Source organism: Strix aluco, chromosome 9 (assembly GCF_031877795.1).
Source record: "Strix aluco isolate bStrAlu1 chromosome 9, bStrAlu1.hap1, whole genome shotgun sequence".
NCBI classification, from domain to species: Eukaryota; Metazoa; Chordata; class Aves; order Strigiformes; family Strigidae; genus Strix; species Strix aluco.
Window position 1 is genome coordinate 29,431,960 of NC_133939.1, and position 72,089 is coordinate 29,504,048.

General features: G+C 42.3%; 2 protein-coding genes across 3 annotated transcripts; one reads left to right on the forward strand and one right to left on the reverse strand.

Annotated features, from left to right (window-relative positions):
• Positions 1-35,871: 35,871 nt before the first annotated feature.
• Positions 35,872-36,897, forward strand: LOC141926888 (P2Y purinoceptor 6-like). The gene has a single exon (XM_074833275.1). It carries the CDS (start codon positions 35,872-35,874, stop codon positions 36,895-36,897), a length of 1,026 nt encoding a protein of 341 aa, XP_074689376.1.
• Positions 36,898-42,652: 5,755 nt separating this feature from the next.
• Positions 42,653-56,952, reverse strand: MFSD1 (major facilitator superfamily domain containing 1). 2 transcript variants are annotated; one of them, XM_074834358.1, is made up of 17 exons: positions 56,767-56,952; positions 56,635-56,687; positions 56,374-56,486; positions 55,964-56,006; positions 55,354-55,421; positions 54,434-54,542; positions 53,242-53,344; positions 52,368-52,466; positions 51,484-51,595; positions 50,418-50,474; positions 49,644-49,800; positions 48,478-48,575; positions 48,025-48,137; positions 47,500-47,547; positions 46,724-46,784; positions 43,207-43,321; positions 42,653-42,943 (listed from the first exon to the last, which is right to left on the reverse strand). In XM_074834358.1, the coding sequence occupies exons 1-17, from the start codon at positions 56,930-56,932 to the stop codon at positions 42,884-42,886; spliced, it is 1,575 nt and encodes a 524-aa protein (XP_074690459.1). In that variant the 5' UTR covers positions 56,933-56,952; the 3' UTR covers positions 42,653-42,883. The 2 variants fall into 2 exon arrangements, with proteins under 2 accessions (XP_074690459.1, XP_074690460.1); XM_074834359.1 differs by lacking the exons at positions 42,653-42,943; positions 43,207-43,321 and adding an exon at positions 43,517-44,285.
• Positions 56,953-72,089: the final 15,137 nt, after the last annotated feature.

Sequence of the window (72,089 nt, forward strand, 5' to 3'; positions counted from 1 at the left end):
GGGTGGTGGCACATCCCTCCAGCATCCCTGGCTGTTACTCCAGCAGAACAGGCAGGCTGGACATCTCCCAAACGTCACCAAAAATTCAGAATACCTTGAATTTCCATTCATACTTCACCTGTAGATTCATTATTCCCAAGCAAGGCTTCTTCAAGCTGATCTGCTGATGCTCACAAGGCCGGTGCCACTCAGCAGGCCGGGGGCTTGGCAGCTACGGGGATGCACCAGCAGCACACAGACATGAAACAAAACCAAGATGACAACCACAACCCAACAGTATTCTTCCCAAAAACACTGGTCTTCAGATTTGGCTTCATTTCTAGCCTGCAGACACCTGCACGACCTTGGAAATGCTCTGTGTGAAGAAGGGACACCAAGAGGTGAAGCCCATGGAAGGACACAGAACATCCCCACCTGCCAGAGCACAGAAAGTACCAACCCCAAATCCCGCAGTCTCAAGATGTTTTTATGGGAAAGGACGTGCATATTCAAGCCCTTCATGTGTTTTCTCAATTAGGGCTCTAAAAACAAGCTTTCACGTTTCCTGACTGCTGTGCATTTCAATTATATTTATAATATATTGGATTTCACTCTTAAAAGAACATTTCCTCTGATGCTATAAAAACATTCCCCTCATTACTTTCTGAAATTTAAAGATGGCAACACTTGAAGACAAAAAGGTTTTTTCAAAGCACTGGGCAGTTACTAATGATAATCATAAAAGATTAAATTTTCAACATAATTAGCCAGTGACAGGTCAATAAAATCCCTAGGCCAGATGGCTTCCTAACTGAGTTTTCAAAGAAATTTTGTAATTATAGGAACCACCCTTAGATATACTCAACTTTTCTTTTTAATGAAATTGCATAATACCAGATTATGCAAGAAAGACCATAACGAGTTTTAGCAAACTGAACAAAGACCTTTGCATCACCAGCTTCTGTACATCTCTTCATACCCATCACCCCTGCAAGAAACTGTCCTGTTATCTAAGGCTAAAATCAATACATTAATCCATATAGATCAGTCTGGATTAATGCGAGAGACTGCTTTCACATCACAACACTGATAGTTTTTCCTAGAGGCAATCTGTTACTACATACTACGTGATGGGCTAAAAAAAAATCATCATTTCAGCTGGGTGAAAACAGGGTGTTTTGATTTGCATATAAACCTATGAAAACATAGCACCTTTATATAGAGGTTCAATCTTTTAGTCACAAATGTCTCATTTTGAATTCCCTTTCCAAGCAAAGTCTCCTGCCCCAGGGCTGCAGCTCCATGTAGGGCACAAAGGTTTCCGAGTGCTTGTGAACGTGTTTACTGGCAACAAGTTTGTTAATACAATCAGAGCAAAGCCAGACGTGAGCAATGCACTGCACCTTGTTTTGTGGAATAATAGATGAGTAAACTTTGAATTTATTATTTTTTATGTAAATTAAATATCACCTGGGGAAAATCTGCAATCTCTGCTCTAATTTAGAAAAATACTGATAAGCCATTTTTGGAGCTGTGGTAACATCTTTTCCAATTCAAGTCTTGCTCAATGTTCAACAACATGTAATAATCTCACATTAGGACATCCCCCTGAGCCTCTTTTGATTTCTTGAACTAAAATTCAGATCCCAAGTTGTAACCTGCTGCTAAGCAGCTTTCACCAAGCAGAGCAGTGGGCTGCAAAACGCGTACAATCCTGCACGATCCAATGCTGTGCTGCTAAAACTCATCGCGTTTTATGAAGATCTATCACCTCCACAGACGTCAGCTGGACACTGGCCCTGCACGCAGTACCACCAGTGACCACGACAAGGGTCCCCCAGCGAGAAAGTCCCCCGGTAAGGCTCACTGCTGTCCTCACACCCCCCTGGGCTATGACACAGCACAGTCACCTCCTGCATTGTTGCCCAGAGCCAGGCAGAGAATCACACTCAAACACTTGCTCCTTGACGTGATTGGGAGAACAAAGTAGGGTAAGATGGGGAGAACAAATTAGGGTAAGTTGCAGCACTAAATGTAGAAATTAATACACACACACACAAATTAATGTGAGTTCAGATCCAGTCTCTCTAATTGTCTTTCCTGTCCACCTTAACTGCAATGACTCCTTTTCTCCCTTTGTCAAATGAATTTTAAGAAGTCACACACCGAGGAGGACGTGTGTTGGGTTGTGCCTCATAACGTACCATGAAACATCCTGGGACAAAAGCTGTCATGCAGTCCTGCTGCTGCACTGCACCAAGATACTTCTCCATCCATGGTAGCATATAATAATAAACCCCCAGATAAACTCTTAATTCATGCTATTGGTATTGTAAATGGTAATAAACCTCTGTCAGCACTTAACAGCAGTAGTCCAAAATGCAAGTGTGGCTCTGCAGCAGACATTGCAGCATGGTGTGGACTATGCAGCCAGCTCAGCTGCTGAACCACGGAGAAATACATCACAACTCGCTAGAGGTGCAGCCGATGCTATTAACATGGATGTGGATCCGCAGCCGGGCTTTCTTCAGGCTCATCCTAATCAGGATTTTGGCCATTTTATTGAACAAATTCTCTACTCAGTAGCAGTTTGAATAAAACATATCCCTAAAGCGTAACTAAAGTTAAAGCCACAGACTTACATGTTTATTCTAAAAGGCTAACTCTTGACTTCACACTCCCCTGTGACTTCCCCAAAAATTAATTTCTGAGCAGATGGGAACCTCCAGGGCTGTCCAGCTTGGCCCCCTGCCCCTGGCCTGGCAGGGACCTGCTCCCAGCCACGCTCCTCAGCATCTCCTTCAACCTCCACCACCCCTGGGCACTGAGCAGCAACCCACACGGAGTGCCAAGTAGTTAAAACCCTGTTTAAAATTAACAATTGGCATATTATTCACTATATTCTTGACTTTCTACCAGCTCCAATATTTACAGTGAAGAATCTGCCCTTTCTCTGTACAACCACTTCTTCTTTATAGAGTTGTGGATTTTATTTGTTTTTATTATTATTTTCATTCTGAGAGCTGTTTTATCATTTCACCACCAGACTAGCCTGCTGTGCCTGTATTGTTGAACAATCCCTCACAAAATTATATATGAAATCATCTGTTGTAAGGGTTTGGATGAGAGCCACGGACAATGCAACAAAGTCTCTCCAAAATCAAGCACAGAAGACCAACATCATCTAACAGCTATGGCAATACTTAATTATCTTCAAAATTTACTACATGATTCAAGTACCACAGACAACAGACTGAAGATTATACACCAAATAAGGGGCAGGGTGTAGTTATACCAGATATTGAGAGAATTTTAAAGGAAGACTGTATTTAAAAATAGACACTTCATTCTGCGGAAATAGATAGTTGGGGTTTGGGTTGCACTAAAATGCTTGTGGATGCTTCCGAACAGAAATCGCCACAGATGATAATGTACAGAAGCAGTGTTAAATAACAAGTTAATTCATGTATCAAAGAAAATCGTGATAGCTTCTTTATTACCTTTATATCTTAAGTCCTTAAGGAAACGACCTCTCCTTCACTGCAAAGCAAGTGCTGTACTTATTGCTACTGACATTTCATCAATGCCAAGGTGAACTAGATCTCACTTTTGCAAATCCCCACAACTCTCATTAGCGAACGATAAAGACTCACATACAAACCTAGAAGTGTCTAGGAAGAAATAAGATACGAGATGACTGTGGTTTGAACAATAAATCTCTGGCTGACTGATGACAGTTTGACTGCTGTATGTTAAATAGGGCTTTATAAACAGAAATGCAAAAGACCTGTAATGACAGCATGTATCACTAATAGACTGAGGTATAATCAAATTGGTTTAAATTCACATGATTTGTAAGCCAGTGGTGAAGATCAAAAGAGACTTATGTTCATACTACTCCATCCTGTCACATCATTTATTAACTTTTTCCTGCGAACAGATACAACCTGCCCCCAGTCTTCTTATTCTGTTCTCAGTGCCACTTACCATCTCCCAGAAAATGATCTGCTTTCTAGACACGAAGATGCAAGGAATGAGAGCAAAACATGTAAATGTTCTCCTGCTGTCAGCTGAGGATGCCATAACTGCAAATGCCAGTTGGGGCTCCCAGGCCAGCTTGAGTCAAACACAGCGCTGAAGCATTGGGTAGGAAACCCATTTCGACCCCCAAAAGTGAACTCAACGCCCTGTTAAAAATACATATGCATGTAACAAAATTCTCAATTTTAAATGCTTGTAGCACAGCCCTGGTGTCACTGCCATGCAGGAATGAAATCCAAAGGACTGGAGGAAGGCACACGATGTGCCCTGTGCACGTTGAGGTGTGCCGGGACAGCTACAGCAGCTCCTCACCCCAAGCACCATCTCCCCTCCAGGCCAGGGGGGTCCTGGGGTGGCAGTTTGGGAAGTGGCTGCTGTTGGTTCCCACTGCCTACCCTGACCTGTGCCCAAAGCCCAAATCATTCAGGGGCTGAGCACCAGCTTGTCCCTTCTGCTGCAGCAGAAGAAATTCAGGTGACTCTGTGAAAACATGCACTAAATTATTAAGATCTACAGACTCTTTGAGAAGGTGTGTGCTGGAGCTCTTTAAAGCGGGTGATACAGCTTTTTATTAGGTGTCTTGTGCTTCATCCTCAGGAGAAGGGAGTAGGAGCAGATGCAGCCACAACCCCCTCTCTGCACCAGCACTGCAGACAAGCAGCGCTTCTGTTATAACATTAAAAAAAAAAAAAAGAAAATAAGCACCCAAAGTCAAGTTATGATCTCAAAACCCACCATCATACCCAATCTACTGATCTGCCATTGTCTCTGAACAATGTGCATAAATTTTTTTCCCAGGGAAATAAAAAGCTGCATATTCCTTTGATTTTCACCTCCAGAAGGAGCCCTGCACAAATCCCTCATTACCCTCCCATCCAGCCCGAAGTGCAATGCTCATCCTCGAAAGCACTTACAGTGTGGCGGCTGCTGCAGAAAAAAGATTGAACAGAGAAAAAAGAGGGAACAGAATCTGTGCCAAAAGACCACAAGTTTCTAGGGTGACTTCTGTTTTACATTTGCCTCTGTGTAGACATATATATACACACACATACACATACGTACAAGGTCTTTGCCTTGATTTCTGTGTGTAGGTGTATGTATATACATGTGTACACATATATAGGACACGGGGCATATCTCACTGACTTTCTCACTCATTGCTGTTAGAAAACAGTTTAGGAAACCCTCTGTGTTCAGAGCTGGGAGGAGACAACGGCAGAAGGCTGGGTGCTCTGGTGCCATCTCCACTCCTCAGCACACAGAAATAGGAGTGCAGTCCACGGTGGTCCAAACCTATGGAGGTGAAGATGTGCCATCAGCCAGGAGGATACGGCGAAGGCAAAGAGTTCAAAGGCAGCAAGTTCTTACATTGCAGAGAGAAAATGTCTAAAGTGATGTCTTCAAACAAGATCTTCCCAGAAAAAGACAATAAGCACTGGAAGATCTTCATATTGGCTTAATTTGGGGGAAAAGCTGATGGCACCAAGGGAAGCATTTGTCCTCCCAAGTAATGCTTCAGTGACAGGATTTAAACACTTTTCTTGAAAAGGGGGAAGTTGGGCGTTACAGTGATTAAATGCTGTGCCCCTGCTCCACAGGAGACTTCTAGTGGTTGTAAAACTATCAAATGCTAAACTAACAATCCTGAAAATGAATAAAATCAGGGAATACCCAAGCAGAGAAGCAGCAAAGAAATGACAATTTTCTTTTTGGAAAATTATGAATCGTCTTCAGATTGGTGAGTGTAATGTGCATTATACATTGAGTGTTCAAAGTGTAATATCCAGAAAAGACTTTCAATCCCCCCCTTAATAAGAAATATTTCCTTCAGAAGAGTCCCTCTGAGACTAGGAACTCTTCACACACAAATCATGACATGATCAGAGTCCCCCAGAGTTACAGTGCAACACCAGCTAAAGGAAAAGGAATAGCTCTGACACAGCGCAGTAGCTAAATGCACTTTTAACATATTTAGCCATCTACAGTTATCAGAGTCACTCCAAAAACTTGGATTTTTTGGCCAATTTCTTGGCAACATCTGAATAAAACGCAGTTTTGGGGAGGGACTGTGTGTGTTTTGGGCAGGGGAGAGTTGTATAAGAGTCTTGCTGAGTTTTGGGGGGCAGCTCAGGCTGTCTGTCCTCAGGTACATGCACATGGGCTACCTCTGGACCATCTCAAAGTACTTTGTAAATGAGGTGGTTAAAACAATGCTTTGCATTCTTCCCCATGAGCTGATCTTAGCTATTTCAGACTTGTAACATAAATTAAGACTTCAAAAGCTGCAGGTATGCTGAAGGAAGGTACCTGGGCTAACCTATATGATCCTGAATCAACATTTTTATTAGGCTTGGTGATGGTGCATTTTTCCTTTCAGGCAAAACCTCCCTATCCCTGTGGAGCAGCAGACTTGCTCTGTGACATGCTGGAGGGGGCATGCAGGAGCCTCTTGTTACTTTGGCTCCTGATTGAAAGGGATGGACAGCATCATTTCCCACCTCGGCGCATCTCTGGATACAACTAAATCATACCTGCCCAAGGGAAGTTGAACAAATCATCACTCATCTTTGTTTTTCAATTGCTTTGTATGCTTTCTAAAAGTCCTTTACACACAGCCTTTATTTCAGATCAGGTCTGCATCCCCCCCAGTCATGAGGAAAATCCTTAAATCTTCCTGCCTGTCACACACTCCGTACTAGTCGCAGGGCTTGTACAACATTTGGACAGTTAGCATGAAACTGTTACTTTGCAAGCTTCTGAACTAACACCCATTTTTCTTAGAAGGGAGTCAATGATAAATTTTGTCCAAGTGAAAATGAATGTTTAAACCTCTTTAGAGGTATAAATAACGCTGAAGTCACTGGTAAAGGACAGAAATCAAATACTTTAAGACCACCTGAATTTACATAAACAGCCTTGCTGTTTTCCAATACCTCTCCTCATGTTAAGCAGGATTACTCCTCAAGTGATTCACTGAAACCAGGGATTCTAAGTACCTCGAGGAGCAAAATACCATGAGCATGCATCAGTACACTAAACTCAACAGGATCAAAGTGCTTACTCAACATAAGCAAGCACGACAGACTCTAGCCTTCAATTTAGCATATGCTACTCTCATGGGGCAGTTCCACAGCTTGAAAATGTCAGTGAGAAGTTTTATTCCCTTCTATATCTCTTTCTGAACTTTCTGTCCCCCATCTTTTTTGTAACACTTTTTCAGCCTTCAAAACTACCCAATTCTACAATTTTGGTCCATTAAGTGTTAGAGTATAAATAATAATTTAGTAGTTTATATGTAGTTTGATATTGTTTTCCATGAGCTGATGGACCACGAAGCACGGCTTGCTCCTCTGCCAGAGCACCCTCCACAAAATTCTCACATATGACTGGAGGGATGATGGCTTACCTTTCTATAGAATAAAGAGTAGAAGGTCTTTGGACCAGCTAAATGTCTAAATGACTTCTTCCAGTTACAAAACAGACAGAAATTTTTCCCTTATTAATTACTTTTTTCTTAAGTCTCTTCATAATTCTTCCCACTGTTTTAAGTCAAGCATTCATGTCAAGTTCTTTTGATCTTTCTCCTCAATTATAGCAAGCAATTACTCCCTCCACCGGGCTTCTCAGCCACCTAATCATTCTTATCTCTTCTTTCTCCTCGAATCTAATCCTTTCAGCTTTTTTGGAAGCTCACTATTAAGATGGTGCTACACGTTTCCCAGGAATTCAGCAACAATATGTCACACCAAGGACTCCACAAACATTAACCTTCCCTCTCATTTGCCCTTCAATTAATTTTAGAGATGAGGTGCACCTATCATGACTTGGATCTCTCGCCTCTCAGGGGTCTTAAAGCCTCTGTCATCAAAAATGTGTTTGCTCTGATATCTGTATTTATAATTTTCCCTCCCAGCTGAAGAGTATTCAATCTTTCCTCCCCAAGCGATTAGTGCTGGGCTGCAAAGCCTTCATTCAGAGCACCTCCCGTAGAGCTGAGGCATTTTTAGCTGACTGCTTGACACACGGCAAAACCATCCCTCCCCTTCCCCGTGGCAGCTCAATAGCAGCTGACAAGGTGATGAAGCAGGAATCTAAAAAGTGTGCATTTTTAATGCGCGTTAAAGCTTTCAGAGGCCTGGGGAGACTCAAAAGGAAACTTATGTCCTTACTAGTGAAGAAGAAAAAGCCAGAGACCGTGTTTGCACAGGGACAGACCTCCTGAAACTGATTCCAAAATACACAGAATCACAGAATCATTCAGGTTGGAAAAGACCCTTGGGAACATCGAGTCCAACCCTCAGCCCTACTCTACAAAGTTCTCCCCTACACCGTATCCCCCAACAGCTCATCCAAATGACCCTTAAACACATCCAGGGATAGTGACTCCACCCCCTCCCTGGGCAGCCTATTCCACTCTCTGACCACTCTTTCTAGGAAACATTTTTTCCTAACGTCCAGAACACGTGCAGTTCTTCATAAGAGCATCACATCAACCAGCACTATAGTCCGTGTGGTATTTACGGCTTCGTTGCACTAAGACACCTCTTCAAACCTGTCTTTTTTACTATCAATGACACGCAAACTACGGTCTACTTCTCATCTCAGCGAGCGTTGGGTTCAGAGACGGGGTTGAGCGCACAGAGCAGCACTGCTTGGTGCAAAAAGCATGGCTGGCACGCTTCAACCACGTACCGTATCGCTCCTTGCACACCCACGAGCCTCTCTCACCTGTGTGAGCGCAGTCTTGCTGAAGCCGATGCTTTGGATAAGTCACCGGCTCTTCCAGTGACTTCCCAGGAGCCCAGCACCCCGGGCACAACCTGCAGAAACTGTGATTGTGCTTCTTGCCAACCCAGGCAGCTGCATTTTTCCTCACCAACAAGATAAAGAAAGAATCAGTAACACATCTCTGCAAAGCAGGGACCACGTTAAAACAGCTGTTTAAGGGCAGTGACTTCTGACTTTCAATAGAGGCCACAGCTGGCTGCACTCCTCTAAAGCAAAGGGCATGGTCTGCCTTATGGTGACAAAAAGCAACCTTTTTATGAAGCATTAAAGCCATGGTGAAAATTAAAACCATTACTTCCAAGCTTCTACATTTCCACAAGTTTCTTCTTTAAAGACAGGACATGTAATGAGATTATTTTTTTAAAAATATAATTAATGACCTAATCTTTGTAACAAGAAATTTTGCAGTAGGTCAAGAATTAGTGAGGGAAATGGAATAATATTTATTCAAAACCACCACTGTTCACCCATCATTTCTTGTTTTCAACTACTGAGTAAGTATCTAAAAAAAAATAGCATTCTGCCTCATTGCACTCATCAAGTTCATAACTTTCAGTTTCCACAAATTTCAGGCTTATTTCTACTGGAAAAAATAGTTGCAAGCATGTTAGCTTCTTCAGATCGTTATTATGCAGCAGAACAGTAACTGCTGGAACTGTATTTAACACACTTGAATTGAGAGAACTAGAAAAAATATTACTTACAGAAAAAAACCTGCAGTATCTAAAAAGAGGATTTTTTCATTTAAATATTTAGTGAATGTGGATACAGAAAAATTGTATTCCACTCTTCTGTTCAACCATTTACTACTTTTTTTTTTTTCTCCTCTGTTTTATCACTGAATGTGAAGAATAGGAGAAAGGCAATGACACGGGATAGACCCCAAGAAGAGATCACTGCAAGGATTATAACAGAGAGCCCTTTGTCAGCAGTCACTGTTTTCCATTTGCATTTGCCAATTAGCTCTGACAGGCCAGAAGAACCCCAAGGTGTGATTTTGGTGTCTAATCCTACGAGGCACAACCCTACCCAGCATCACTCTATGAAACTCTTCACACCAAGGACATTCCCGTTCCTGTAGGCACGCAATTCAGAAGCCAGCAGCTTCGACATTTTAAAAACAAACATTGTTCATCCCAAATACCCAAGTTCTGGCATTGTGATCAGCAAAAAAAATCACTTATGTTCTTCATCAGACAATAATTCTTCATTCAAAATAATAATTCATTGAATTAAGTATGGATGGATCCAGCAACGTAAGAATTTATAGTCATCAGTTAACTTCCTAATTGTAAGAATTTCTGATAAGTAAAACATGCAAAGGCAATAAAATGCATGTTATCCAAAAATATTAATAATCCATTTATTTTCTATGTCCTATATCTCATTAAAAGTATTCTGTTTGCTGTATTTATTTGTTAATCACTGAAGTTTGGTCACCCCACTCCAGCCCGAGCCCCGGTCTCGTGCCCGTGGGCATCCAGCCCTGGGAAGAGGCTCAGCCCCAGGACGGGTGTTCTGTAGCAGGGGTGTAATTCCACATGCACCAGCAGTGGGGAAAACGGGATTACAACAATTCTGCAATTCCTGAGCTGGTTCCCAGGGCTGCGAGGGCAAACAGGAGCCGTGGCAGGAGGCAGCGCTGGAGACCCAGCCACTGTTCCTTCCTGGTCGCTCACCGAAGGAGGAATTGCTGCAGTGACCTTCATCATTCCAGCTTTGCACTGAAAATGGGCTTTATTGAATATTATTTCTATAGATTTCTTTTGTTTGCTTGTTTTTTTAAACCCACAAACCGGGCAGTCAGCTGACCCAAGCGTTTCACACTCAAATAAAGATTTGATCTCACACCGCACAGATGTACTCATGTTGAGTCACTGCCAGATTTTAATGATAATCTCTCTTAAGGACTATTTAGCAAGGTAGAGGCGAGGTCTCGTGCTGCAGCAAAAGCAAACCAGATGCTGTGTTCGCTTTATTTTTCAATTACACAGTTCCGACCTTCACCTCTTACTTGATGTCGCCCTTCTGAAACAGGCTGCAGCAGGCCTGGAGTTAGGCGGAAAACCATTTATAAACACCTGAGTGACCTCCATCATTTGCATCTTAAAAAAAATAAAATCCTCCTGGTGCTGCCCCACGTCCTAACCATCAGAGGAAAGACAGGCCCCACAGAAGTAGCTAAGCAGCGAGGCATGTGTGCACGTAGGCACACACAGATGTATATTCTGCAATGCTCTATGGATAAACCCTAGATTTTCGGAGAAACCACGGAAGGAAAAATTACCTTTAACTAAAGCAAAGCCATTTCTGCTGTAACACCTCCTCTTGCAATCAGTCAACAGTCCCACAACTGCATCCTGAATTAGGTCCTTTCCTCGAGCTATTCACCTACCGCAGGAACAAGGTTTCTGAGGAGGAGATGAAGTTCAGATAAGGTTGTGTTTACAGTTTTTCTTGGCATAGGAATATCTTCTGTTTCTTAGAACCTCACGCCACCAAATTAATTTAATACTTACAAACCCTTGCAGGGAAATAACACAGCAAACACAGGAATTTACAGAAGATGTAAAAGGCAGCTATAATCACAGATATCTCAGCAGTAACACCACATAATTTTTATGTCATCTTTCAATCACAGTTCCCTTAATGCATCCTTGAAAAATAAGGACCACATCAGTCATGGCAGATTTAATAGCCAGGTAGATTTATACTGGAACAAAGCCAGAGGCAACTTCACATGTAAAATAGCAGTGTTTGGATTATTTTAAGTACTATTACCCAGCTCAGTTTTGTTTTTAAACTGTATTAACAACCCCAGGAGATTCTGCGGTATCACAGAACCTTATAAGAAAATGTACATATATATGTAAATCAGTATTACTAAAAGCACTTACTCAAATGCATTTATTAAAATTAAGCTAGCGTTTTCCATCTTGCTTAGTTAACAGCAGCGAGTTAATTGATATCTCTTGCCTGCAGGCAGGGGACAGGCAGGAGCTGGGGGCCGTGGTGCTGGGCTGATAGAGTGGGTGGTATTGGGGCAAAGGCAATATCCACAGATGTGGGGAGAGGTGGATGTTATTTAGTCTCTTTAATGGTACCAAGGAGTTGAAGGGGAGAGAATGGCAGAAGAAATTCTGCCATTACATAAGTCCCCATTAAAACTGACAATTTGATTTACTTCTGCCAAGAGTGCAGACCAAGCAGAAGAACAGTTTTTCTATCATAAACGTTTCTCACCGCACAAAAAATTATGCTTACTTCCCAGCATGTCAAAATGTCGCTTTATTAGGTTGTGGCTAATTAGTCCATGCCAGTGGTTTGCAATGAAACACATCTGTGCCCTTTGCAGCTAGCAAAGCTGAGCACTAGGCTGGCTCACGTGTGGGCACCTTATGGGCTGCTTCAGAGGCGAGGGGGGGGCTGAAGAGAGCAGAAAACCACACATACCTCAGAGAGAAAGGGCAAGGAAATAAAGAACCACCTTGCAGGTGCTTCCTAGTCGGGAGGGGAGGACTCATGGGCTCCACTGCGCTCCCCAGCTCCAAGGTTTCAGTGGATTCTTGCAGAATTCACCTTGCAGGTTTCACACCCCCTCCCCGTGTATTCATAACCAACAGGTTTGGTTTGTACTGCAATTCTAGAAAGTTCAAACTTGTTAGTGTAACTTTTTACCAAGTTTTCAAATTAACATGCACAAATGAAAGAAAGTGATCCCCCAAAAAAGCAGCATTCAGCTGCCCCCTCACTAACACTGATGGGGAAAATGGGGCAGCGGGTGCAAGAGGTTTGGTACGATCCTCCCTGTGTCTCAGGGACAAACTGCAAAATGATCTCTCCAGCCAACTGCAGGAAGGACCCAGCAGCTCAGTAAACAATCTCAGATATTCTGTTTGATGAGCTGCATGGATGCAGTGCAGAGGGGATTGTCAGGGGAGGAGATTTGCATACAAGCACATTCAGCTCATTTTTGCTCAGGAAAACTCAAAAGCCCCTCACCTGAGCCTGACCCTCGTGGTGTGAGCTCATGGTATGTTGCAATCTACTTACATGCTTTGGGGGACATGATGGTGCCTGTTAATTCAAGGGCGCATTGTATTGGAGTATTCTTTTAACAGAGTTAAGAAGTAGAATTCAAGTCCCATAAGAAAAAAAATCAGTTGCGGAGAAATACACATAGCAGCAGCCAAGGCAAAAATTTTGCTTACAAGCAAAGTTCTCTTACTGTAACTTCCTGGACTGAGATTTTAATACTTTGACATTTGAGATGAGAAGCTTAAATGAACAAAAAAAGACAATTAGTCACAACATCTGTTCCCTTTTCCATTAGAGCCTTCCTAAAAGCACAGATATGACAAGCCTACGTCAACTTCCAGTCCTCGCGGGGGGTGGGGGGGAACCACACGCACCATGTTGCTGCTGCCAACAGACATGGCAGAGCCTCTCGATACCGACAAATTAATGACTCTTCCACTGATGCTTTCTCATTAAAAGCAAGTTATGCACTAGGGCTTCCCACACCCACAGTCAGTCCATCAGCTCTACTGCATGTTATTACCAGTTTGGAGGACATGCAGCAGACTACTTCCACCTTCAAACCATCAGAGCTGCAGCGGGGGGGAGGCAAGAATAATCACTATTTTCCACTGCTTTTGTGGTCATAGTAACACATACATTGAATTCTGCTCTCTGAGGAGGGCAGGAAACAAGCAAGTCCATTATCCGATTGACGGCTGAGCAACAGATTTATCCCCAGCCAGCTGAAGATGCAATTATAGGACACTTGCCTCATATGGGGGGTTTAATGTACCTTCTATACCACATCTTTCCTACATAACCCGGGACCAATTAGTTAGCTGTGGTGTCCCAACTTGCCCTTCACCCTGGGAAGCAGGAAAGTGTTTAATCATCTTTAATTTGTCTTACATTACGATGGTTCCCAGTTTGGGATTGTGTGCAGACCTGGCTGATCTGCTAGAGCAACCAAAAGAAAAAGTTAAATTAATTTGGAGCAGACTTTTGAAATATTCTCTGCAGCTCTGGGACGCGTTACTGGAGATGCAGATTGAGTAGGGTTCAGTGCAACCTCGGCAATAACATAAAAAGCCCACAGTTCTCTTGCAGATCGAAATATCATTTGGCATAAAAACATATGAAAAATTTGGTTCACAATATTCATGAGTGGATAAATGAATTTTAAAAAATAGTGGGAGAAAAGAACAAAGAAAAGAAAACACCAGGAGTTGTGGGCAGCCCTATATTCAAGTGCAAGATCCAGGCCAAAACTGAGTATCTGCTCTCAGCTGGAAAGCAATCCAGTACCTGACAGGAACCTAAACAAAACCTCTCACTAATCTCAGATACTGACTTTTATTGCAAAAGTCTCTCCCAAAACCACTGGTGGATAAACTTAAGTGGCAACTCACTTGCTGAGTCAAAACATGTCAGGGGTTTTGAAAAACTTTTGTTGAGTCAAGAAAAGTCTTTCTTCATGCCTGTCCTTGATGGGAACCTATTGGAGGGGGCAGGCATTCGTGTTTCTTGAGCTCTGGGGACGTTGTCACAAATAATAGAAGTGATTCAGCAGACCTGCAGAGGAGCACTCCTCTGCACCTGGCTTTGCAGACCTTCAGCTCCATGGGCAAACCCATAAGTCTAACGTGCACGTTAATACTGGTTTAGGAAATGGTTTTCAGCCACTCTGCAAATGTATTTTCAAATCTGAGGTACCCAAAAGCCTCAAGTACCTTCCTATTGAAATAAAGTATGAGGAGGACACTTCACCGTTTAACTAGTGATGTTTCCAGATGGAAAGTTAAAGTTAGCGTGCGTTCACCGTATGTCGCTGAAGCCACTAATATGAGCACAGTTGTATTGAATTTCACCACCCCCATGGAAGGAAACCAACTTTTCTATTCTCTCCCATGGTTTGTAAAATTTATTTCAGAATTTTAGCTGTGCTGGGTATTTTCAGATTCGGTACATGGCTTCTGTGATAGCGTGACAGCTGTCATTTAGGGGTTTTTTTAGTTGGTTTTTCTTTTTTTTTTTTGTGGAAGCCACAGATTTCTCTGTCCTCTCTGCACACTCTGCTCTGGTGAACACAACAGTTACAGGACCAGTGTGCAAAGACATCCCGGATCTTTTTACGCACTGCCTCCTTCGTTTCACTTACAACAGGTTTATCTTGCTGAACAAAGTGAACTACAAGTACCTCGGAGTCATGAGAGATGGCAGAGGCAGCAACTTATCTTCAGACTGACGAGCCTCCTAGACACCCTTTGAGTTTTGCAGGATAATAAATGAGATGTGGTCAGGAGCTCATTCCCACTCGGACAGAGATCAGTGTGCAACCCATTTGTATTGCTTCCACTTAAAGCAAATGATGGCTACACACTTTTCCAAAAAAAACCCCAACCAAATAAAACACATGTCACCTGCAATCTTAAAGTTGACAGCTATTCTATTTATTTTTCCCTCCTGATTTATATCCCTTTAAATCAACTGCCTGAAATTACAGCCTTCCCATGGGCGCGCACATCCCGTAAATTTCTGACTTTTAATACTACTTTCTCTCATGACTGAAAAACAGTAAGCCTTGTCAGAGCGGGTAATTAAGGAAGTTATGCCTAGTGTCATCGGATGGTGCAGAAAAGTGCTTTCCTGGTGCCTCTGCCCACATCTCTGCCAGGCAAGAGTCTCCAAGGAAGCCCAGGCTGGATTTGGGGTGCACCCCTATGGCCAAGCCAGAGATAAAGCTGAGCTGGACCATACCCCCCCCTTCCTACAGCCACCCCTGCATGAGACCCCCTCATTTGGGTACCACCCTGCGTACACTGCGCACAGACTCCCCATCCTCCCCCTCTTCACATTTAGGTCAGCTGTAGAATTTAATAGTACAGTACAAATGTAATTTTGAAAAATCAACAGTATCTGTCAGGCTATTTAATTCTGATTACAACAGAGCCAAGGGCTGCACACGCACTGGATTTTTATTACATCTAGAAAGACTTTGTATTCGGGTAAGGCGCCTTCTCCCTGAATTATTACTCCGCAACTTCCCTCCTCGTGAAAGTCCTGACCTCTAGAAGTCAAACCCTGGGCAGGAGAGCTTTAGTCTTTATTACTATGCTCCTTGTAGGAGAATGAATTACCTTGTGATACCTGAAGCAAGTAGGCTGTTTTAAGGATTCTCCTTAAATCTGCTTCATTTGCTGCAGCATTTGAATGGACCATTGTAATTGTTCTATATATATTTTCGTCTGGAGTTTCATGCCAGTTGTCAGAGACACACTACGTAAAATAAGATTGAATTTACCAAGTGCTCTGTAACGTAGTGATCCCACTGCCTGACTCATTACAACTCTCACGCTAGAGCAGTGCCTCCATCACTGCCCTTGGTGATGCTATAACCTTTGGAGAGAGGAGACATGGAGAGCCAGACACCTTCCTGCCTGAGGAGCTGGCACGTGTGTCAGGGGAAAACATTTCTGCTGTGGGTTTGGGGTGTTTTGGTTCTGGTTTGCTCTTTGGAAACTCACACAGTAAATCTACTGCCCGATGGCATGCCTAGGTCAAGGCTCACAGACAGAAGCAGCCCCTTGCAAGTTGACAGTAAATTAGGGTCATTCTGCCCTTCTTGGAGCTCACAAAAGCTGTTCCCATCACCAGGACTGCCCTCAAAACCTGGGATATATTTTTTTTTTTTCCTTCTCTGTGATGCTGGAAGTTTTTGGCCAGATGCTGGCAGGGCAAGGGAAAAGCAAGAAGACATTAAAGCTCAGGACCCATTGCCCTTGTCCTGGGGACACAGAGGGCTCTGACACTGACCCATAAGCGCAACACGGGCTTTCCTGGCAGATTTCCCACTATTCCACAGAAACAAGCATCAGTGGCCAGACACAAAGCTTAGCTATCAGCTTGCACTTTGCCAAAAGCCAGGAAAGCTCAGCTCACACAGCAACTGGGGCTTTCTTTAAATGTCATTTTTAATATTTAATCACCCTGGATGGCCTCAACATTTACAGCATAAGCCCTTCCATTGGGAAGTTAAATATATAGCCCAGATATTTAAGGAAACTGATTCAGAGCCACATAAATGTAATTGCACTTAACGTGACCTGGGAATGAAATCACACGCGGTACATTTTTTTTTCTGCAGGATGTTTAAACCCCATTTTGAATGCATTATGCTAAGGAAATCTCTCTCAGTGTATTGCCTGGATATATTTCACTAATGTTGAGTTGTGCAAGCAATCCAAAGGAGCCAGGCTTAAAAGAGAAACTAATGAAAAGTATGTATACTTTACTATACATATACACGTATAGTGGAGCTTTTGTAAATTGACACCTGTTTGCTCAAGCAACCTATTAAAAATGCATTTCCCAAAAAACAAAACACAAAATAAAAGGTGATAAGAAGAACAGTAAGTAGGAGTAATATGCAATACTACTTTTGTAACAGTGAAGATGCATAAATATCCGGATGGTAAGCAATTATGAATTGAGTGCTTTTCTATCATTTATCAATATAGCGAACTATCTCAACCCAGACTACAAACTCCTCACACAGATATTTGCTTTGACAGGAGCTGCATCTCCCCTGCCTCCCCAACACGTGGCATCCAGCCCTGCTCCAGTCTCATCCCACACTTGCAGTCTTGACCTTGGTCACGCCACCAAGCAAGCTTCTCCAGGAGAAAAGGTTTTCCTTCAAGCACCAAACCAAGCTTTACTGCTCTCCACGGAACAGTTTCTCTCCATAACGAGCTGGGAAACACACACTTTTGTCTTTGATTAATCAAGAACTGAAGCAAAACGCCCATCTGTGCCAACGTAAGGTCTGCAGATGGTTTTGTTAGTGATTTTGGCCCCATGTCTTTCAATAGCGTTTTTCTGCACAGGACAGGAAAAATTCAAGCTAAGGGTAGCCCAGAGTGGCCCTTTTCCTCCCTCTCTGCATTTCTAGAGGAATATCCCAGCCGATATCTTAGCCTTCTTCCTGAAAAATGTGGGTTCCATGTTCTCGCCTAAGTACCTCAAAAATGGCAAGCGAGCAGGTGGAAGAGGTCAGGTTTCACCTTGCATTTTGCCATAAGTGAAACCATAATTTACAGAAGTATTTAGGAGGGGAGCAGAGATCCCAGCATGCAGCCAGCCCTCCCCACATGCTTCGGGGTTACACATCGTGATGAATCAAGACAAGAGCAAGGAGAGCAACAGGGGCCTTTTTTCCAGGCATAATAAATGAAAGCAGAGGGGTATTTTTTCTTTCAAGTTGACAACCCAATAACACAGCAACACGGTCACAAATCATCACACCAAAGAGGTATTTCTAACCCCTGCCAAAGCTCTGCTCTGTTCGTGGAAGCTGTATGTATGATACCTCTCAGCATACACCCCAGAGAGTAATTTTTTTTCAGATCAGAAACAAAAATACCATCACGTTTTTGACCCACTGTTCTGCCATAGTTCAAGGAACATATTTAATGTATTCTTCTTCATATCAAAACAAAATAACTCAAGTAGAGCAGACGATTTCTATTTGGCAAGGGGGGTCAGGAAGGAATTAAGGTTTGCGGAGGAGCCTCCCACCGCAGCTTGGCCACACTGGGCTGGTTGCCCACACAGCAGGACTTCCCTGGGAGAATCACTGCAGGAGGATCCCCTTCACTTGGGGGCCGTAACAGCAACCGTAAGGGTTTCTGAAACCATCTCCAGGATTTCTGAGGAAGGGGGCAATGCTGCACAGGGCTGGGAAACACATGTTATCTCCTCTCACATCTCAGAGAGGTTCAGGCTGAAAAACAACATGCTCTGTACCCAGACAAGGGACGTTGCTCCAGCTGATTTAGCGTTACTGGGTTTTATTTAACAGGGATGTGGAAAACTGTCAAATGTTTTATCACCCGTGGCAGTTAGGCATGATACATGCTGATATCAGCCGAAGATTATAACGTAATAGTATAAGGTCTTATTGGAGAGAGAATGGAAGCTGGAAATCTTGGCTAGTGATCACTCCTACCTTTGTAATGAGTTTCTAGACCAGTAGGGGTGAAATTGCATGCCAAAAAGCACATATAATTTATCCCTTGTTTAAACACATACTGGCAACCCAATTATTATTTTCAGAATCACAGAGTTTAACTTATCAATGTATTATTGAACAAGAGTTTTCTCTCATTTCACATAACACAGCAGAGTGGGCTTTAATGGGCAGGGAAACCCATGCCGGAGACCCACGGCTGGGTAGTGGGGAGAAGGGATGTAGCACCGATGGGCACCAGCCATCACAGCGCCGGGAGGGGCCAACTGATCCCGGACCATGGTCCTCCCTGGGACAAGGATGCTCTTGGTCACCGTGCATTGGGTGCAATAGCACAGTTTGTGCTGCTCGTGCCTTTGAACCTGAAGATAATGGAGCTCAGCAATCGTTGCCAACAAAATCGCAGTCATATTCCCCCCAAAACTGCACTGATCTGCTGGGGAACTAAATTCCTTAGTCTTCTTGAAAGAAAGGGGGAAAATAAGTTTATCTTCAAAGACACCCATCTAAACAGACAAATGCTTCTTGAACACCATGACTAATTAATGAGAATGACACAGGACCCAGAGAGCAGAGACTTTCTGCAAGAAACAAGCCCCCAGGGCAGCACAAGACAACCCCAATACTCTACACCATCCCCTGAAATTACTTTACTCTTCAGTTTCTCAATCGTCTGTGCATAAAACAGGGTTTGGGTTTGTGCCATTTGATCACCAGTTGTTTGAAGCAAGGACTATCCTTCTTCTTGCTTGTGGCGGTCAGCCCAAGGGATCACGAGCAGCGTGGTGTAAGGAGCAGCTGCACAACGGGCTCCCACACTCCACAAGCATCACAGGGTCTTCCACATCCATGGGAGAAACTGCAATCATCTTGAAGCCAACGCTTCCTCTGGCCTCCGCAAGATGAGAGGTGGACAAAAGTAAGAAAAATATTAGCCAGCCCTGATATTTCAGCATAGGATAAAAATATAAGGCACGCTATTTTCCCTGCAATGTTACTATGGTGATTTCACTAAGGACAAAATAGCACGATGTTTAGTGGAGCCATGGTTATGAACCAAAGCTCACAAACGAGATACTAATCTGTCCATTAAACAATACCAGGGTTGGTGAATAATAATCAAAAGGCAATTACACAACAGATAGACTATCAGAGCTCACCCCGCTAAGCGTGAAGGTCAAACACATTACATTAACTAGGGACCCGCTCGCTGAAAACCTGCAACTTGCTATACAAAAATCATTACTTCTAGCGGTATTAATAATGAAAAGGATTGCCAGCACTACTTCATTTACTTGGACCAACACGAAATGCCTGGCGTAAGTATTGCACTAAATCACATGCAAATTGCCTGTATGCAGTAGATCGAAGCATGTGAAACTATTGCACTGTAGAAAATACATATATATACTTTAAGTATACTTTCCACACTTTATAAAGATGTGGTGAATTTTGCTAACTGTTTAGAGCTCCACATTACTGAGAATTTATGACCCAAGTGTACACATTTTGCCAGTTAATGTTATATTGCAAATCACTCTTTCGAGTAAAAGGCATTCATTACATGCAGAGACGCTGTGACTGCTGTGGTTTTGTAATGGTTTTCCTTTTGGGCTGTTTATGAGTTTTATTTTTGTGCTAGAGTCTTCTTCACTTGCTTTCTGCCAAACAATAAATATCTCTACAAAACTCTCAGACAAACTTGCAGGTGTCACAAATTTGTTTCTCACCAGGAGGAACGCTCTTGCACAAAGACAGGGCTGAAACCTGGGTTATGTGCTGGGCTGTTCAAAGTGCTTCATGTGTATTTAGAAATTACAAAGAAAAAAGAAAGAAACTAAGGTCCCAAAGCTCTGGTAGAGCAAAGGCTCACTTTGCTGAGCTGGGACGATGTGCTTCTTATTCTTGAACTTGGACCTTTGGCTCATAAACTACTCTTTTCCCACCTTACAAATTCTGTTAGCTTCTCACCCGCTGCTGGAAATTGAGAAATGTAAACCAACGTTAAGAAACAGAAGATGGTCATGGGAGGAGCAAGAAGCAGTCTATATTTGGTCACAAAATAGACTGGGATGGGGGGCAAGACAAAGATGCTGCTGACTTTCTAATCAAACCCCACACAATTTATATACGATTAGCTGAGGAGCATCACCCTAAGCTGGAGAAGAGCTACTCAGTAAAAAGGGAAATCACACTGGGTGTTACTAAAGGAGCCCAAAAAAGAGAAACCATGAGACATTTTGTTGGAATTACAGCCTACAACAGAAGCAATAACCCGTTATTTTCTTGTCTAACAGAAGTAACTGCTCTGATACCTTAAAGAATTTATTTTCCCAAACCTCTGTCCTCCTCCCATCTTTCCCCTCATTCATTCTTCCTGGGAGATGTGGGCTTGTACTGTCTGGGCTCAGAGCAAGGAGCTTCCTCATCCTGGGGAGACAACACCGAGCTGTGGGATAAATTCTTTCACAACAAAAATATATGTAATTTCATTACTTGAGTGACAGAAACCTACTCGCTGTTTACATCAGGATTGCTATTATTCGGGATCAATGCAATGCGGCAGCAGGATTTAAATCTTGCCTAGCAGCAAGGCAAAGGAGCAGCTTCTCCAGACAGGTCAAACTCATAACACTTTGTTCCCTTTGTAACAAAGACCAAAGCGCAGCCTCTTTGAAGTCTCTGGTAATGGATCTGTATAAAAACCCTTTTTAAAGTCCCCAGCTAGACCATTTTGTTGCTACTTAAATTCTTCCCAGCAGCACAGCACAGGTTACACGCAGCTTTCAGAATGATGCCCTGTAAATGCCAGGTTCACCCGCTGCAGGCTGTGCTTGACAGCTTTCTCCCAGGAAATAGCCCAAGAGCTCAGTCCATGGCATCGCAAGTGTGGCTCTGCCACCGCAGTTTCACTCGGGCAGCGATCGCTCACACCACCATGCACCAGATGAAAAAAAAAAAACCAAAACAAACCACCACAAGTGATTTCTGTCCCCATGATATCAAGCCGTGTCCCTGCACTGTAAAAAATGGCCAGTGGGCTCCATGTTAGCACGGAGGACAAGAATTATTTTTTTTAATTGGACTTGCCAGATTTAAGGTTATTTCCAGAAAACCCTGGATGAAAACAAACTACGTTAAAAATATGTTTAAAATTCACTGTGTTTTGCGCGTGCTTCAGCTGGTTTGCCTCACGTGCCCAAGCAGTGCAGATGCTGCAACATCCATGTGAGTTGCTGCAACTCAATCCTCGCTGCAGCACTCCCCATCTTCAAAAAACCCTGATGCCATACATTTAATTAATTAAGCTACAACAAAGCATTCTCTAAAGACACTTGTAAACCTAAAAGCTTCCAGTCTTACAACCCCTCTTTTTATACACTCTCCCCCACTTCTTCCTTATTTTTAATATTGTTGGCTTTCACCAACAGTGGCTTTTGGGAGCACACAGTTGCTGTGGAGCTGCTGCAAGGGTGCGAGGGCTGGCACCATGGTTGCCTCCTGTGCCACAGGTGCTTCAAAATATGCACAAAACATTGCAGCCAGAGCAATGGAAATGAACCAGCTGGAAACCAGCAACCAGCTGGCAGTTCCACTGCCACGGGTGTCCTGGATTTTAAAGCATACTTGAGTTCAGCAAGGAAATGCCACAGCGATGTTAGATATGATTAACAACCCCAGGCGAGTGACTTTCAGGATGCTCTGTAAGTCAGCGCCGGCTCCTCTCTTGGATCCCCATCCCTCCACTTCCCAGGGCAGGGGCTGGGAAACCTTTCCCTGGGGAGGGGATCTGCAGAGACAGCATCCTCTGGTCTCGGTCCAAAGCTCCCTGAACCTCTGTCTGTGCCTAAACTCCGCAGATGATATAACCGATTTTTCCCTCCTTCCCCACAAATGCAATATCTGCTGGTTGGGGAAACGTATTCAATGAAATAGAAACAAGTCAGGTTTGGCAAAAACGTGTACCTGTCACTGCTAGAATTTGTCCTTAGGGTGACTAATGGTAAACGACATCATTGGATGCTCTAAGCAGAAGGGAAACTGGCCCATAGATCATCTGCTCCTTTTATCATCTTTTTATGCAGTGCTTTTACTTAGCAAGCCCATTTGTGTACAAAAAGGGCATTTTCCAAGACTCTTCACAACCCTCACAAAAGGCACTAACCCAAAAAACCTGTAGTCTCGGTAAGATCTGTCAGGAAATTCAGAAAATATCCACAAGTAGAAATACAAAAACCCATCAAATTCATACAAACATTAAAGCAATCACCGTATTTTCAAGTTCTTCTAAATATCTGTTATTCTTATATTATTTTAAGTCTAATTCCTGGGGTGCTGATAACAGGGTGGTTCTCACTTCAGGTTGAAGTTCAGGTCTCATGTTTCCATGTAAAAATTCTTTTTTCATGTAAAGTCTCTGAAAACTTCTATTAAGCACCCAAAAAAGATGCATGCACAGATCCAGTTCATAAACTGGAACAAATATTGCTGCACTTGTCCATCTCTAACATTCAAGGCAGCATGGAAAGCTGATTTACTAAAGCTTCTCAAATTTTGCTGCAAGTAGGGAAGACATTTCTTTGGTATTTAAGCTGTAGGTGAAAGCAAGACAGACATCTGCTAATTGCTGGTTTCTGGGGAAATGGGAACTATTTAGATTTGGGGGCTGACGGGTTTTTTAATTAGCTCGTAACACTTCTTACATGTAGGAGGTCACAAAGACCTTTCTACTTACCAAAGAGTGACAACACAAGCAGAGGAAAAGCATAAAGATTTCTATGCAATTCCCAGCCAATATGTGTTTATCCTGTACACCACCTCACACCCCCCTTTCACACATACATGGTGTCACTCCATCTCCCTGCGGCCTTGGACAGCCACGTCATTTCGGGTATCAGACCGAACCAGCGGCATCCTGGACTCCCAGGTCACAGAAAAATCTGCAGGTGAACAAACCCCAGGGAGACGAGCGACACCCCCCTGCTGCTCTTCATCCGTTCCCTTTCCACACACCCTCCTGGATGCCTGTTACTCTCACACTTCAGTCCATGAGCACCTGAAACAAGCCCCTGGCCTGGCTCAGGAAGACACAAGGATGTATTTCTCCTTTCATCGTCCCCCTTCCCCCTTATCTTTAAACCCCGAGGATACCAGCAGCCTCCAAACACTTTTAAGTACAGTATCTGCAGATCTCAGGCGTACAACAGCAGCGAATCACTTCCATGTTCAAAGATCAAGGCAGCTTTAAAATGGAGGCCAAAGCCTGCAGCAGATACCATTGTAAGCTTTTCCTAGGCTACAGTTTATTTTACGATACATCTTAAAACGTCCCTGTCACGTTTTACAGCTGGTGACCTTCATTTAACTCTACCAGGCTTTACGATTTAAACCAAGATGCAGACCATCATCCCCACATTCCTGGGAGCCCGCTGGTACACAAACCCAGTTTCACCCAGCGATTTCCTGCAGGAGCATTGCTCCTGCTGCACCAAGCCCCACGCCACAGCCAGAATCCCCCCTCGGCTCCCCACCTCAGCCCCAGCATGCCACTGCATCTCCAAACACCCCAATTATCCCTCCCAGGTTGCTTTACACTCTGGCACGCAGCATGTGTTCACTGAACGCAAGATCCCAATGCCTGCCTGTCCAGGCAACACGTGCGGGCAAAATATACTCGCCCAAGCCACGCACAGGAAAAAGGCAGCAGAGGAAATTTCCACAGAGGAGCTCCCAGTGCAGCCTACTGCTAAGCAAAGCATTTTGCTGAGGGAAGACTTAGCCTTGGGAGAACGACGATAATGGGAGGGAATGAAGGATATCATCCAAACACAACAGCAACGCAGCGAGGTGTGAGGATGAAGGATAGAGCTCCCCTACAGCAGATGGTGCAGATGTTCCCTCTCATCCATCTTCCATATGCTCCCACTCAAAACCGAGCAGGTCTTCAGTTTTGCTCCGGTTGAAACCCCCGCTCTCCGCACACGCAAGGTGCAGCGCAACAGGCACCAGAGCATCACACGCCACCGGGACGGCATCTCACCCTACCCAATATGTCACTGTGGCCCGAGGGGTCATTTTGCCAGGCAAGAAGGTTTTTCTCCAGTATTTATCCCTGCAGAAGTCAGGAGGCAAGACTCCTGATGCTCAGCTCCACGAATTTGCACACAGGCGGGATGGAGGATGTGCCACGGCACGGGGGAATGCCGGCTGCCGGCACCAACCACTGCTCCAATGGCCACGAATCACCCATGGCTTCCTCTTTTCTCACAGGGACACTAGATAATTCCTGAGCCATCCCACCCAGCAATAACCCAGCCATCCAACCCTGCCAGGAAACAAGGGATAACAAATCAAATATAACCCACAAGAGCACAGATTCCGTTTGAAATCCTGCTTCTCATCACCAGGCAGCCGGTGACAGAGGCAAGCAGCAGTGTAATCCGACTTTAATTGATGATGAGAATATTCATCTGGGCTCTGTCCAATTTGGTATACTTAATACCTTGTGCCTTCTCCACACAGATCGATTTTTGCATTGGGTTTATGAGGAGTAATTAATATTCATTCAAAATTAAGCAGAATAAGATTCCCAATGCATGAAGATGTTTATTATTTATTCATATTTAAGGCTTGTTAGATTAATCTATTTTAAATTACCGCATGCTGCCAGGCACAATTATTATAATTTATTAGGATAATTTCAGTGGTTTATTTCCCTCTGATGCAACCTTGCAGAAGGTGTATGCTGCTTCTCAACGCTCCCATAAAGCAGCTCGAGCTGCTGCTATCGGGGCTGCAGCCCAGCGACAAGCATCCCCTTCTCCGAAGGGGCCAACCTCCAGATCAGGTGTGTAGGCCACACTAATTTATTTTTAAAACAGATATCCCAAGGTATAGAAATCCTCACATCGCATCTAAGTGTGGGGTAGGGGGGGTGCATTCATTTTGGGCAAAACACTAGAAAAAAAAGACAAATCTATGGTGAATTATTCCTAAAGATGCTGGATGATGAACTGCAATAGCTGACTCGGGCAGCTTGAGGCTACTGCGCATGGCACATCCCAGCTAAGCCGTGTAAAAGGACAGGCCCTGCTTGGTACCTCCAGGACCTGCCTTTGGCCACCAAAGAAACCCCTAAAGGTCTTCCTGGTTCTGTTTCTTGGGTGTAAAGAGCTGGTTCTGAGACTTTACAGGAGTTGTACTTACAGCGAGGGGGTAGGAACAGGGAAATAAGTCTTCAGCTCCACGCTGTGCAAAAGACTTCATCTCATTCCTTTCAAAAAAACCTACATATTTGCTTAAAAGCTGCAGTTACCATTATTACATTTAATTGATACCCTCAGGGGCTCAAAATGAGACAGGCTTTTATGAAATTTAATTATTTTCCACCAGGGCTTGCAAGGTAAAGGTGCAATTACAGCAGCAAGGGCTGCTGCTTGCACCAAGGGAGGGCCAGCTTCCTTGACAGCCCCATGCCAGTGCCCCGTGGCTGAGCCCACATCTCTGCTACACATCCCAGTTCTCTGCTACACATCAGGCTTCGCCTGCGCTGCAGCACTCACAGATTGCCTTTGCTCATTTAAGCCTTTAAAAATAATTTTAAAAAATAAAACAGACCAATCTGACTCAACAATAGACCGAATCACTCCATGTTTGAACCTGCCATAATTACAGCAAGTGCTATTTCACTCAGCTATGTCCTTCCAGCGATGCTGAAGCGAGCATACCTCAAAAACAGGGTGCAGAAATGGGGTTCCCCTACGCCCCAGGTGGGCTTTGGGCAAGTCCTTCCCACATCAGTAAAATGAGGGAAATAACACCTGGCCGACCAGCAGCAAATCGGTCGATACTTGTACATTCCTTTAAATAATATTTTCTCACCTTTGAAAAAGCCCCTCCTTTATCCTGACGCCCAGGGAAGTGCACCCGATGTGCTGATGCAGGAGGAATGGAAGAAGAGAGCCTGCTTTGAAACCCACCCCCCCCCCCCAAGCTGAGCAGCTGCAATACCCACAGCACGCCTAATGACTTCTCCCCCCCCAAAATGACTGTACAGTGCAAACTCTTTTGAACTGAGCTGCTTAATCAGAATCTCCTGAGAGTAAATGCAGCCACAAGGTAAAAAAGACCCAACTTTTTAATATAAAAAGAAAAAAGACCTCCTTTGAGTAAAACAAATGATTTTCTAACAAAGAATGTCCTGGGGACAGGAAGACAATGTCATGCTTTTGATGCTACAATTCTGTACTTGAGATTAATGCTTTCACAGTTAAGATTTTACCCCAATTATAAATCTCCCATAGCAAATAACAAAATATAATTTAGTCTTCTCTAATGGAAGACTAAATTTTAGCTATTCTTTGACTGCTAGTTTTCAGATACAGAGCTTAAGAGCAATCTAACAAAATTATTTCAATGTTCCTTTCATCAAATGTCTATTATTTGAATATTATGCTTCTGATATTTAGGGCATGCCCATCAGCTATAAGCAAATAATATTAGGGTGTTTACATTTTTCTGCCATTTAGAGAAATTTCCATTTCCTCTACTTTGACGAACAGCGGGGGAAAATGCTGGTGTCACCAGGGCCAGTCACCCAACAAGGAAAAAGCTGACCATTAAACTTCGACCCAACCAAAACTACGCTAATGCTGTAGCCTCTGCATGACACTCAGGAACGGAAACATTTAATTTCTGTGAATAATCAGGTTATGGTTCCCCTCTGCAGCGTGCCAGGGAGGCAGCCCAAGAGCATCTGCATTTGCTGCACATGGAGGCCCCACGTTTGCAGTGAAATGACCAAAAACCAGAAGCAGCAAAAATGACACCAGTGTAGAGCCAGAGGACTGCATCCCTCATGCTCCTTAAGCCCTCAGACTGCTTGGGAAATAAAACCTCTGCTTTTAAGTCATGCTTTTTCCCTCTGGGATGTTTGATCAAGCAAACACAAAACATATCCAATATTTTTGACACCCGGTAAGCTGTTATTTTAAACACATTTTCCATAAACTACAAAAGTTGATACTGTTAGGGGCTTGAAAATATACGATCTCATTAAAAAACGCTGGCACTTAGAAAGATCTCTGGTGGCCAATCACAGCTTGGGGAGGGCTGTAATTTATAACTTTGATCCCCACAGCTAAACCATTTAATCTGATAATAAACATCAATCACTGATTTTTATTGCACCATTTTGCAGCCTGAGCAGAAAACCTTGCTCTCACGGACAAATTAGGCACCCCAAAGTGACTCTTGCAAATAAATACCGACTTTAATATTCAGCAATATAATTCCATGCGATCAATTTTTTATTTAAGCACTACTGGAGCTAGGAAAAAGTTTGTAATTACAAAAATATCTACAAAGGCAACTCAGTGCATCTGGCGAGCAGGAGCCTGCCTCTAGCAGCTCAGTGACAACACGTACCTTTACGTCTGTTACAGTTGTCATCAGAAAGTTATTAAGTGTGTCCAGATATTCTGCGTGACAGTCCATAACTCACCATTAAAAATGATGCGAGATCCCATTATGTTGCCATGCAGCCTCTCTCGTTGGCTCGAGGTACTAATCCACCATCTACCACTCAATAGCAGGGGAAATGGAACAGTCAGGCGTAATACATCGTGCAAGTGGATAACTGCCAGAAAAAATAAATCAGATGGAGCCCATTAATATATAATGATGCCAAACTACCATTAATTCAGATACTCTTTCCAATCCAGAGACCTATTTAAGAAGTAACTGAAATAATGATTTTCCTTTGGACGCATCGAACATCATCATCGCTTAATGCTGGATTTTTACTCTCAGTGGAACAAGGCAGTTCGTCAGTATGCTCTCTGAAATGTTCTCCTATAAACTAATATTTTCTAATAAAGATCTAATTGTTACATTATTTATAGAAGTTTCAGTCCAAGTAAAGATGGAAGATTTAAGAACATAAAGACTGCCCCGGCCTTCTTCATAAAAACCTGCAAGATTCAAGCAGGTAGGCAGCAGCGAGAACATTAACATCTGCTGGTTACACCCTGTTTAACAGGATTATCTGGGGTTTTGCTTCAGAGAAGGCAAGCTATATCTCAATTTTGTTGTCCAAGAATTGACTTAATAGAATGATGATCTTTAGGGGGAAAAAGGTCACTTTTGCTTCACTTACCACTTCTGTTTCTCCCCAAAAAGACAAATGAAAGAGTAGAGCAAGGAATATTTGTCTTGAGACAAGTACCAGGAAGGGCTGAAATGGGCTTTTATGTCAGGTTTTTAAACCAACGTTCACATGAAAGCCAGAGAAGTCTGACCAAACGTAAACTATTCCCCATGTCAACCCAACATTGAGATCTTACAAGATGGCTCCAGCAGCAGCTAAGCCAGCCCAGGGATCCAGCCACCAGCCGCGCACTCTGAAGCTTGGCCATCACAATACGTGGACAGAGAGCGTCTGCTCAGGTCAACACTCAATCAATCAGTATACATTGATCTTTTAATTATCTCTCCAGAGCATACTCAACTCCAAGGAGCTTTGCTTACATGAAAAATATATCACCTTTGTTCCAAGCGAGGAAAATATATGAAGGCACTTAAATTCATGCCTTTTAGTCTTGCAACTCCATGAATACATTTCAGTTACTGATTACAAATATTGGAGCTACTCAAAGTGAACTTTCCAGTTGACTCTGGTAAACTCTCCAGTGTGTATATAAAATAGCTTTAACAGAGACTCACATCAGCAATTTTGTAAGTGTTGCATTAAATCCAGACGGTGTTTTTCATCTCAAGACAGAAAAATGCATATTAATCCACCAGCAAAGCAATGCACTGAGAATTTTAAACATTTCTGTCACTATCGGTAAAACCATAATACATTCTTTGCTAGATGAGATACTGAATCATTTTGGTTCATTTGGAGGCCATTTGCTAACTTTATTAGGCAATATTCAGATGATGGATATCAAAAGGATATTCACTGTAGAAACAGGCTTTGTTTCTGAAGACAGTAATTAGGTTAACCTCATGAATAAACCCTTTATATCAGCAGCCTGTACAAAGTGAAAGTAAAAATATGCAGGAGAAAATGAGAAAGAAGAAAATAAATTCATGCAAAGGGAAAAACTTACATCTATGTTTAGCACTCTCCATCTGACACTTTTAAAACAATTCATACGTGAATAGAAAAGTCACAGTACCCAATGTACCAAAACGTATAGGTACAGTGTTATAGAACTGATCATAACGCCGTTATGGTCATATAACAAGTATATGCAATGATTAATGTGTTGTTCAGTGGTTAAGGCAGAACCAGCCCAGGTGGAAGCATCACTCCTGAGCACCACGGCTCTGCTGCAAGGGCATCACGAGTCCCCCACCAAGCCCTGCTCCTGGCAACTGCCCTTCCCTGCCAGAGGGCTGAAGCCAACCTAAAACCTACGCAGACATGAGTTGTGGGTGCTGGGGTGAAGGTGGAGCTTTTACCCAGCGCTCCTGGAGCTGCAGGGGCTCAACACATCTGCACCGGGGGGCCACTTAAATGGAGAAACTCAGCATTACTGGTCTAAGGGGCTTTTTCGAGGTGACACATCACCAGCAGGCTCCAAGCAAAGCCACAGACAGTGCCCTGCCTCTCGGCTACACCACTGAGCAACAAGCCACAACCACTTTCACACATTATACACAGAGTAATTCACTAGAACGATGCTAAGGGTAAGAAGGGATGAAAGCTTGTAAAATTTGCAAAGGTAGACTTAAGCTGGTACACTCTGGCATAATTTAAGCAGACTAAGTGCAAGCTAACAGCATACTCAAGAGAAGCCTTCAGTTAACCCAATCCATCTGCCATTATGGCTCACAGCAGATCACAAGCCCAGTGTGCAGCCACCGCCCCTGTGCCAGCATCACCACTCCTTGTGCAGCCAAACTCTCACACCTACACTGAGAGAATGCAAAGGCACCAGTCAGCTGAACTCTGCAAAGTGGTTTTAATGGAAAAGAAACTTCTCAGGTTTTGTTTTTTTTTGCTTGGATATTTTTTTTTGTTAGGGTTTTTTTTTAAGCAAAGCAAATAAAGCAAATACAAAAGGATTTGGAAGAAGTGGATCTAAGTCAGAAGTGGGCTGGAAGATTCCTCCTGGGGACCAACAAGAGTGCGGACTGAGAAAGGCAGACCCACCGCGAGCCTGCAGCTTCCACCAACTTCCATTGGCTACAGCCAACACCAATTAACCTGGTCCTGAACGTCACGTTGCTTCACTGAACGTCCAGAGACTTGACCTGGAAAATTCAGAACAAAAGGTAAAGAGCAGAGGCAGTAAAGAAAAAAAGGCGAATCCCATTTGCACTAGACTGTTCAGTCAATAAATAGCTATTTTTTCACCCCAAAACATTTAGTAGTTCCTCCACCTCCAGCAAGGTTAGCTCTGAAACAAGTCAAAAAAAATTAAAGACCTCAAAGTAAAATTAAAAATAATGTCATTTGACATCTTGTAACCCATTAGTTTAACATAGTGCATGGTATAAAACTGCAATTACCATTAAAAACTAAGGGCCAGCCCAAGGGCCAGCCTGCTGTGCAGTGTGGATACAAGTTTAGGATACTTCAAAAACGGAGGGCAAAGGCACAAACCGCAGCATGGGGCTGTCCCAGGACAGCCACAGCCTCAGCGCCACAGGACACGCTCCTCCTATAAAGTCTGCCATTGCCCTGAAAGTCCCAAAACAATTTCAGGACACAGAGTGCCCTGAGATAGGTCACCTCTGCTTTTACTCTCATTTTAAGAGGCATTACAAAGGGTCTTGAGAAAGAGGTTATTTGAACGTAGTCTTTCTCCTTCAGCAGAACAAAGCATTATATTTCAACACTAACAATGAGATATTTTTCCTAGAGTCAGCTTTAAAATAATGTTGACATTATAGTCAATACATTATATATCACTATATTTATGTCAGAATCTATTGGCATAAAAATAAATCAATCTAAATGCATAGCTCTTATATTGAAAAGAAGCCTGGCAATGCCATATCTTTCCTTCAATTTTCACTCAGCTTCTCATATGTTTATCAATTACTTCTGACAGATTTCATACACTGGGATATCACCTCTAGTCTCGCTAAAAATTATTTTAAGTGAATTTTATATACAAAGACTGGAAAAATCTGCTTTTGGGAGCTCTTCTCATAAGCAATAGAGCTTTTGATAGCCTAAGTGTTGTAAGTGAAGTTTTACTCTTAACCTCATATTCAAGGTAGGTCTGAAATGCAGGACAGCAAACGAGGGTCATCCCAGCCTGCTCACATTAAAGCAATGACAAAGCCCAAGAAGATGGTTTTAAACTTGGGTTAGCAGGTTGATCTACCCAAAAATACTGACTGTAAGAGATTACCCAACAGCCATGCAAAACCATCCAGCATGGAAGAGGCCAACGGGGAACACTGCGAAGAGGCTTTAAGAGACAATTCCCCAGCAGAGCTCATCTCAACCAACAGATCTAAGCTGGTCTGTTCCCACTGCTGTGCTATAAAATAAACCCCAAAATATGCGTACATAAAAATATAAAATAATATTTTTAAAGATTGTAATGATCACCTGTAGACATTCACTGGCTCTGTGTATAAAGCACAACTTTAAAACAAGCCCTTAAATCTTTAAGTAGGTTAACCAATTTCCCATAAGCATTTAAGTGACATCTGATATTTTTTCAACAATTTGCAGCAGCCATAAGTGAGCCATTTCACCCAGCTGCTATAAGGTAGTTAGCTCACTTACCTTAATTTGAAGTGGCCAGTTATGTTCAATCATCATTTCAGCTGACAAGAGAAATGCAGGATGCCAGCTCCACCATTTCTGAATTACTGACATTAACAGCTGGTTTATATCTACAGACAGAGCTTTGTAAAAATGTAAACAAGTCAATTAATTAAGATAGTATAGTAACATAGATTTTAATAATTTGAGGAACAGCCTGATGTTTACAGATCCACAGATGCTATATAAAAATACCAGAAAGAGTAAAATTTGCTTGTTCAGAGGAAACAGACCAGGAACTATTTCCTTCCTTCTGTTTACCAGAAGGCCTCACCTTTTGCTTGCAGAACAAAAATTTCAGCCCTAAATCCACAGATACCCTAAGACAGATAAGTAGGTTTTCCTCCAAAGGTGAGGTCCAGCTACAGGACCCAGCTGAGATCTCTCCAGTGGCACCTTTCCAGCCAGATCAGACAAAGCTGCCCCACAACATGCACCCCAAAACCGCTCAGTAACACACTGAGTAACGCACTGGTCTCCGACATGAATTATTCCCAGGCCAGCAGCCTAAGCGACATGGACCGAATCTCTCCCAAGGAAATGGGGAAGACCAAGAATTTACCCAGCTTGGAAATAAATTCAATAGAACTGAGGGTTTTGGGGGACGTAACTTCCTGGTTGGACCAAGACTTCTTGCAGCAGAAACTTCTCTATCCCGCGGCAACACAAAAGACTGTACCAAAAGAATAAGCTCTTGGTAGAAGTGAAATTACAGAAAACAAGAAGGTTTTGTGGGGGGGAACACCAAGGCCTGATCATGAAAGAGGTCAGAAGCGTTCCCTGTGCCTGAACATGCACACAGCTACAGGAGAAACCACTGAGCACACATCACGCTTCTCTATGGAGGACAAAATTTAGGTCTTAGACTGCAAAATTTGAGGACCTTTTTGACCACTCCTTTCTTTCCCATCCAATCCAGAAGGTTGAATTTTTTTTGTGAGAGAGTTGTTTGAAATAACTTTGCTTCGTATAGGTAACGAATGACAGCAGGGATAACTCCAGCTAGAATTTAAACCTACATAATTTTATACAACTTCAGGCTTCACAAAACACATCTGATTGAGGTCAAAGGGATTTTTGCTGAGGATGATAACGCTGCCAGTTGACTGCTCTTGCCCGGGGAAGGGGCTGCGGTGTCACCCGTCCTGTTGCGTGAACCAGGGGCCACCAAAGAGATGAGACAACGGCTGCAGCCATCGTTGCATTTATATTGAGTGAGATGGCAGCAGCTTCAGTTAGTTCTGCCCTGAGAGTTAACCAGCATCTCAGCTGGATTATCCAACAGTGCTGTGGGGAACAGACATTTTTTCTGAAAATTGGACTGAAGACAACTATAGCAGAGTCTGAGTAGCAAACCACATCAGCCTCAGGCAGCTGACAGGGGACACAAATGGGCCAGTATTTCAGAAAATTAGACATACACATTTATGATTGCTTGAGCAGGACTAGGTGACCTCCAGAAAACCCAACCTCAACCATTCTGTGATTCAGCTTTTAAAAAAGGCAAGTTTGGTCACTTAATTACCCTACCCTGTTTTATTTGCATGAGAAGAAATAAAAGCAACCTCCTTCTGATGAAGACTGTTGGTATTAATGTTTGTCTTTGGAAACAAACCTCCAAAGTCATGCACATAAGTGACAGAAGCGAATCACAGCAGTTTCAGCCTTGAAATAAGACCTTTTGTCCTAATACAGAAAACTTTTCTTCTATATTAACGTTGCAGTGCTGACCTCTAGTGACAGATAACCCAGAAAACAGGAGCATTGGTTGGAATAAACCTAATTTCTCACCTGACCTCATTCACCGGTCCGGATCCATATCCCCCACCTTCGGAGAGTGAGCAGCCCCCAGCAACCCTGGGCACTGGCTCCCAGTTAATACCACGGACGTGGTATCCTTATTGCACAAAACAGTTTTTCAAAGGGTCAAAATATGAAAAGATATAAAGGTATTCCAGTGAAAGTTCGCTGCTCAAATTACATAAAGCAGATTATGAAGAAATTTGTGCAATAATTCAAAAGCCAAGCAGTAAATTACTGATTTTGAGATATTTAAGTTGGTTATTTACAGCACTACCTAGCAAGGGCTAAAATGCTTTTCCATACTCAGGGGCCAGGACCATTGCAAGGGAGTGTCTCAGGAGCAATGTAATAACCCAGGAGCTCAGAGATGCTCCAAGGGGCTCATGTTGTTGATTTACAACAGAAGACAAACCCAAACAGGGCCCGACATGAGAGTGTAAAGCGAGCATCCCAAGTAGATAAAATCAGAGAGGCTCGCCAGAATACACACATCATTCTTCCTGTCAGGAGAAAACTCTTCGACAGTTCTGGCTCAGCTGATCACACGCAGAAGATACCAAGCTTTCCCCTAAATTAAAACAAACAGACATTCAGTCATTTCTCGGTTTGGTTTGATCCTTGTCCTCTTTAGAATGGGATGCCTGCTAACTAACTCCTCCTGATTCTCTTGCTTTTCTGGGAGATTGGGGAAGTATATGGGGTACAAACTTACAAATATATATTTAATTATATTAAATTATATTAATATTTTCTAAATGGGACTAAGAGGACACCAGAAAGCAGAAAAACACCTCTACCTCACTCCTTTGGGAAAAGGGAAGTGACATCCACATTTTCTCAGCTTGCAATGAACACATGTTTTGAGCAAACCCCTCCCCAGCCTGCCCCTGCCTCCACCCCGGCGAGCGAGGCTGCCTGCAGCTATCCATCAAGTTTGTTTTCTTGTCGCTGCTATGGGCAAGCTGTAAATTCACCTCTTCTCAACCAACCTGGGTGCAACGCCAAACAAGAGGCACTGCCTCTTGCAAAACGCGTGCTGGCTTGAGCCCTTCCCTCAACTGCCCCCCTAAAGTAACCAAAGCTCAGGGGAATTTCAGCACGTGACAGAGCCTGCATTTGCAAAAAACTTCATTTAACTGCCCCTGAGATACAGTGCTGGTGCCCGAGAGCATACACCAAGTGTTGGCAGCAGTCGCTGCTTTGGTTGAATTCAAGTGACACACCGTTTCCACTGCAGTTTCGTCTCTTCAGAGGCTTGCACGTGCTTTAATTAGGATTTTACAGATTTCTTTGAGGTGGCAAGAGACAAGGGCCAAGAGTGACAAATGACTGTTGGGTGTTCATGTTTCTATTTCTGGCAGGGAGAGCTTTAAAGCAACAGAAAAGCAGCACACAGTGCCTGAAGCTGCACGCAGCAATGGAGGGGCTGAAGGAAACGGAGAACGGCACCACCGGCAAGGCTCTGTGCCCTCTCGTGGAAAACTATAAATATATCTTGTTACCCCTTACTTACAGCTCCGTCTTCGTGCTGGGGCTGCTCCTCAACGGAGCCATGCTGTGGCTCAGCTGCTGCCGTGCCAGGGACTGGACCTGCACCACCATCTACCTGGTGAACCTGGCTGTGGCGGACCTGCTCTACCTCTTCTCTTTGCCCTTACTCATCATCAACTACATCCTGCAGGACACGTGGCCTTTCGGGGAGCTGCTCTGCAAACTGGTACGTTTCTTGTTTTACGCCAATCTGTACGGCAGCGTCCTGCTGCTGACTTGCATCAGCGTCCATCGCTTTCTTGGTGTTTGCTACCCCATCCGTTCCCTCCCCTTCCGGACTCGGGGCCGAGCTGCCGCCGGCGCCGCTACCTCCTGGGTACTGGTGTTCCTGCAGCTCCTGCCCACCTCCAGCTACGCTCGCACTGGCCTCATCAATAACCACACCGTCTGCTACGACATGACGAGCCCTGAAAACCTCAGCAGCTACTTCCCCTACGGCATGGCTCTAACCACATCTGGCTTCCTCTTTCCTTTCCTCATCATTTTAGTCTGCTATTCTCTGATGATCAGAAGTCTCACCCGGTGCACCGGGGACACCAACCCCACCAGTAGCGCTGCCCGAGCCAAGTCGATCCGAACCATTCTCCTCGTCTGTGGGCTTTTTGCTGTCTGTTTACTGCCATTTCACATCACCCGCAGCATTTACCTCTTCGTTCGTGTGTACCGGGTAGCTGACTGCCAACTCCTACAGCGCTGGAGTTTGCTTTACAAGATCTGGAGGCCACTGGTGAGCCTCAACAGCTGCATCAACCCCCTCCTCTACTTTCTTTCTGGTCAAACTAACAGAGCCAGGCTTGCTTTGGAGCTGAGACTGCCCAAGGCAGGTCCTCTTGCCAGGCCTGCCATGAACACAGAGGGGACACACGCCCCAGCAAGACTTGCCCCTTACTGAGGAAGCTCATTCCTGCAGATTTGTTCCACTTCACTGGGTATGAGACTTGGAAAAGAGCCATAAAACTCACCTGCACAAGAACAAAAAAAAAAAGGTGAAAAAATTACAATTTCCCCTAGTGAGGACAAATTTGGGTGAAGAACACAGGAAATATTTTTATGAAGGACTGAGGGGCAAATTGTCATCATTTCCTGGGCCAGCTGTGACTAAATAAAGCTAAAACACAGCTTTTCCAAAGGGCCTATCTACTGTTTCTAGTTGCAAAGAGAACTGTAAAGAAAAACGATAGCAAATAACTGAGGAAGACACCAAAGCAGAGCTAAGCAGTCGTCTCGACATTACAGAATCACAGAATCATCTCGGTTGGAAAAGCCCTTGAAGATCCTCCAGTCCAACCATGAACCTCACACTGACCGTTCCCAACTCCACCAGATCCCTCAGCGCTGGGTCAACCCGACTCTTCAACCCCTCCAGGGATGGGGACTCCCCCCCTGCCCTGGGCAGCCCATTCCAATGCCCAACAACCCCTTCTGGACAGAAATACTTCCTAAGAGCCAGTCTGACCCTGCCCTGGCGCAGCTTGAGGCCATTCCCTCTTGTCCTGGCGCTTGTTCCTTGGTTCAAGAGACTCATCCCCCCTCTCTGCACCCTCCTTTCAGGGAGTTGTAGAGGGCCATGAGGTCTCCCCTCAGCCTCCTCTTCTCCAGACTAAACCCCCCCAGTTCCCTCAGCCGCTCCCCATCAGACCTGTGCTCCAGACTCTGCATCAGCTTCATCGCCCTTCTTTGGACACGCTTGTGACATTAGGTAACAAATTTCTAAAATGCTGTCAGCATATTTCAAAAAGCTACTTCAAGGGTGATTACCACCCAGCTACTATTTCCTTGGCAGCGTCCATCACATCAGCACCTTCGCTGAAGGATAGGAACCCCTTCTGCTGCCAGCCAGGACCGTTCACACTAAAAGCACTATAAAGAGAGGCTTTTACCTTACGTGTTGTGTATTTCAGAAAAGGTAACAGAATTATTCTCCACTGCATCTTCACATGCAGATCCTACCAGCAGCAGGACCCAAAGGTTTCAGGGAGTTCACTAGCCAAGAAGCGGGGGTTTACCTAACATAAGGCAATTAGAAACATGAACACACTGTCCGTGTGGTCACATCTTGATGTCACGCCTACAGCACATTCACTGTCACTGCAGGAAGGGTCTGGCTCAGAAACCTTCTGTTCTCTCCGCAAAGGCAGCTCAACAAAAGAGCTAACCCGGTGCCCAGAGGAATGCGGAGCTTCCAATTTTTTCCCTCCCACAACGACAAACCCCATTACATATTGTTTAAATGCCGCGGGCACAATGGGATAGGAACAAGCTTCGACTATCTGTACAAAACTTACCATGCAAGAACACGATAAGGACCTCGGCAAGTACCGCAACAGAAATATAATTTGAGTTGTTGTTCTTAGAAAGTGCTAATTGCTTCCAAACCCGCATTTGAGCTACAGGCAACTGCAGATCCATCGCTGCCCACAATGTTTGAGTCACACTCCTTTGTTCGAGCCAGCTGGGAGCAGCAATTATTCAGAGAGGAAGCAAGGTAAGACAACAGGAGCTGCCAGGCATACAAGACCTAGAAAACACTACAAGAGTAAAAGCAATTGTCTTAGAGGCTGACAACAAATGATCTAGCTGGGACACTGCCTGACCAGATCCACACAAGCATCAGAATCAAAAAAAAGCAGAAAAGCAGTCATGGTATACACCCGAGAAGCAGCAGAGACATGGTAGCAGAAAGCAAGCTTAGGAAAAGACAAGAAAGTGGGTCCTGTTTGTTCATAACCTCTTCATGATACTCAACTGTAAGGAATCTGTCAAAAAAAAAAAAAAACCAAAAAAACAACACCAAGATTAAAAAAAATCATGTTTTTCAAGTCATCTCTGTGACAGCAGTGGCAGCTTCTCTCAGAAGGGCAGACCAGATGGCCAGGACATGGTAACTGCTTCAGCTATCCAATTTTACATATGCTGACACAAGTCAGAGCCCAGACTAAACAGACAGAACTACTTTGACTTATTTTACGAACATTTTCTCCTTATTCAGATAAAACACAATCCAAACCCTTTACTTGAGATGTTGCAGATCACCTCCATCAGAACCCTGGGCAGAAGCGCATTTGCTTTCTCCCCACCTGAGCAAGGCTGGTGTAACTACAATAACGTGAGCAAATTCAACCAGGGAATCCAGATTAAGCCACCCAGTCAGCCAAGGCTGCTTCTGTTTCCTTCTCTAACATTCAGCAGACGGAGCCTTGGCGATGAGACAGAGCAGCTTGAATTTCCAATCTGTTGATTCAAATTCAACCGAGGTTGGTAACAACTGAAATCCACCACTTCTGACAGCTGTTTAGGCGGCCACACAAGCTGATTTCAGCACAGTTCCTTGTGGGTAATGACAAATAAAACCATTCCTGCTGTTTTGCTCTGGGGCCACCTCAAAGTCAGGCTTCTTGTGAGGTTCAGGATGAAGAAGAACTCACTATTGTTGCTTATAAAACTTCCAAGGTCCCTGAGGAGAAGCAGCTTGTTCATAAGTGTTATCTTTATGGCACAAATGCTTTTGTTGTTCGTAGTGACCTGTATTTACCAAGAAATCTCAAATGTGCAAAAACATTTGCATACTTGGTGAACCCAAGATCTGAAGAATCACAGTGTCACTCAGGCGGCTACTCTGTTACTAAACATTTGAAAGAGATATTTCATGATTTATATGCATGGGAAGTTTAAATATTTACAGAGCATTTCTACACTTTAAACATTTCCTTTTGAAGAAATCTGCATGAAACAGCACACTGTGTGTACTTAAGTCTAGGGCTTTCTGGCTTCCTGCTCACGCCAGTGCACATCTGCCCCATCCAACAGAACACAGCGTGAACATATTAGGAATAAAGATTTTCATGTTACTCAGTGACACAGCTCATTTGAACAGCTCTGCTTTGCCTCTTTGCTTGACCATCTGCACAATAGAAGTAATAAGAGAGCACCTACAGTGGTTAAGATACACGATGGAATAGTACCCAATTTCTGAAATGAGAATGAGAAAGCCGATTGAAACATCCAGCAATAACCGCTGAAGAAAAGGCATGTCAAAAGGAGAAAGAAAAAAAAACAAACACCAAAACCAAACCCCACACCCAACAGAAAGGAACAGAAGGACCTGAAAGCTGCAGCAGAGCAGCTGAAATAATAGCAGAGATGGGTAATGCCATTTATATTCTTCATAAGTTACACCTCCCTCGGATATTTGCCCAGATAAATTTGATAAAATACTGTGTTGAACTACTATTTACTACCACATTTATTAAGTCTTCTATAATCATCTCCAGACAAGTGCGTATATCCACCCGCAGAATTTAGGCAGACCATTATAGTCCAGAAGCAGAACCCGACCCGTAAACTCCGTATTTAAAAAAATAAAAGTCAGGAAAGCTGTACTGTACCAACAGCTTCTCAGGCTGGGATGGGGTAGAAGCCATTAAAGGAAGCTTTGTGCGGAAAAAAGGAAGTCTTATAAAGATAAGCAGCTTTCAGCTCAAGCCATTCCAAACACACCACAAAGAGGACTTGCGCAGACATTGCCAAATAACACTCCAGCAGCCCATGCTCAAGCAGTCCCTCCCCTGGCTGACAGGCAGCCCGCTTGCTGCCGTAGCTGCTGGTCTTATCCCTCCCACAAAGATCACAATCAGGTTTTCTCTATCAAAAAGAAACTGCATTTCAGAATTCAAAAATCCCTTTTCCCATTTTCCACTTGATGATCAACCTGAACCGATGAAGTATGCACTGGAAGTCTGAAGCACAAACACAGCATCATGACTTTCTAACATAGGGCTGGAAGCAAAAGGGCCGGCAACAGAAAGAGGAAGGCTCCATCCTACCAGAAATTTATTAGAGGAATGAGGGATAAGGGAACAAAAGCCAGATGGCTCCCATGCTCCACATCCACAAATGGAAGAGGTAAAAGAAATCACTGGGCTGAAAACCCTCAGAAGGGAAAGGCTACAGCATCTGGAGTTGAGCTGACATGGCAAGTTACACCATTTACATAAGTCCACCACAGTATTTTAGCAAGATGCTTGAGAGTACAGAGAATTTAGGAACTGAAAATAAAAGTTTCAACAAGACATTAAGCTCAGTTACTGTTATATCACACACAAAATGCTGACCTACAAATAACAGCAGATTACCTACAACCATGTTAGAATTAGAGGAGAAGCAGGTAGCTGAAGGAGATTAAAAGGAACAGAAGAAGAAGAATCTAATGCCCTCCCTCCCCAAGAAAGAAAAATGCATCAACCCCTCATTGGTGGGAACTGGGGGGAAACGTTGTCTTTGGATCCTCAAAGAGACACTTACCCAGAAGCTACATATGTCTCAGAGGAAAGCAGAATTCATGCTCATTTAAAAAAAAAAAACAAAACCAAACATATATAAGTCTCAACAACCACCAAGGGCAACAGTGCATCGCTAAACAGTCAGGTAAGAAAAATACAGGTACCAGTATCCGTTTCAAGCTTTTATTAAAAAAGACCCAGAATTCACAAGTCTACAAGGAATCATAAACCAACTTGCATCAACCAGTCTCAGAGCTGATAGTGTTTGGTTCTCCAAGGGAGCACAGAAAGCAGCACTAAAATGATCACAGGTCAGTGTACTGCTCCCCTTCGGCAGTAAGCTTGGCATAGTTCACAACCTGCAACTTCATGTTCCTAGATTGTTCTTCAGAATACAGAACTATTAACCAAAATAGTCCTGGCTTAGTCCTTCAGGAAGATAAAAATCTCCACGGGAAAATATCTTTAAAAAATACTTGAGTTCCAGAAGGTCTGCTTAAATTAATATAGGCAAAAAAAATATATTACAGGTATAATGTAACATTTTTATTGTAACAAACTACTTTCTCTGCAGTCAAGCAATTCATCAAAGGCTCTTAAGCATTTCGTGGCACACAAGGACTCCCTGAAGTCAGCCAAGGAAAGCTCACTCACTCCTGTGCACCTTAAGCTCTACTTGTATAGCAGCTCCTCGTTCAGTGTACCTAGTGCTCCAGAAAGCCAGATGCTCTTGCCTTTTAAAGTAAGATTAGTTTAGATTAGGACTAGTTTGCCCAATTACATATGCCAGCCTCTGTGAGTAATAAAAAAGCACTCGGCAGGAGTTCCTGGGAACTAGCTGTTCAGCAACAAGCCTTCCACTGAAATTATGGGAAAGCATTAAGTTTCATTAAGAAATTGAACACCACTTTCCTCACTGAAAGCTAAACTTCAGTTCCTGCATTTAACTTTTCATTGTTTTTAGTCAGAACCTCTTAAAAATACATAATTTTTCACATTAATCAGGACTTACATGAGGTTATTGCTAAGCCTGTGATCTAGTATAAAATTCCAAGACTAGCACTTTTTGAACTGTAACACTGAAATTGTATAGTTTAGTTTCCTCTGAAATATTTGCTCGGACCAAAATAAAAAGGTATTCTTTCCTCACACTCTTCTAGAAGAAAAATGAAATAGACCACTTCCACCATGGTAGCAAAGCTGTCCCACTTGAGAGGCTCAATAACCCATACCTACATCAAGGCTCATTTCACAGCAATTTGATTACCGAAACAAAGCTTTCACATTTCAGACATCATTGTGTAGCAAGAAGAGATCAAGTCTCAGCTATTGACTCGAGCTACTCACTGAGCATTTTAGAGAGGAGGGTGTAGCACGTAGCTCATGGGTTCAAATAAACAGGTGGATGGTTCTTCATCAGCATCTGTGTTATTTACCCACGGTGCAGAGGGGGAGCTTAAGCCAAGTATTTTAAAAATAGGATCTGTGCTTGCAGAAAAGTATGGTGCATCATTCTGCTTTTGCTGGGTAGTTGTCAGTGCTGGAAACAAAGTTTTGTGAACTTCAGTGTATTTCTGCTTTTGCAAGTGGGGCAAGATGCTATTTCAACATGCTTCTGTGTACCATTGTCGATAAATAGGAAGAGTAATTATCTGGTAGCTGCAAAAAAAATAAAATTAAAAAAATCATGCATCATAATAAGCCTGCTCCTCAACTTATTTGGTTCGACAGCCATTGATTCATTTTCTTCATTAGATTTTTAATTACCATTGGTGAGACTTCATTTCTGAGAACAAGCACACATTTAGCATTTTAATCAGAGGTTGATTTGCTGGCTCTTTCAAAGAGTAAGCCAAGCGCTTAAAATAAACATCTCATTGTTCTATTCTTAGTTCTTAAACCCTCTACTTTGTTACTAATACCTGAGCTCCTAGTTTGGAGAGGTATTTATTCCTTAAACTAAAGTCATCAGCTTTTGGCCGTAATTTAGCCAAGTCATCTTCATTTTGACGTCTGAGTCTCTCTTGTTCTTCCGCTCTGGAAAAGAAAATTGGTTTAAGATATTTGCACTGAGGAGTGCAAACCCAAGCAACTTTATCTTGTGTATGCAGTTTTATTTTTAATAACTCGAAAATGCTTGTAATGTTTACAGATGAATACTGGATATCAGGTTAAAAGAGACTAAAATGTGTATAGATTACTCTAATTCAGTGTAAAGAAAGAGCGAGGCTGTTTTCTGCAGTTTCCTTTTATTTAGATTGCAAGGCTTCGGTAGAAAGATAAACCTTTTGGTTTTCACACATTACAACATGCTCAGCGAGCTTTTGTAACAACTTTTACTCTCTCTTTATTAAACAAGCTATCACTCCTTAAAATAAAGATTACAATACAAGAAGAATCAATTGTCAAAAATGCAGATAAAAGACTGCTCAGCAGTCTTCAGAATTAATAGCAGTCTCCTACAAAAGAGTCAATATTTGACCAGAGCGCCGTGGCTCTTTTTCCATAAGTCTTAAAGAGAAACTCTAAATATAGTTAATTTAAGACAGTGGTTTGCATTAAGACAGTGACAAAGGCAGTAACAGTGACCCGTTTCCATGCTCTGTAAGGCGGTGAGCCTTACTACAGAACATAAAATGCCATTACGTTAAGTCTCCACCCCCACCACGATGGCAGTGCTGCACGTAAAAGACGCTTTATATGAGTCTTTATCATGTTTGTCTCAGCTTGCAGAGTACCCTCTCCAATGACAGAGCTTTAACACAGTGCAAAATGCTATAAACCCATTCTGTTCAAATCAAGAGATGATTTGGCATTAGTTAAAACTGGTTACAAAGCGTAAAATTTAGCCATTTACTGTAAAACCCCCAGCATGTTAGTCTCTTTTCCAGAGAACTACTGTACAGAGTGACCAAACTAAACACTATAATTCTTCAAGTTGACATGATGCTGATCAAATGCTCCCCACTTCTGGATGATATTTGCTATTCAAATTTCTTTTCTGAAAAAAACATTGTAATAAAAATTACTGAAAATATTGTTCTACAGCACTATACCCCACAGCATACACCAACACCATCTTTCACAGTAAATACTGGAAGTGTTACACACACCCAACAGGGCCCAGGCAGATTGAAAAGCAGCTCTATTTGGACACAGAATTTCTTCGCTCCTGGGTACAAGGTTCTGGGGTTTTTTTTGTTGTTGCATCTGTATTAAAAACTGGCTGTGACCTTTTGGCTCAAGGATGACACTCATCACAACTAAGCCAGCATGCTCATCAGGTCTGGTGAGGTTTTAGTTTTCTTGAGCTTTCCTCAAGACTGATGTGTAAAATGCCCACAAATCAGGACAAGAAGCAAAACCATGTTAAACCCCACAAGTCACCTGGCTAGACCTTGTTGACAGGTAAGTTAAGCTTGAAAAAAAAAAAAACCTAAAACAAGGATCATCATATGGACAGTTACACAGTCCAGTTTTAGAGAAGTTCATGATAAGAGCAGTCTTGTTAGCAAAGTATTTATCTGGAACAAACATATATAAGCTGTGAGATGTATAATATCTGCAAGTGAAATGGAGTTACCTATTAAAAAAGTAAAGAATTCCGACAACTTTACAGGCAAATTAAGACCTGAAGAGACTCGCTGAGCTGAATTAGGTCAGAACAGAAAGCATTTCAGAAGAAAAATTCTGTGTTGTTTACAGACAAGCAGCTTGAATTCTACAGATGTTATTTTGAAAGCTGTGACTTGCTGCATATTGACTTACTCTTTCACATGACAAATGTTCAACTACGACTAGTCATGAAACATATATACTGTGCCCTCTCCAACAGTTCTTAATCACAATCTCACCAAAACAAAGTCAGACCAGAGGAGCAGAACTTCACATTTCTTAGACTTGTTCTACCCTTAAGCAAATTAAATATTTGCTTTAAATATATTTTTAAAAAAAAAAAAAATCAAAATTAACCAAGACTTCATCCCCATTGACATTACATTCTCCAATGCGCATATTTTTAATCCTCACAGCACTAACTAGGAAAAGGCAAAACAATTTTTTGGGTGCTCAGACTCTACTAGAAACAGCATCTTCAACAAGGTCATCAGGGCAAACTAAGCTGCCCAAACTCAGTCTGATGGACAGACTTTACAATATGTCTACTTACAAAAAGCTATTTTTCTAGACAGTTAAGTAATAGATAAGCTGGAGTGGAAGGGCCTTTTGTTTTGCCTTTAAGGTGACATCTTAATGGATTTTAGCATACAATGCTGTTTCTCTCCTCTTCCCCCAGTACTGGGCAATTATTTAGAAAGTTAGAGACTAACCCAGTGTTTGACTCCCTTCTACAGCATTCCACATCCAGTGAGAGCCTCACCTCTCCCTCATTTAGCATTCTCAGATAGCAAATAAAAAAAGTAAACTTTGTACTGCACAGAGGGGATAAGTCCAGTGCCCTAGAGCTCAGGGGACATCCCAAGAGCAGGTGACTGATACCTTCATGTTTGATCAAACAACACTCTCAAAAAGCAAGGGCACCTGACTCCAGCTGTTAGGGCTACACAGGGCAGTGGACCCCTAACATGTCACCAACGCTTTGTTAAGACCAAGAAAGAGAATTTTTTAAGGTACTATTCTGAAGGGTGTTACTGTCCTCATTTTCTGCAGAGAGGAAAGCAGGACATACAAGTCTCCCACAGAATCTGCTTAATTGGATGAACTGTCAAAATTTGCTTATTCTGACAATTTCTGCCCTAAGCCCACCTCAAGTGCTCCATTTCCTTTTAAAGAAAGTGGATTCCACTTTACTGAAATACCCCTGGCCCCATTTGCTTTCTACAACCAGGAACTTTTCACTGTAATCAGTAACATTTATGACATAGATCTGACCACAAACTGAGTTTCACGTTAGCGCTGCAATTGAGACTCCAGACACATTTTTCAGAGACAAGTTGAATTAAGACTTCTAAGACAGCAAGAGGAGCAAGCTGAAACAAAAGGAAAGTGGCTGGAGTGAAGTTTCTTCTGAAGAGAGATCTAGCTTTCAATTACACTTAAAAAATTGGTCCATGCATTACCTGACATGAAAGCCAGGTAATGTTTGCTGCTGACTGGGTCAAACACACACCATATAAATGCAGCACAGTTTTACATAAGCAATACAACATTTTTAAAACACTTCGGTTCCACTCAGTTGGAAGGCCACTGAAATAGAGAAAAATAGCAAGGAAGAGTGCCCAGGAAGGACACCTCGTTAAATGCTACTTCCTCTAATTATTCATTCACAGGAGGCAGGAATATGAAAGCCTACTACTAACTGGTAAGAAAGAAAATAATCCATACAAATGGCAGACCTACAAAAGAGAGTGACTTTAGAGAGTAATCTACTTAATTACTTCAGGTTAAACATTTCATAAGGACACTGTTCTTTATACTTACGCAGTTGCAGCTACTTTTTGCAGTTTTTCCCTTTTCTTTGCAGACCAGTTGAGATCACCACCTGCAACAGAAGTAATATACACTTTGAAACTTAAAATTGGTCTTTTTGTATTGTGTCTTTGATATCACACCTCACTGCAGAAGTTCAGAGCACTTGACAAAAGAAATCAGTGCAGTAATTTTCTAAAAGTAGAAACTGAGGTAAAGAACAACGTGTTCATAATCATCCGAGCAAGCAAAATCAGGACCCAAACAGCTCTCAAACCTGATCCAGTTTTCCACTGAGTAACAATGAAGTTTCTCTACAACTCACCAAAATGCCCCATGAAACTAAAGAAAGTGGAAACAACTTTGAAAGGAACAAATTAGTATCCCTTCCAGATCTTTCAGTACTTAATTCTTAAAAAAACAGTTGAGAAAAAACACTGCTATTTGAAGGAAAGTCTACAGAATTAAGTTTTTATATTTGCAGATACACATACAGTCAGGTTTGACATGCATTTATTCTGCAAAGCTGCAGAATATCCTACACATTTGTACAAGTCAGCTGAAGGGACAGATACTACTGCCCTGCTGATGAGATTTAACATCACACACTACAGCATCTACACAAATGATGTTACAAGGACAGACCTATCAAGAGATGCTCCTGGTACCGAAGGCACGAGCTATAGCACCTGACTCAGGACCCTACAACACCACCTGTAAACAGTTCAGCTCAGTAACTTCAAGAATTAGGATAAAAACAAATACCAATAGAAGCTGAAAACACTTACCGGTGAGATGATTCACAAAATACAGCATGACTACAGCTATTAGTGACACTGAAAAAAAAAAGGAACAGTTTTAGTTGACAATAAATTTATAACAATGACAGAACATCAGCTTTATATACAGCCAAACAACAATCAAGATTTTTCATTATAATTGTAATTGAGGGGAGATTTTTGCCAGCAGCAGCTCTTAATTGCTTTTGAAAATCCCATTATGCTTTCAAGTAGCACGGTAACTCAGAAAAGGTTATTTTAGTTATATTAGTAACAGTCCTCAAACATGGCCTTTAAGTTTCATTCACCTAACCTTTTACTTGTTCTTCATTTTTTTTGAAACACTGAAATTACTTACACTAAATTGTTTCAAGAAAACCACAAAACACTTCACAGGTTAGAGTTACTTTCAACACTACCCCAGCTGAAACCTCTAAGAAATAAATTACTACTGTTTTACAGGAAATATTAAGAAAAAAACTAATAAAGCCTCCTGAATGTACAGAATCCGTTTCCAATGTTTTTAATACTTACAGCAGACACAAGCACTGAAGAAGACTTCAAGAAACAAGTATCCTCTTGTGTCCAGAATCATCCCAGCTGCTATAGCAATAATTGCCAGACCGAGATTCTGGATAGACTGCATACTAACACACAAACAAAGGATTACCACTGTGCAGAAATTTATTTTTAAAGAAAACACCATTAGCAGCACTGAACAAACACTGAGATTAACTTCTCCCCATTTGTTATGACATATGACAGAGTCACAATTCCACAGTTCTGCAGAAGTTTCTGTGTACTGACCACAACCACGTGCTCTACCACACAGACACATCCTGAAACTACATGAGACTTCCTGCTAGACTGAACTTGGGAGGAAGGAGTAACCATTAACGTGTTAGAACTGCTTGATATTCAGTGGTTCAACAGCACCAGGCCACAGTCACAGTAGAGCAGCACAGACAGGCAGATTTAAGTACTTACAAGCCATAAGCAGTTCCCAGCTGGTGTTCTGGAACAACAAAGGCCACCATGGGCCACAGGGCACAGGCAAGCAAAGAGTAAGCCACTCCTAGCAAACACTGGTGAAATCAGAACAAGTAAACATCTGTTAGATGAGATGCATTTTTGCTGTAAACTTCTAATAAATGAGTGTATTGGTTTTCCCCTTCTCCCATAAGAGAAAAAAAAAAGAGCTAAAGTAACACTTTTTGCACTATCATTCTAAATAAATATGCACATTTAGAAGGAGAGTGAACTTTTTCCAAGAGTGACTCACAAACTAAACCCTATCTAATTAAGTAAAGAGCCTGACTTGAATACCCAGAGGAAAAGATGAATGCTGCAACTCACTAGAAAGATAAACAAAAATCAAGGACCCTATTTTTAAACCCTGATATACTGGTGAGCACCATATATAGGTCTGTGAACCTGAGTTCAAAAGCAATTTCTCGGGGAATCTACCCTAGGAATGGGATCAGCAACAAAGATTTTTACTGAGGTTTACCACTATCCAACATAGCACCTTAGAGACAGTTTAAGTAATAGTAATAAGCTTCAGAACTACACCAAAAGAACAAGTTTTAGGAAAAAAAAACGAGCACCTAGCACAGTAATCTAGCTAGTGCAAGGTGTGTCCATGAAGCATGAGAGCAAACCTCTGCAACAGAGCACCACCAAACCGCAGATACTGTGATGAATTGAGGCCTTCCCTGAAGGGACAAGGAATCGCCACTCCAGACAACCCTCTGGTCTAATCCCATCCTTCCCAAGTTGCTGAACACCCTTTTGCACTAAGCAATTATAGAATTACTGCTACAGACAGCAGCAGCCAGCCTTTTCCACCTCAAAACACACGTGCATAACTACTGCCTCCCTCCATGAAACACCAAAGCCTGAAGCGTTATCTTTAGTCTGCAGATAGCTCATGTCATCTTTGCCTGTATTATGCATTTTTTGCTTTTCCACCATCTTTAGCTTTAAACTCAGTTTCGCATAGTACATCCTTCTTAAAAGTCAGGGATCTCAAAATCAGTTTTGAGGACTACATAAACAGTCAGAAGACAGTGGCAACTTACGCACAATAATTCAGCATCAACTCTATTTCTTATTTTATCACATTTAGCTATACATCTCAGAGAATTAGTTACCATTGCTATCCAGGGGTTCCAGAAGGTAAAAGCCAACATAACGTGAGAAGCAAGTGTAGTTACTACAGCACATAAAACCCAGATGATATTCTTTCCAAGTTTATCCACCAGGAGTCCAAAGACTGGGGACATGGGTACTGATATGATATACACAATACTACAAAAGAACAGAATAAGAGAACTGAACACTACACAGGCACGGACGGCTTTAGGTGTTACACAATACAAGTGTCTCCAGATGAAACACCATATTCCCTTCTTACCTGTGAGGCCGTACGAAAAATTACACAAAAAACACTCCAAACAATAGATGTCATAGCTCAAAATTCCCAAAATGTCCAAGGACATGAAAACAATCAACATCCAAGGAAATAGTGACATAATTCTGGAATCATATACCAACAAGTGTTCTGTTGCTGGGGTTTTAATTTTTTTTTTTTTTTTTCCCCACAAATTCATCTTCAAACTAGGAAAATTTAGTTCATTTAATGTTGCTATTAAACTGCTTCCATCACTCAGAAAAGAATCATCGAATATTAAAATAATACCCTTCAGACAGAGCCTTTTCTTTCCAATTCCTCAAAGTGAATATCTAAGACATTTTTATTAAAAAAATACCCACACCTCCCAATTATTCCTTGACCCATGTGAAATCTATCTATCCTCTGCAACAGTAGCTCCCAAACCTCCTCCCACATGGTCCAAGCCCAAAGATACACACACCCCTAGAACACAGCAGAAGCACATTTACTTGTTAAATCAACCACAATGTACCTGTTAATTGCACTGGCTTCTTGAGATGAGAACTTGAATTTCTCAATGAAGAATACCCTAGAGAAAAACAAAACTGGTTTAGAAGAATGAGCATGTGTATGACATGAAAGAAAAATTAAGTTAGACAAAGGAAAGACACAAGAACCTAGTTTACAGGAAACTTTTAAATATAGCTATATAGCTTTGACACAACATCCCATCACAGATCCTCATTTATAATGCATTTAGGAGCTTATAAGCAGACTACACATATTTGTCTAAGGACTATTCAAACTACACTTTGGGGAAAACATCCACAGTACACAACCAACATGTAACGCGATAATAAGACATTAGCAACGAGCACACTGTAAGAGACCAAAGTGAGAATTTTTAGAATACGTGCACAAACAAAAAAATCAGCACGTGCACTGCTGACTGTCTGTCAGGTCTCTCCAAGTCATCTCCGACTTTTCCATCTCACTCAACACATGCATTGAGCTCAAGAGACCTGTTTCTAATTCCAAGTATATTCAAAACCCGTTTGACTTGAGCTATTAGATCGTCTGGTTCAAAAGGGAAGCCTACGTATGAATGATTCAAGTTTCAATCTGACATGTACCCAAATCAGTGCAGTAGGAGAACTTCAGTCCCAACGTGTCACGACATTTAAGCCCCTACCTCACACTCAGTCAACAGCTTATGAGTACAGAAGGAATTCTACATGACTGCTGTCCACAGCTTTCCACACCAAAACTCACGCCATGCTTTAAGTCTGTATCAAGGTTTAAATCAGGAAATGGAGCACACATCATGCTTTTGAGTCCTGACCGCTCAGTCCATGTTAAGCAAGGGGATTTCTCACAAAGCTCAGCAGATAAGGAAACTATAAAGTTGTGGTTATTTGTATCACAAGTATAGAGAACAATGGCACAGAAGAAACAACAAACCACAGCATGGACTTGCTGGGAGAGCAGGAACCATCTGGGATTCTGAAATATCAGCCTGCACCTCTCCCTTTGTGAGTAGCTAGCTAAAACCCTAGCCAAATCCAACCAAAACAGCTGCATAAGTGAGAGGCACTTACTTTCCAAGTCCAATGAAGGGAAAAACTGCTGCATAGTAACAGACACAGATTACAAATATGAGCCACAAGGACAAAGAGAAGTCCTTCACGTCAGTTAGCTTAATCACTTCACCTGGAGTGGGACAAGAGACAATATTGTTTCAGTCAGCATAAGCACACCTGAAATTCATCTAGACTGAATAAACATTAAGGTGATCACAAGTCACTACTAAAGCATATATTCCTGCCACTGTCTACTCTCTTGTTAAAGTTTACACAGTGAGAGTCAGTTAAGAATACACAAGTCCTAAATCAACAGTGCCAAAGCCAAGAACAAACTTTCTCCCACATTAAGCTGGATGTACAAGTTCTCTAAAGCCTCTGAAAGTCTTACGCAGCAGAATCAAATACAAACTATTTTTTCCAAGGAAATGTTTAATCAGCCAGCAAAATTCATGTCTGAAGCTTCATGTTATATGCTCTTACCTGGATCTCAAATTTAGTTCATTTTTAACTGGTCTAAGTTCTCCCACACAGAAAACTCAAACCACCACTCATACTGACAGAGAATAGCTGCATGTTTTTGCACACCTATTAAAGGAAATAAGACCAATTCCAACAAAAAGTACCAGTGGCAATGGCACAGATCAAATGGGTGTGAACTGGAAGGCTCTCCACATGCTTTATAAATAAAGCAGATGACAGTGCATCTGCCTTTAAACTGCTGTTTAAAACTGTAAAACTTCCTACTGATTTAAAAATTACAATTAAAGCTGTAACTGTGAAAAAGATATTAAGTAGCAGCCACTAAATTACCTAAAATGCAAACCTGCACAGAGGAACTGGAAAGGTCTGTTCCAGAATGAAAGAATGAAGCCCAAGGCAGGTTCAGCCACACCACCCACCTGTTTTTCCTTGCTCTTTACAAAGGAGCTTCTCTGCTCTCTTGTCCAGATAAGCCAGGATTAACGCACAGGCCAGTGAAAAGAGACATGTTAGGCCACCTGCAATAAGGCAACATGTTTACATGTTTAGTTGTTGAGTCAAGTAGTAGTTTGGCTTTTAAGCACAACTAGTGTGGTGTACCTTTACATATCTAATAAAAACTAAGTTTAACACCAGCTTGTCTTATGTATAAGACTCAATAGCTGTACAACTCAAAGAATAGGTGTAAATACTGGCAAAGGTAAAAAAGGTATAAATACAGAAGCCTGCCACATGAGAGATCTGCCTTGAACTGGAGTACAAACATGTAGCTACATTTATTTTATTTAAAACACTAACCACTGCTCCCACTCAGCACAGTCAAGCTCCTTATCTGCACCTCATAATAACACAAACAAAGCCTGGGCCTTATTACCAACACCAGGGCCTTAATACCCAAGGCTCTGAAGGAAAAGAATACAGATCCAAAGGTAGCTGAAATGTCACTTTTACACATCTGACACCTACACACACAGTTTGACATGACACCCTTCAGAAAATTTTTCAAGTTTGCCCTTTACTCAAAGTACATTAAACATTTCATCTCTGTAAGATACAAACTTGAATTTGGCAGCCACCAAAAAAAAAAAAAAAAAAAAAAATCAGTGTTTTATCAGATGCAGTAATCATACACTCTGCACAAGAATATTAGCCATTGACACAAACAGTATTTGAATCGCTCTTCCTAGTCTCAAATATATTTGTTCTACTTTCAAATTAGTAAGAAATCATTAACATGTAAGCACACTGTCCCAATTCAGACAGCAAGTGACATCAATTCAAGTTATTACTGACCTATCATAAGAGTTAACCCAAGAGTACTGGGACCAGTATACCCCAGAAGATCTCGAACTCTAGAGTATATCCATCCCATGATATTCATGTTCACTGTGCTCCCCTAGGCAGAACAAACTCATGTGAAGAACAACGTATTTCACGACGATACGAATTCAAAAGGAACATTAGGCAGACTGCTTGTTGAACAGTGTTTAAAACAAACAGGTAAGATGCTACACAGGGAACAAACCACCAGCAACAATGATACAATTATTCCCTGCTGGTTTGGTCAGTGTTTGTAACAAATTATAATAAATTAACCATTGCAACAATAATACACTGTCACAAACTGAAATTTTCTACATTAACAGTGTTTTGATGGAGACATTAGAAGTGCCATAAAATTCACTCATACACTGAGTTGAATTTAATACCAAATGTTAAAGCAAACAGGATTCCTACATGATAGGCATCAGGAAGATGCACTTTTCTTCCCCCCCCTTCTGTCCCTTGAGAAGGGATCCATGGCTGCAATCCCAAGGCTAACAACAGACAGTAACTACAGCTCAGCTGAGCCAACCGCTAATGAGCGACAGCCTGAACACCAACCCAGACCCAGCTGTGACCAGCTAACTCTCTTTTCCCAAGGTGAATGCCTGCAATGGTTTAAGATACCACAGGCTGCTGAAGAGCACCTAACAGCCTGGTGTATCAGTGTAAACCCCCCTCTAGCAGCAGTTCAGGTGATTATATCAAACCAGAACCACACAGCTGAGATAAAACCACCTTAGAACAGCGGGTAAGGATGGGAGTTTCTTAAAGCAGCCAACCCAACTCATTTATCAGAGCCTGCCCTTAGTCCCTGAGCCACAAGCTACACTCCCTTAAACCAACTTTTTATGATATGCCAAGAATCAACTAGTCTGATGAAATGCAGCGCTGTGACTATCCAACCCAGTAATCTATGCTAGTAACACCACCAGGCTTCTGCAGAAGTTTGACAGATTCTAAATAATCTCATTAACCCACTTCCTTGCGTAACCTTTGTCTATTTACCACAAATTTTTAGCATTTTAAATTTAAATTTAACATCCATTTTTAACTAAAACTCCCTAGGGAGCATTAGAAACAGTTTTCCACCTGTCTCACCGCCAAGACAAGCCACACACCTTAAAGTCTGTGAATTAAAGCTACACAGTTTTATACTTACAATTCTGGCCATGCTTAGTTGTAATCCAAACACAAGATTTAACTCCTTGCCTTTAAACCAACTGACTGCATACGTGTTTTGTGCCACCGCTAAGGACTCGCCACCTATTCTAAAAGAGAAGGAAGGCACAGAAGAAAACACGTTAATTGCAACATGCAAAGCAACAAAGAAGCAGTCTGTCAGTTGCTGGTACAAGATGACAGTATTTCAGAGAAATTTATCTGTGTACAGGTAGATTTAAGGCATATATACAAGGCAACAGAAGTCTTAAAGATAATTCAAAAGAGTGTCTTAAGAATAAGAGTATAAAGTATCTCAAGTAGTCTAGGAGCGATTAAAATTGCCTTTAGTGATTTACAGAAATTAAATCAATGGGCAGCAACTTCTCATTTCTCTTCTGCATTGAAGAACCAAGTGGTATAGATCCTCACCCAAATGAAACCAAGAGCAGGCATCTTACCTGGCACTGGAATTTAATGGAGCCATCTCCCCACCCCCCAATACAGCTGGTCAGACTTTCTAACATTTTTATGCTGTGACACATTCACAGTTTGGAGGTATTTCTTCTGACAATTGCTCTCGTTTTTTGCCACCATAGGAGCCCTGTTGTACTTGTTGTTGCTAAGAATTCTTTTTACTCAGGAAAGTAAGAATTAAGAGAAGAGGACAACTAACACAGTTTTATGAGGTTACTGAATGTCTTTATTTGGGTAGTTTCATAATTTCTGAATTCAGTAAGACCTGCAAAGTCCTGTTTTTTGTCTTCTAACTTTAAGTTAGACTGGGAATGCAACTGAAGATCTTGCATGCCTCAACATCCAACAATTTTGTCGCTGAGTGCAAACACCATAGTAGTTTTCTAGGACAGAGAAAAACAGGCCTTACCTCAGAGAGCACACAATATACTCTTCTACACTTACCCAAATATGAATCTGCCCATGTCCATCAGCCAGAAAGTATTAAGTAGTGCTCCCAAAGCAAAAATTACCTGCCAAATAAACATTTAAGGAAAAGTTATAATTTTATATTTGAAGTATTGAACAAACTAGAACCATCTCAAAACAGAAACAAAACTGCTTTTCCCTTCCCAGACCTGCAGAAATACTTCACAGCCACTTCCTACTCATGGCTTTTTGATTTTTCTCCCTCTGCTTTATTCATCATCCTGCTGGCTACAGAGTATCCAAACCATCCCACCCTGAAACTGCACTCAGAAAACACCTCTAGAAGCTCAAGTCATGCTTCACCTTTACCGCCATACCCTACCCAAATACTCCTACATAGTAGTTTCACATCAGTTTCTTCACATTTTATTTCACTCATCTCTCAAGGTTCTCTGTTCCCAGTTAGCCCATCTGTTCCCAACTACCCCAATAAAATTCAGGGTTCTCCCATTTCAGTTCTCTCCGCCTATCTGCTCCCCTTTGAAATCTCTCTCTACTATGAGGGAAACTATTTGAGCTTTTTTCCCCACCCCCCACAGAGAAGCTTCAGACACACATCATCCTTCACCCTCCCATCTGCACTTACCTGCCCGACACAAACAAAGATACTAAATATTACAGTGCCCAACCTGTAAGACAAAGAAAATCACTTAATGCATAGATAAACTCTTTTTTCCCCTATAAAACACTATATTAGACCTACAGCAAGGAAACAAGGGGAGGTTACTATGCAGTAAAAGGTCTCTGTAATAAATGCTATGGCTTGACAGCTTCCTTAAGAAAAGCTAGTACAGACTGGCATTTTTGAAGCCACTTTATCCAAGTCATGAAGGGAAGGAAGCTCATTTATATCAGTGGAAATTCCTAGATCATGTGAAAAAAAATTCAAAAAGCTTATTATAGTTTGAAAAAAACTTTATATTATAAAGCCTGTACTTCACATGCACTTTAAATCTACCATCTGTTGAACATGAGTGACACTAACATCACACTTACCGTATTCCAAAAACTCTGTCTATCAGAAAACCTCCAAAGAAGCAAAGAACCACATTGGGCCAGGAATACCAGGCGTAGAGTGCCATGAACTGAGCTGTGTTCACCTTCATGTCCTACATACAGGAGAGAGGAATTAAAAAGAGTAATTACTCCTCAAGTAATTACAGGGACACAGAATAAGTAGCTAAGTAGAACTACTTGGGAACAAGTACACCTTCTGCTCCCTCCGTAACGCCGCTCCCGCCCCAGGCAGCTACTCACCCGCTGCACCTGCGTTTGGAGAGCCGCCGGGTTGTCGTAGCAGAAGCAGCTGCCTGCAAGGAGAAGGGGACGCCTCAGCGCTGTGCCCCGCCCGCACCCGGGACCCCAGCACCCCCGCCCGCCGCCACCCACCGAAGCCCAGGAAGCACATGAGCGTGAGGACAAGGAGGCGGTGCGGCAGGCGCCGCGGATCGCAGACGGCGGGCAGGGCGCGGGGGGACCCCAGAGAACCGCCGCCGCCGCCGCCATCATCATCGCCACCAGCGGGGCCCAGCAGCGCCCGCTCCTCCTCCGCCATCGCTGCCACCGTTCACGTGAGCGCCGGCCACGTGATCGCCTTGCGCACCACGCGGGCGGCCGCCGGCCCGGCCCACAATGCACCGCGGCCTGTTGCTATGGCAGCGAGGCGCGCAGTGCCGCGCCGCCCCCAAGGCCCTCAGGCCGCCGCAGGCCGCGAGGATGTCACTAAACTGAGACGTTAGGTACTGCAACTAATGAGGCTTGCCGAGTTAAACCAGGAACGTAACAGTGGCAAAAAAGCCCCATAAAATCCCCCTAACTGACCCTAAACTGACCTCATGGCCTGGTGAGGGCATCAGCTAGATAAAACAGGCCCAGCGTTTCCTTTTGATGACAAAATTGTGTCGTAGGCACACAGCTGGCAGGACGTTATTTCAGATTTTAGCACCTATAGGCTCCTTTTCTATTTAAAGGGATTTTAAAGGCAATGGAATGGTCAGATGGCGAGCAAGCCCCATGAAGGAAGGGTACCTGTGTTGTCCCCGGTTGATTTAAAACGTCAAACCCAGGACGTATTTTTGGGTTTCCTGCAGGCAGATTTGTCCAGTCCATGTCCCCCCTACTTGGAGCTGGAGGTGCCAAGGAGCAACCGCAGCCAGCACTTCAGCACTGATGGGTCCCTGCTTCCTCCACGGCTTCACCAGCCTTTCTCCTCACGTGGCTAGGCTTCATTTTTTTATATTAGTATTTTTCTTGAGACATTTAATAGGAATAAACCTCTCATAAGCAATAGCAACCTAAAACAAAACAAAAGAAAAAGAAAAGTTAAAGGTGTAAACTGCAATAAGCCCTACAATAAACATACAGGGAAATGCAAAAGTTTGTAAAATTTCTCCACTGTCCTCCTTTCGGCTATTAAAAGTCACTTTACTTGAGATGTCTTGTCCAAAAAGGTCTTCCCATATTGGACAAACCCTTTAACAAGAAACTCATTCACCATAAACACACCATTACACAGAAAATGCTCTCTTTTCACTCAGTATGTGTCTTTTAACAGAGCTGTTAAAAGAGAACTATGTTCTGAAATTACAGGGTCACGTTTTCAACTGTCCTAAACTAGTCTATCAGAGCAGCTCCTTCAGTTTATTATAGTTGCTCTTAAAAACACGGTCTTAAACTGCAAGGTTTCGTTGCAAAGCACCAGTGCGACAAACTTGAGGGTGTCCTTGCCACTTGAGGGAGCTCAAAGGTAACGCGTGGCCGTGCTGATCGCCTTGAGTTTCACGGGGGGCTTATATAATATACAGATAAAAGGGATAACTTTGGAAAGCAAAGTTACAGCTAGCTCAAGCTTGTGTACGGAAGAGAAATGTGGTCTTTTTCCTAGCTAACTAGCCTAATTATTCCAGAAGACCATTGTCATACGTTCCAGTTCTTTTCTAGGTCTCTCTGATCCACGGAAAATGTTTTTTGTTCATGCACACACTCTAGTTTCCCTCCAGGACACAAATATGGCTGTTGCAAAAGGCCACAGTCCCCAAACTATCCTCCTGCTGTCATTCTCAGAAAGAAAATACTGAGAAACTTCAGGACACAGCTGGATTCACCGTTGGTGAGGGGAAGGGATCCCCAGCCCACTCTGATCATGAAGCACAGAGCCAGAGTCAACAGAACTGGCTTGTCCATGGGTCACAGCAGCTTTCCCAAGACCGTCCTTGCTCCATTTCAAGCATAATCTTAACCACAGCAATTTCAGACACATTATACTGTGGGTCAAGGAAGATAACCCTCACCAACAGGAAATTAACTGCTCAGCCTGCTCCATAAAATGATAGATAACAATTCCAGGCTGTTGTACCCAGCAAGGTTAAACTTGACAAATCTGTAGAGTGCCAGAATATTATAATCAAAACTATGTCTCTATAACTATTTTTAACTCTCGGTTCAGAAGGCACCAGTAAATATAGAGAAGTGGTAGGTAAAGCTGAAAGAGAGGTAACCAGCACACCCTCAGAGATGCCATTTTAATCCTTTATCATTGTCTTAAGCAGTAATACTTTGATTTTAAATATACTTTAAACTCTAATACTCTCATATCAATTTCAAATCACCCTAACGTGTAACTCATATGGGCAGTGACATGATGCCAGCACTTTGACAAAAAGATCCCACGGGAACTGTCTCCTGTAACTTTTGATCAATTTTATCAGTAAGGATATTTAAAGGAAGATCTAGAAACACAGATTTTATCTCCTAAGTCTTAAAAAGGCTTTCTAGCCCCATAGACAAATAGACAAAATCACATAGTGAGTAAACATATTAAATGGCAATTTTTGATATAAGATGATAATATTATGGCCCAGATTCAGCTGTGTGTGCCAGTGGGAAGAATGGAAGTGAACTGCTTTCAGAGGCTCTAGGGTTATCCTCAGCAAAGACCTTCTTTGGTTGATTTCAATTAATCAATTAACTACCACAAAAAAATTCTGCGATCTTTCAAGCTGACGTGTGGATCAGGATTTCATCCTGGGTACTTTTGTTGCAGTGTTTGGTATACTAAAGGCCAAAAAAATGCACTCTGCAAAAGTATTTTTGAGAGCTTCTGACAACCATGGCAGATTGTCTCTGCCAAGTATGATGACAAAGGATTCCTGGAAAAATAAATATTCAACAAAGAATATCATCTTGACTTTCTGCAAACTTAGCAGTAGGATTTTAAGCACTGGTTTCCTGTCTTCTTGTCCCATTTTATTTTATTGAAACCTGTGTAGCATTACAGTCCAAGTCTTACTCACTGTAAGAAATTCAGTGTGCCACTGCTGCATCAGTATGTAACAAATATAAAAAGACAGTGTCTCCTTCCTTTTCCTGTAAAAACAGGGAGACAGGTCAGCACATATGGCCTCAAAGGTTGAATAGTGTTTAGTAATCTCTAATTTTATTATTTAAACTAAAGAATCCTGGATTTGTCTTTTTTATTTAAGTCATTACCCAAATGAGCTGTGTTACCCTCAAAATTTTGAGTTCATGATTTCATAATGTGTCTTTCTTTTTCTTGTCTTCTCTTTTGCCTGCTCTTGGGAGACCAGAGATCCATCTGAATTCACTTATTCTATGATTTCCTAGGAAATTGCATAAGTGTTAAGGTGCCGCTCTGCCAGTGAGGCCTTGTCATTCATTCCTAATAATATCAATTACCTTATTGCCACTCTCCCACACTCTATTACTATCAGACAAAAATATGCAAAGATGGTAGGATTACACTATTTAAAAAGCTACCTAAAATAATTTTAAAATTATTACTTTATGTGACTCTTAAGCAGGTTCCACTGAGCGTAATTAATTCAACACCAAAATAGCAAATGTAATGGTGGGAGGATTCTTCACACAGAGCACAGCTGTGGCAGGTTCCAGTACAACAAAGGGTTTCTGTGCTTTCATTCATCCTTGAGGGAGTTTTCATAAACCTGAAACACATGCAATTTTATTATATTTATTTTCAAATATGTCAGTGGGTTTTTCATGTTATTTTCACGGCTGTGTGCTTAAATATTTCATGTTAAACAAGACTGGATTTGTACTTTATCTTGTTTGGTGTAGCGTAGGATTCTTTATAGTAGAGTAAGAAATTACAGTCGTGTATCTGGAATATTTAATACAAGAAAAAGAATATTTTTCCACTTGCTATTTCAAAATATTTGCCATGCCACCCCTTTCTTCCCAGTCACTTCCGTCTTCACCTTGGATATGACCTTGCTGTGCCTGAAGCTTAATAGCTGTAATGTGCAGTGTGAGTTAAGTCTAAGATGATTCTCAAATGCATTGCAGGTGAGTGTTTATGTCACAAATAAATACAGTAGATTGCTCTTAAACTCATACTTTAGAATGTTTATTACAGATGCAATTTCTGTCTTAACATAAATCAAAGTACTTAAAGTGCCATATGATACCAAATGCTTAGTTTAACAGCATAAAATTGAGCAAAAACTGTATACAGTACTTTATAGGTGCTATAAAATTCTTGTGCTTGTGGCCTCACCTTTTTGCATTGCCCAGATCAATCAAGTCCACTGAACACTCTGGATAGTAAATACTCACGTGAAACAACGATTAGCTTTCAGAGTTGAGTTCTTCTAAGTTATTACTGTCTTCAGTGAAGATGCTTCAAAATATGACAAAATTGCAAAGAAGCAGGAACTGCATTTAACATGATTAAATTTACTTCACCATCATAGACTATTATCCATTCTCTGAAAGAAAAATCTTATGCTTTGCCTCCAACATGCATTAGCACCCTATTATGAAAGATCTGTCATACATAGGCATGCAAACATTTTTTTAATCACTTCATGTGGTAAGGAATGTGTTATTATAAAGCTCTCCACGTCCTGTACTCCTCCTGTCTCACTCTAATATTACTGGACTTGTGGACAATCTCCTTAAGACATGTCTAATTCCTGTAAACAGCTGGGAAAAGGCTGAGGAGGCATTTTTGCACCATAAAACTGTCTGAGACCAAAGATCTTGGCCTAAGGAACCTCCTGGGGTTCGAAAGAATACTCTGCCAAAGCAAACACCTCCTCCCCTCTCAGCCGAGTCAGGCAACAGACCACAGCACTGAGCATTGCGCCTTTATTGCTCCTTTTTCTAAGTACACTCATCAAGAAAGATTGCTCTTCTTATTTCCCAAAATTACTTAAAGCCCCTAGCTGTTCCCTGAGGCAAGCGGGTACCAGGCTGTATCTCTGCGAGCCAAACCTGCTCAGATAATGTATAAAAAATTACCTACAGTGAGGGTGTAAGAATATTGTTAATGATGTGGAGCTTCTCGGCCAAACCAGAATTTTCAGGAGGGTTTTTTTTTAGTATTACTATCTGAGTACTTTAGCAGGATGTAAAAAAAAGGATCAGACTGCTAAAATACCTGCTAATTAACTTTATTTAACTTCCTGTGAATGAAATGGGGGGCACTGGTGGTGGGGCTGTCTTGCTTCCAGGGAGGACATGGGGGCCAAAGCATCGCTGAGTGGTGCCCACAGCACACATACATAATAACTTCTCCCTATAAAAGTCCTCTGAATCTATCACCTTTCCTCAGAAATCACCATTTCCGCATAGTTTTTCTGGTGTTTTTCACTGGCTCATCCACCCAGGTGTGGTTTTTGAAGCCAGCCCATTCCCCAGCTGCTGGGTTTGGCTGCTTTACTGCCTTGCTCTGGGAGATCGCTTCCCGCTTTCCCGGCGCATCCCGGCAGAGACAGGAGTGAGCAGAGCTGTCATTTCAAGCACCCTGCAGGAGGGCACTGCATGGCTACTCCAAAACTCAATTCAGCTCTCTCATCTTGTTGCTTTCCTAGAGAAGTTCAAGGTGTTTTTCACTTTGGAAACAGCTATTATGTCTAACAAGCCTCCTAAGGGAAAAAACGTTTATCAGAGGCTGCTTAGCATACACGTAGGAGTCTGGAGCCAAATAATAAAGTGTCCGAAATAACCGAAGCACTTACTGGATACTCTGTCAGTGAAAATACGCATTCTCGTAACATTTAAACATTTTTAAAAGTCTGCTGTTTCTTTCAGCGGGATGGACATGAAGTATTTTATAACTAAGCCCAGCAGTTTTTGGAAGGAAGCTTTGATTTTGAATAAAACGCTTGAGGTTGGTGTGACACACCGCCACCGCTCGCTGGCCCGGCTGCCCTGGGAATGAAGGAAGTTCACACCCTTGACAAGGGCTTTGTTTCCCTCCCTCTGGCTGAAGACCAAGTGAAAGCGGTGCAAAGGCGCTCTTTGTCACCAAGACTAGACTTTTCATTCTTTTCCAATGAAAGCATATAGAAATGCAGAAATGGGAGAAAGAAACTGATTCCCACTGACTCCGCTGCAGGCCTCGCAGTGTGCCCTGAGTAGCCCTGTAAATATATAATGTGCGTGGTTCACCCCACAGATATCATTCTGTTCTTAAATTGATGGATATTACTCCCGCCCAGTAATTTGGCTAGCAGGCTGTCAGACATGCCAAGTATCCAACAAGAACCTCTCCTTTCTAACTGCAGCATAAAGCCTCGTGGTGTCCCCACCTAGCTCTGTATTTATCTCCCTTAGTTACTTCTATTCCAAAAGCAGATCTCCTGTCAAACTCTGGTTTTTATTTTTTTTTTCCCCCAAGGCTGAGTATTTTATGCACATCAAGCAGTTCCTCATCAGGCATTTCCTCCGCCCTCAAGTTATTGAACTTTTCTGGAGAGATTCCAAGACGTGGGTAAGGTGGGTTGTTTTTCTTTCCTTCTCTCTCTAAGCTGCAGCCCAGAGTTGAGAAGAACTTTCCAAGGAAACAGCTTTATTCAGTGGCACCATTGTTCCCTGAAATTTGTCACTAATTCCTGATACACCTGATCACTCCTTCCCTTTCCTTGCAAATGAACCCTCTCACCTTTGTGCAATTCACTTCTCACCATCTCTCCTAGGCCTCGAATCTGAGGAACTGCTTTCCACTTTTGACCTGTAAGTGTATTTATTTGAAACATCTCTTCCCCTTCTATTTGAGGCCCTATTTACCTAGGTACAACCTGCTGCAGAGTACGAGCTCTTTCCTGACAACACCCTGATAACTATTGCCCTGCTTTACGCACACCCTTATCCAGCAATTGTTATTCCAGGAGACACCCTGCCATCAGTTTTTAGTTGCCTGATTTATGGCCACTTCCCCTTTGCTCCATTGCTCCAGCATTTACATGAATTCTTATTCAAGCTGCAACACTTTTAGCAGGTGGCACAGCATAAGCAGATATTTTATCCACTGCAGGAATTCTCAAAATTCACTGATCTTGTGTGATTGTCCACAAGGAGCAACAAATAATCAAGACAAGGGTGAGGTAGTTTCACTTATTAGTGTCTGTAAAAAAAATATTTTCTATACCTGTAGTTGACATGGTTACGTTTTCTTACTGGATTGAGACCTTTCAAAATAAAAGCAAGAAATGCAAAATCAGTATTATTCCAATAATTCTGAGTCATCTCCACATATCCAGCTTTATCTCAGAGTATGAGGCTTTGCTCTGTTTCATGACCCCAAGAAAGTGATACCATGGGAAAAAAAAAAATTGCGAAAAGCTCTCATTTAGAAGAAAAAAGGGGGGAAAAAAAACTCCACCATAATTCTTGCCCCACTGGCAAAGAATTGGAAACTAGCAGTTTATCTACCTGGAGAGGGGAGGAAAAAATTTCCCAAACTGATAATCAAAAATAAAATGAGGACAAGATATTCTGCCTAAGCATTTGTCCAAGTAAGGGGCTGGAGAGGGGGATGAAATGCACAGTTTTCTTTTTTACTTTCCTTCAAAGAGTGAATGAAAAATTATTCTGTGCAGCAAGAGAATCACTTGTAATATAATTCAGAAAATATATTGTTTCCTTTAGAAGCATCTTGCTCAACACTTGATTTCACATTTTCATTCCTTAAAGATTACAATTCTTTGCATTTTTATATCTCTGAGCTCACCACCTTGTGGTTTTGAAGTACAAACAACTTCATAAATATTATTCATAACATTAGAAAAAAAATCAAGTAGATTCATGTTCTTCCACATAAATGACAAGTGAATAAATACAAGTTATATGGGTGACTAACTGAAATATTGCACTGATGTTTCCTGGCACTATAGGCATGTCACAATTGCTATGCACGGGGGTGATCAATACTGAGGAAATGCATGTTAAAGTCAATGTTATCCCTAGGCCAGAGTTTCAATGAAAGGTCATTCAGCGAAAGGTCATTCCAGCTTTGTTAGCGTGGAAAATTTTACCTTAAGACACTTTGTTTCTTATGAGACCTACAGGCCTCACCTGATTTCTACAACGTAGGGATGGGTGGAGGGGATGATTTAGTGGCATGCGTGCATCCTTTCATTGTAGATGCTGCGCGCTTTGTGTATGTTATGGGTATGTCCATAGGCAGTATGGAAATTGTGGACATTGCATTTATTTCTGTCCCTCCCTCCCTCCTGGGCAGGGCCTGGGTTGGGGCCGAGCAGAGAGGGCACATGCTCTGGACCCTGTCCTTCCTCGACTAGTGCAGGTAGGAAAAATCACACTGTGCACATCACCTGTTTGCAACCTGAGTCAGACCTACCTGCAGCAAAGCACGTTTGTCTCTGGGCTCTGGGTGGTTCCTGTCAGAAAGGAGAAAAAGAACAAAGACTTCTTTGAAAATAACCTTATTTGAGCACAAGCAAATGGGCAAAGCAAAAGTTCTGAGATGGTTCTTATTGGAAATTATGCTTGGCTTGTATAATCCTTCACTCACAACTTGTTTTATTTATATATTAACTTCTTATTAATGTAACTTATATTAACATAATTTAGGCAAACCTTAAATTGTGTCTGCTTCTTAGCACCATCAGTAGGGCAAGGAACCGGTCCCACTGACATGGGAAGGCTGCGATCTTACCTCTCCCTGCTTCCATCAGGAATGAAATTCCTAATAAAAGTTAATATTTAAATTACTGTAACTGGACACAGAAACCGTGATTGCACTTGGATGAGTAAGGCAAATCACAGTACGCTGAACAGCCTTTGGGCATCTCCTGGGGGCTTGGGTTTGATTACACACCATTCAGACGTGCAGGTACCCTTCCCAGCTATATAAGTTTTTTGCTTGTTTTAAACAGAGCCCAAGACTGAAGAGAAAGCAAACCTTCAGAGAAGAGCTCGTACCACACAGGCGCCTGTATGGGAAACTTCTGAGCACTCCTCTTCATCCCTTGAACCTCCCCGGTGTTCTGCATTGGCCTAGCAGGGATGGTTTGGAAAAGGCTTGTACTGGTTTCACCTACCCTGAACTGCTGGAATTCCTTCCGTCGCACGTACTCCATGTGTAAGTGACTGCACGCTCCATGAGTAACAGCTTCGGCTTCCTTTCCTGCCCTGCCTGCCTCCTGCACAGAGCTCGGGTGCACACCAGCCCTGTGCAGAGTTCCCTTCCACACCCAGGGCTTTGCTCACGCAGTTCTAGCCCAGGGGCTGTATGGCAACCATTAGATGAAGTCTTCGTTTAAAAGAAACTGAAGAGAAACAAATGTGAAGTTTACTTCTTTTCTCTTATCTGGAAAGGGGATGCAAAATTTTTTTCTGGAAACCTGAGCGGTCAGTTCATGTGACATATCTACAGTGAGATCCATAACTAATCCACAATAAAATACAACAAGGCAGTGAACTGCCGTGACACTTCTATTTCAAATATCTAACATCTAACACCAAATGCCAAGCATGCTGCTTTGTAAAATTATAGGGAAAGTAAAATGGAAAGAGAAAACCAAACTCAGGAAAGGGAACAGATAAAAATCCTGCTTTTGAGAATGACGCCAAGTAATACATCCCATCCTGGCCACCGCACAAGATCTGGAGTGTTTGCTTCCCTTGGCAAACTGTGTAGAATCACACTTCTCCCAGCTTATAGTTACGCTCTAAACAATAAGTGCTTTGGGGCAGACTTAGGCTCCAAGATCTCCAATTAAATGCCCTGCTATCCAATTTACATAGGACCCGCTGGTGAACAACAACTGACTCTCAATTTCTTTGGGGAATGCGTCTTTCGGAGTCTTTCCAAGCACTGGTAACCACTGGGTTATTTTGGATGGCTTTTCTGTGCTGCATCGGAGTGTTTACATCACTGCAGAAAGAGAAAAAACAAATGATTAGTGCTTTTGTAACTCCTTAAAAGCTGATTATTCCAGAGAATTAGTGAGTCAGTAGATCCACTGGAGGTGAGAGGGGTGGAATGAGGCATTCGCATCTAAGCCCTGCTCTGGTACATGCTGTGGAGGAGGGGTGGCACCACCAAGCACAAAGCGTCCATGCTTCCTTCTCCTCTCACAGGCAAGCTGCAGGCACAGGGCTAACCTCGCAAAGGAGCCAGGATCGTATGTTTTGTTTAAAAAAGGAATATTTTGCAATGACATTTTTAATGTCATTAAATTTCATAAAAAGTGGCATTGGCCTTGGTCACTCCTCAGCCCAGAGTAGCATGTATATACTTCCCAAAGATTACATTTTTCTCCAATAATTTAGTCCTGGATCCTGAAGGGCACCTCAGTGTGACTGAGGATCTAGACTTGTATGTATAAAGAAAATTTAGATGTTTTACTGTTTAGATTTAGATGATTTAGGGAACAAATCTCCCAACTATAGCAAAACATAGCTTTGATAGTCAGGTGTTCAACATCTGCACTACTTAGAAGTCAGAAATCTCATTTTCCAAAGTCACAGAATCACAGAATCGTCTATGTTGGAAAAGACCTTGAAGATCACCTAGTCCGACTCTTAATCTAACATTGACAGTTCTCAACTACACCATATCCCTAAGTGCTATGTCAACACATGTACCAAAGTCACACTGCGAACTAACCATAATTCTTCATCTTTGTATACATTTTTGCCTAGAATCTACATATTCAAGTTTTCTCTTCCTTTAAAGGCTGCTTGTTACTACGCCCAGCTCTGCTTCTCTTGCTGAGCATTGATCAAATTCTCGGTCTATGAGTATGCTTGAACAGATCTGTTATGGTTATTAGAAGTATTACACATGCCAAAATATTTTGACCGACAAAATGAAAAACATTTCCAGCACCCTGAGATCCTTATCTGCTGTAAGCCTTGTGAAGAATTGGCCCAAAATAAAATCCCGTGGTGGTTATTACCACTGCCAGCTTGGTAATTTGGTAATTACTAGGAACTGTACCAGCCCAGGCGGAGCTGCGGCGTCAGAAATCCACAGGGTGAGGGGTGGGATGGAGCGCTGATCCCCAGGCAGTGGCGGGGCTTTGCACAAGGCGGGTGTGACACACAGCACTTGTGTTCAGCGCCTGGACACAGGTGAAGTGAGTGTTACTCACTGCTGAAAAGTACTTTGCCCCACAGAAAAAGAAAGCAAAGCCAGGAACCTTGCACTCCTAACAATAACCCTGCGAGGAGGAGTCTGCGAAAAAGGCTTGAGCAGAAAACACAGCCTCAGGGTTTAGGCTTCCATGCTTTCCAGACTTGCTTCTTCATGAATGTAAATAACAGCAAAACAGAACACCTCAATACAAGCTTTCACTCAAGTGTGACTCTTCATGTGGATCATCCATCCTCCTGCCTCCATCCCTAGCTGTCCCAACATCATTTCAGCTTCTAGGCCAGACTTTCCTAGCCCTGGCTCCCATTTTACTGCCCTTCCTGCTCAACAGCCAAGAACCGAGTTTTTCATAAGTTCTTTATACTGACACCTGAAAGAGCAATGCTGCTGTCAGCACATTCCCAGCCTTGCTTCCCTGGGAATATCTCCTACAGACAGCCTCACCCCCTGTGTCCCTCATAGGAAAAGTCATTTTCCTACAAAACTGAAGGGCTGGGATTTTCAGGGAGATAATGTTACGGACATTACGCCCAGGAGATAACGTTTCGACAGCCGGCCCTGGCCCCGGCGCAGCTGTGGAAGGTGTCCAGCAGTGGTGTGTAGCCCAGCAACCTGCCCCAAACACCGAGTGCTTCCAGGAAATGGAAGAGAAACAGTGATTTTAACAACCCTTTCACAGGTCCCACGGGACTGGGAAGAACTGGCGGATGAATCACTGCTCACAACACATGTCTTCAAGGAAGTCAATAGAAAAAATAAACGGGCTCCAAATGGCATAATTGGCTCCCTGGGGGGGCTGAGGGGGACCCTTTGCTGAAGCCTACAACCATGTTTCTGCCTACAAACCGTCCCACCCCGGTCTTGGTGTGCACGGCAACTGGCTTGGAGTGTGGGCAGGGGGGTCTGTAAGAAAGGAAACAGTGTCTGGCAGTAAACAGTCTTGCTGACGCAGCATGATGTGTTGGATCTGTAAGAATCTCTTTGTGCTGTTGCAATGCTTTCCTCATTTATGTGTGCACTGAGTACTCACCAAATAGATTTAGCAACCAGGCATTATTAAACGAAGATATGCTCCTCCTCCAAGGTTTATTTTGTATGCTTACTATTAATATCTGCCACAACGATCCTCCAGTTTCTGTGAGGTAGCACTAAATGTTGGCCCTGAAGTGACAATTTACTGTTGATGCTGTTGTCTTAGACAAGCAGTAGAGCCCAAAGATGGTTCCTCAAAAGTTCAGCTCCTGAACAGCAACTCACTCCCAGGGCTTGTCAGCTGGTCCCGTGCGCCCACCTGAGGGGCTGCTGGTTGTTCTCATCGCGCTCAGCTAAGTGAGAACCACCAGGGGTAAAACCGAGGAGTTCATGTCTGCAATTCCTTTTCTGATCAACGGCTGCAATGCTGCTTCATAAACAGGTTGTCTTTGGTTTAGTCTGAGAAAAATCTACTGCAGCCCACTTCAGAAAAATTGCAAAATATCCAACAGCTTTTTCAATTCTGTGTTTTTATTTAATTAGACAGATTGATTGGGGAAACCTAAACTGCTTCAAGTGTCAGCAAGCCTGTCCTGAGCAAGACTGTCCTAAACACATGCTCCCTCTTTACTTTGCTGGCAGGTGGAAACACAGCAAAATTACTGAAGGGAAAAAAATTCATTCTCTTAACACTTCACAGAACTAGTGGAAAGTATTACATGCTACTATTCAAGACGGATTATAAATATCTCAATAGGTTATATTGTATCTTTGCTTTCATATCAAAAATTTTGTTCCTTTCTCAAGCTCTCTGATGACCCCGTGATTGAAAGTGAGCTTTTAGAAAAGGACACTGTCACACTAAATCCTCACAGCACAAACCTCATGAACAAACCAGAGAGGAATTGTACTGGCAGGTAGAATTGTACAGTGTCTAACAAAGAATATGAACAGATACAGATACCTAGACTTGACAATTATTATCTGTAGTATCCGATATATAAACAAACTACAAAGACACGTACGCAGTTCACATCACTGTCACACAAATCGTGGACCAAGATCAGGTGCTATATCATGAGTTGGGGTTTTTATAACCTTTACCCTGCCAAAACCATGGGTTTTCCTATGATAAACAATAAACTTTATTCTCAGGAGAGTCCATCAGTGAGAGGTGGGCTACATAACTTCCCCAGGTCCGTTTCCCAATCCACTGTCTGTGATTTTTGGTGTTGATCTTCCACCATCTCATAGTTTTCTTAACAGAACAGCAGATTTCTGTTATGTTCTCTAGTTCATTTAAAACTTTCTCAAATTTCAGTGATGTCATGTCATGATACAGTCTTCTATTTTCAAGCACCTTCATTATTTGCATAAGAAAATGTTTTCTACCATACTTATGAGCAGTTAGATAATTCCTGCCAAAAATCTGTTTGAGTTAGGAGCAGGTGCTTGTGACTCGTTCACTGGGCTTGCCAGGCATTTCCTCCTTGGATCAATAGGCTGCCTTCAGAAGTGAAATATTAATATCAAAACCCCCTCTGTTTTAAGTGTCTTGTTAAGAAACAAGTTTTTATGCCTAAACCATATTTACTCTGCTCCTAAAATTCTGCATTCACTACAGATATGCAAAATTGCTTATTAGAATCCAGAAGGCTAGAAAATGTAATTCCTTAAAATTAAATACCTAAATCATAACAGCTGCATAATCTCAGCAAACGCTACTTTATTCCAGTAGATTTTGTTTGTCTTTATAATTGCAAGGTTGTATACAGAATTTTTTTTTTAATTTGTCTTCACAAGAAGTAAGGGTGTTTAATTTATAACATCACTTGTGAAAACCAGACGTTTCCTTCTACCTTTGTGTGCAGCGTGTTTCTTTGTGCCTTTTTATTCCTCATGTCTCAGTTACAGTAAAACACGTGCAGATTGCAGAATTCACCCTGCCACTACAGCCAGACCCCTGAGCGGTGCCAGCCTTCACAATGAGGCACTTGCACAACTGAGACTTTTTTTTAAAACAAGGTCACACTTCACTGATTTCATACTACAAAAGCACGTAATTACACTGGGCTCCACCTGGAAGGCTGACTGAAAGCTCTGCATGAGTAATACGAGGTTGAATCTGGAGTCTTCTGCAGTGACAAATGTTCAGGGTGCAAAATGGGAATTGCATTTATGCCCATGAGGAAACGCGGGTTAAAAGTCCCATCCTCCCTGCTTTTGCTGTCTCCAGTGATGTATTACTCGGCAAAACTACACTGCCCTCACAAGTGCTTTATAAAATCCCCTGCTTCTCCTCTCTGGCCATTAACACATTTTGCCTTACCTGTGCTTTATCTGTGCAAACTGGCCATTGCAATCTGCACAGGGCCAAGCACTGGCTGCTGAAAATGCTCAGCTACTACAGAAGTACTTAATTTTTCTCCATCTCTGTCTGCAGTTTGTGCATTATGGCCAAGTTATAACAGTTAAAAATCCATATTTAACCTTCTAAAGAAAGCCTCCAGAATATGGCATAGCAGAATATACAGAAACCAGAGCAATAAAGGAAACTTGTACTCAGCTTCTCTACTTAAAATCATGGCTGTGCCATATCAAGTTACTTTGGAAAACACTTTAACTCAGGTCAGTACAAAAGTCCAGCTATTAAAGTTAAAATTCATCTATTATTGTACAGAAGCCAATATATAGCTGACTTCTTGAAACTCATCTCCCCCTTCCTAAAAATGTGAAGAGGAAAAATCCAAGTACGCAATCAGCAATGTTTCTATTCAAAGTGAGCATTAACTATTTAACCAAGCATTCATTAGGAATTAAACTGGAAGATGCTACTGAGAGAAATCTGCTGTTAAAAATTAGCCTGTCTATGTCATAAGCAGCGACTTATAAATGCATTAAAAATAGAGTATCTTAGTCCTGTTGTGATGAGATTTCCTTGTGCCCTTACAATGTTACCACTAGAATATATACGTTTTTAATACTGATAACCGTTACCTTATCAAAGGGGCTCACGGAGCCAGAGGCCAGTGGTGGGGACAAGCCATAGGTTCTGCCAGGGGAAGGAAAAGGCCTCAGTGGCAATGGGAGGTCACCAGCATTTCCCATTATTGTGCTTTAAATACGCTCAGCATTCGCTCCCCAGCTATTGTTTTTCACATTCACCTTTGGAAGCGAGGTCACCCGGGTCTATTTAAAAAAAGTAAAACCAAATGTCAATATAGGTCTGAGCTATCTGCATGGAAAAGTCTGCAATAATTGTCATGTCTTACACAGAAAAAAGTAAAAGTTCTCTCTCCTTTTCCTTTACACAATAATTTCCCTTAAATCTTCCAGATTTGTTTGGACAAGA

Excerpts from the sequence above, each read along its gene's own strand:
- MFSD1 (XM_074834358.1), bottom strand. The coding sequence starts at position 56,932 with ATGGCGGAGGAGGAGCGGGCGCTGCTGGGCCCCGCTGGTGGCGATGAT. Across the intron at positions 50,475-51,483 it reads CCCTTCATTGGACTTGGAAA|GGTATTCTTCATTGAGAAAT; the intron begins GTAAGTGCCTCT and ends GTTTTTCTCTAG. Across the intron at positions 42,944-43,206 it reads TCTCCAAACTAGGAGCTCAG|CTACCAGATAATTACTCTTC; the intron begins GTATTAGTAACA and ends TTTTTTTTGCAG.
- LOC141926888 (XM_074833275.1), top strand. The coding sequence starts at position 35,872 with ATGGAGGGGCTGAAGGAAACGGAGAACGGCACCACCGGCAAGGCTCTG.